General features: G+C 38.8%; 3 protein-coding genes across 3 annotated transcripts; 1 reads left to right on the top strand and 2 right to left on the bottom strand.

The window, feature by feature from the left end:
- Positions 1–8,329: 8,329 nt before the first annotated feature.
- On the bottom strand, positions 8,330–37,558 carry gjd1b (gap junction protein delta 1b). The gene is made up of 2 exons (XM_084419127.1): positions 36,673–37,558; positions 8,330–10,649 (listed from the first exon to the last, which is right to left on the bottom strand). The coding sequence occupies exons 1-2, from the start codon at positions 36,741–36,743 to the stop codon at positions 9,806–9,808; spliced, it is 915 nt and encodes a 304-aa protein (XP_084275253.1). The 5' UTR covers positions 36,744–37,558; the 3' UTR covers positions 8,330–9,805.
- Positions 37,559–42,826: 5,268 nt separating this feature from the next.
- On the bottom strand, positions 42,827–54,558 carry nop53 (NOP53 ribosome biogenesis factor). The gene is made up of 12 exons (XM_084419126.1): positions 54,333–54,558; positions 52,814–52,890; positions 52,634–52,721; positions 51,138–51,346; positions 51,004–51,059; positions 48,583–48,678; positions 48,389–48,487; positions 44,735–44,896; positions 44,474–44,649; positions 43,289–43,355; positions 43,126–43,202; positions 42,827–42,971 (listed from the first exon to the last, which is right to left on the bottom strand). Exons 1-12 carry the CDS (start codon positions 54,536–54,538, stop codon positions 42,911–42,913), a joined length of 1,374 nt encoding a protein of 457 aa, XP_084275252.1. The 5' UTR covers positions 54,539–54,558; the 3' UTR covers positions 42,827–42,910.
- Positions 54,559–58,299: 3,741 nt separating this feature from the next.
- Positions 58,300–61,663, top strand: LOC311297420 (kelch-like protein 10; the record flags this gene model as incomplete). Its single annotated transcript, XM_084419668.1, has 7 exons — positions 58,300–58,442; positions 58,798–59,287; positions 59,713–60,132; positions 60,470–60,667; positions 60,848–60,997; positions 61,166–61,282; positions 61,568–61,663. 7 exons carry the CDS (start codon positions 58,300–58,302, stop codon positions 61,661–61,663), a joined length of 1,614 nt encoding a protein of 537 aa, XP_084275794.1.
- Between the last annotated feature and the right edge of the window lie 5,164 nt (positions 61,664–66,827).

Raw genomic sequence — 66,827 nt, 5'->3', positions numbered from 1 at the left:
CTCATTGGTTCTCACACATCAAGTCAAGTCATCTTCATTTATATAGCGCTTTGAACAATGTAGATTGTTTCAAAGCAGCTTTACAGTGATAATAGGAAATTACAGTAATAATAACATTACAGTACAATAACAGAGATTGTTTTGGCTTTATATCGGCTCTAGAATAAAGTTATTGGCCAGCTAAAGTTAGTTCTGATTGATTCACTTCCGTCGCAATGATCATTAGTTATTAACTGGGGGGCCGCTAATACGACACCGTTTAACAGAAAACTCTTAAGCAAACTTCAAAAACGCGAACCTGTGAGAACTCTGATGGCGTGCACATGCGTATTACGAGTTCAGTCTATAGGTATGCGCATTTGAATATATGTGTGCAGGCTTGTAGTGCGCAGGCGTGTAGTCGGAGAGGGGAGAGACTAGTTGACACTTCAGGACTGCGTTGTTGTTGTGTTCAGGCGCAGGTCCTTCATCAGATCTGGATACGGCCTGGATCCGGCAGGCTGCGGGAAAACCTCAGGATAAACAGAGAGACTGATATTAGCATAGACGCCATTCTTCTTATGGTGTAACGAGAACATCAGGATTTATGGGAAGGGTTCCCGGTTCCGGCTTACCTAATCTATGCAGCCTAACATTGAATTATTGAAGTCTATAATGTGTTTTGTGTATGCTAGGTCAGAGATGTGTTTTAGTCTAGCTTTGAACTGTGTCTGCTTCCCAGACAATGGTAGGAAGACTGTTCCAAAGCTGTAATGCTAAATAGGAGAAGGATCTACCGCCAGCAGTCGATTTTGATATTCTAGGAATTATCAACTGGCCGGAATTTTGAGATTGCAATAGACGTGAAGGACTATAATGCATTAAGAGCTCGCTCAAGTACTGCGGAGCTAAACCATTTAGTGCTTTGTAAGTAATCAGCAATATTTTAAAATGTGTATGATGTTTAATAGGGAGCCAATGCAGTGTTGACAGAACAGGGCTATTATTGTCTATGATTCTATCATCTGTGATTTAGATGATTTAACAAGTTTAGAAAATTCTTCCTCTCCTATAGCAATGAATGAATCAAATTTTTCCTTAGGGAGACTACAATGCACTGCCTGATGCGATACTGTAGTAGATGGTTGCATAGTTATTATTTTCTCCCTGATATTATCATTCTTATAAGTGAAGAAGTCATAAAGTCATTACTGCTGTGCTGCTTGGAAATTTCTGGGCTTGAAGCTTTCTTTTTCGTTAGTTTAGCCACTGTTTCAAATAAATACCTAGGGTTTTGTTTATTTTCTTCTAAAAGGGTTGAAAAATAAGCAGATCTAGCAGCTTTTAAGGCCTCTCTGTATGCAATCGAGCTCTCCTTCCATGAAATGCGAAATACCTCTAGTTTTGTTTTCTTCCAGTTGCGCTCCATTTTTCTGGCTGCTCTCTTAAGGGCCCGAGTGTGCTCGTTGTACCACGGCGTTGGACTATTTTCTTTAATCTTCTTTAAGCGCAACGGAGCAACTGTGTGTTCTTCTAAGCTATCTGGGATGCTGAGAAGATGAAACTGATAAGGAAGATTATTAATAAAGCAATCTTTAGTGGCAGAAGTGATAGGTCTAACATATTTGTAACACAGAGTAGGCTTTGCAGCCTTGGCTAAATGAAGTTTACACGAGACTAGATAATGATCTGAGATGTCATCGCTCTGCTGCAGAATTTCAACGGCATCAACATTGATTCCATGTGATAATATTAGATCTAGAGTATGATTACGACAATGAGTAGGTCCTGACACGTGTTTTCTAACTCCAATAGAGTTAGGAATGTCTTTAAATGCATCTTTTTCGTTATCTACATGTATATTAAAATCACCAACAATTAGAACTTTATCTGCAGCCAATACTAACTCTGATAGAAAGTCAGCAAATTCTTTGATAAAGTCTGTATGGTGGCCTGTATACAGTAGCCAGCACAAATCTCAAACGGGATTTATCATTTACACTATATATTGTTACATTAAGCACCAACACTTCAAAATAATTATATTTGAAACTAGACTTCTTAATAATTTTGAAAATATTACTATAAATTACAGCAACACCTCCCCCTTTGCCTTTCAGACGAAGTTCATGTTTATAACCGTTATCTTGCGGGGTGGACTCATTTGTAATCATTTGGTTTTAGCCAGGTTTCGGTCAAACACAGCACATCTAGATTATAGTCTGTAATCATATCATTAACAATAAGTGCTTGAAGTAAGGGATCGAATATTCAGCAACCCAAGCTTTATCATTTGCTCATTTGTATTATATCAGTTTTTGTATGAAATTTTAACCATCAAAGCGAACATGCTTGAGCTTCCATTTACCACAACTGATGTGTGAGGTGATCAATGTTTATACTGTATGTGAATAAAAGCCTAAATTCCATCTGTTCATCATATAAAGACTGTATTAAATACATTTATCAAATAACACTGCTGCTCAAAGAACCTAACATATTCTGCAGCTTAATCGGTTGGAAAACTGAACAAAAATAAATGAATAAATAAACATTCATGCATTAGTTGCGTTGGTTTTTCTTTAAGCCTGGCAGCTGGCCTCTATAGACCAACATTAACTCCTTAAATTTAAAGTAATAGTTGAATAAAACTAGAAGGCAACTGTCTTCTAAGACATTATTTTAACCATCATGGAATCTTAAGTGATTGATTTGCAACACTACATAGGCAGCAACTATGCGAGATAATACAGTCAGGGTAGCCATATTTAATTTTTGACAGGAATGAAAAGGAGGTAATACGTTTTTCTGTTCACATCGTTCACAGTTTGTGTTCACAAAACCAGTTTTATATGAAGTGATCCTGCTGTTTATATAAACAATATTTAATCTACACCAAATATCCATGAAAATATCTGAATTTAGTTGACAGCATACAAAAACGCACACTTAAGGACACATCATTGAGTTCATTCAAGGTGTTTAATTAAGTACACAATCCACAATTCAGAAACATATAGAAAGAAAACCTTCAAATAAGGTCAGTTACAAAACAGAGATCTGTGTTCCAAACAACAGATTTCCTTGTGGAAATTAGAAACAAGTAAGAATTGTTCATTTGGATTGAATTCAGCAACAACTGTGAAGGAGATCGAAACAGGGCTGAGAGATATGGTGCCATTTGTAGACTTAACGATTGATGTACAGCTGTCAGTACAATTTATATTACTCAAGCATTTTAGCAGCACCCATTTGATATTTCAGGAACATCACATTTTGCACACCGGGTTGAACACAATTGTGCGTTGACCTTTGCCTGTCATTTCCACACACAAAATAAGACAAAAAAAGAACAGGAAATCTGATTTAAATGAAGATTAATTAATAAACCCTTTTCAGTGCACATGATCTAACCCATTTTAATTAGTTAAAGTAATCAGACTGTTTATTTCAGGGAGGATTAAAGGGTTGCACATTGTAATCTCAGAAGGACGATCAGCTACAGGTGGCACCGTTACCCTTTACCATATGGCATAAGGTATCACAAGTCTAACATCTGCATTTCTGAATCTATTAATAACTGAAGAACTGTTGCTTTATGTGAGAAGAAAAAAAAAACTATTATTTAAGGAGGAGAAGACCTTTAAATTGACTAGGCATTGCTTTAATAAGCAACTGTTGCCATCCGCCATATGATCAGACAAGCTTTCGCTCGTTTAAGTCGAATATAAAGTGAATATTTTACAGAAATTATAGACTAAAACATTGTTGATAGGGCAATTATTATAGTGACACAATTGTAATCACTATGAAATGAGGTTTTTCTCTTTTCGTTAATAAAAAGCATTTGATTGAACGTCATTACAAATATTCAGTATTCAAATTCATTCATGGGACGCTCTGTAAAGCTTGTCGAGCAAAAGCAACCAAGGGGGCAGAGCTAAGCAAAGTCACTTGTCTATCATGTTTCATATGGCTAATTACATTGATGTCGATAAACTGAAAAGTTGTCCTGTAGTAATCTTTCCCTTGTTAGACGAAGGGGCCCTGATTTCTCATGCTGCTCTGTATATAAACGTTGCTTATAGGATTGGTGCCTTTGCACAGATCCTGAGTTATAGCTGCGTGTGTTGATGTGATTTGTCCTGTGATGGTGCAGGTACGAGGGATGGATGACTCGCCTGCCCTTTTGCCTTTGCCAAATGCTAATCCTGTGTTTATACGTCCATGTAAGCAGCTAGCAGTGATTAGGAGCCGCGACTCTTCTTATTCCTGAGAGATTAGTACGGCTTGTGCAGCGGGTGTCAAACAGCCCTGGCAGCACACTTGGAGTTGAAATCGCTTGAAGCTCCCCTTAACTATCATCCTAGACCAGTTTTGTACTTAAAGAGAAAGGAAAAGCGGTTACACTTTATTTTAAGGTGTCATTGTTACAGTGTAATTATATATTTAAGTTCTGAGTAATATTAAGCAACTACATGTACTTACTATAGGGTTAGGGTAGGATTAGGATTTGGTTGAGGGTTTGTTGCATGTAATTATGCATAATTTACTGTTATTACTATGGTAAGTACATATGTAACATATGTAACAAGGACACTGTACAATAAAGTGTTACCGGAAAAGCTGACCCTATATGAGGGTTAAAACTAAAGGATGGCTTTTTGGGAATACAACAGTGGTTATTAAGAGAAGGAAAACAGATTAAAAATGCATAATCTCATTTAACTGTCCATGCCGAAATGAGGGATTCGTCATGAGTCAGGGATTTAGAGGAACACCTGGGTTGGTAAAAGTGTGGTTGGGACACGGGCTCTGGTGACTGTGGGCGCCGTGATTTCTGGCAGGCGCTCAGAGAGCATTCTGGGACATTTGATGATCATTCAAAATGGATTAGAATGAGATTAGAATGATTCTTTTTCCTGAGCTAAGCGGGAGTGAACTTCACTCTGTTGTATTCATTACTTAATATGTATATCTCGGTAGGGTGAATGTGATTTTACCGAGTACAACATTGAAATCAACCAATCAGATTTGAGTTTACAGTTTATGTGAAGTTTAGTCCTACAACCAGGGTTAGTTGCTTCGGTCACCATGATTATGCCAAGTAAGACACGTTCCTGAATCAACATATTTTGATATTTGAGCATTATTCTGATTTTCCTGTATTGTATACATCCTGATAAACATGTTCGTAAAATATTCACTGGTATCAAATTAGTTTTAGAACTCTATAAAACATGGGCAAACTTTCAACTGGCTTTTGCAAAGATACCATACACAAAACAGTAATTGTAGAAACACTTAAACCATGTCATTTGAAAAGGTCATTAAAAAAAAAAGAAAAAAAATCTGACACCTGAGACATTTTTCCCCCCACATGCACTGGTCCACTGTGTTTTTCTGGGAGTTTAATTGCCATTATGACTTTATGACTGAAATATCAGCCGTTAATATCATCTCACTGGCAGTAGATTAACGTCATATTGTCAATTAAACAGCAGGCTGGTTACTTACACATCAATTATGTCTCCATAAAACCTTTTTTGTTAGTGAAAATGGTTATTTTCTACAAAATCATCTGGCAGTGACTACGGGGTGCATGTAACCATAAAAATACTTCCCTCACGTCAAAAGTTTGTGCTGAAAATGAAGTGTTGCATACGTTTGTAACAAGATTGCAGTAAAAAAACCTGCTACAGTCTTTTGATTCAATTTTGGCCCATTAAAGCCTCAAGAATTTGCCACTTTAACCAGTTTTCTAATCTAACCATGCTGTTTACTTGTCCCTGCTTTTGGGTTTCATAAAAAAGAGAGGGAAAAGAAGAATAAAAACATGCTTTCCATATCAGTCATTCATGCTTTACAGTAAACAACCCATTCACTGAAACCCAATTAGTTATGAAGTTGCATATAACTTTGGCAAGTAAAGCCACATTTTTACTTCATATCCTAATTCTGGTCTTTAAATACCCCCTGCGGTTAACCCTCATATTACAGCACGGTATAAAAGAGTAACACACATAAACATAATTCACAAGCTGGAATAAATAAAAAGAAGAAACAAAAATTGGACATTGTTCTTTTTTTCGTCCAGTATTTAAACTTGGATATAGGATTTCTGAAAATAGACTGAGGAGAAGAGTGGATTAATGCAAGCACATGAAGAAGTTCTCACTTGGGGAATCAATCTTCATAATCTCTGAACTGCACTTGAAAATAATACGCTTGTAAAAGATGCCCTTTGACGCTGCATAGTTACAGAGGTTATGATTTTGGTAGAGATACTATATCCTTAGATCAGGATAAAAGAACTGGGATTTTCAGGAGAAGGTACAGCGTACTAAAAAGAGACAGATATATAGGATGTGCTTGGTCCCAAGAGAAGGGATGCATTTCCTTTTTACCCCACACAAAAATAACTATATAATTTACATGTTAAACTGGTCCCGATTATTAAATCTGCAGAGGATATACAATCGAACTTGAACCTTTCGTTCAGCCATTGCACAGTGTTATTTTTTTGTTGTTGTTCTGATTAAATTGAGTTTCTTCATATTTTTCCACTGCAAAAATAATGTTGTCTTGTTTTTCATATTAGCCTCCTTAAAACAAGATTAATTTACCAAACCGAATTTGGTTAAGATAAGCAGACTTCAGAGAATACATCTTTTTATATTTCACTGGCATTTTTTCCAAACCTTTTTCAAAAAGATTTAGTTCTATGCTACAGAAATACTGGGTAACACTTTATTTTGATGGTCCCTTTTGAACATTTAGTTGACTATGAGTCACTTTGCAACTACATGTCAGCTAACTCTCATTAGAGTATTAGTTGACTTTCTGCTTAATATTTGCGAACTATTTATTATGATGGTCCTCCAACACCTCCGACACTCTACTGACTATACGTATCTTTGCAACTACATCTCAACGTATTCTAACCCTAACCCTAGTCTACTAATACTCTACTAATACTCTAATGATAGTTAATAGACATGTAGGTGCAACTTTACTTATAGTCAGCAGAATGTGTTAAAGGGACCATCAAAATAAAGTGAAACCAAATACTGTTTAATAATTTTTTTAGAGTGTATACACGGCATCCAAAATTAACTTTTCGTCATGCTGGCAAATGCCGGTGTTGTTTGTGTGTGTGTTTGTTTTTTAAAGACAGTTTGTATGTCTTTAAATTGCATCATCACTTCATCGAGGTTCAGATTATTGCAGTCTTTTGCAGTTCCTAATAAACTGGCAAGCAGCTTCATTTGTGTGCTTGCCAATTGCATTTGCCACTTGATGAGAGTTAATTTTGCACCCTGGCGTAAATGTAAGCATAGAAATCCTGGTTCTCATCTCGGAAGCAACAGGGTTGCATGCACAGAAAAGTCTGCATTTGCTTCTGAGGGTTTACGGATCATTTACGAGTTGCTTACATTCGCAGTAAAACGAATGCGAGGCCTCATAAACGTGACCCATTTTATACCTCTCACCTCTAATTTAGATGTGAACGACAATATCCATACTCACGCTGACTTCTGGCCTGAATCAGAATTGTGGCTGAACTGTCCAACTAAACATAAACACACACTTTCCTGTGAAAGACTTTTCTATAAGACATGCCTAAGTCTGGATACATTGTGTTGCTATTAAAGGGCCTCTGCAGTTTCCTCTCTGTCTCTCTGCCTCTTCTCTGTCAGTGTTTTCTGCGTCTGCGGTATGTCAGCGAGCTGGCCTGTGTTAGTTGACTGTGTTCTGTCTACACTGGGCTGTTTTTTATGTGCACGTGCAGAGGTTAGTCAGGGCGGTGTAGGCACAAGTACTTTCTTTAGTGGGCCTAAGCTACTGCTAATATTGGCTGAATGACAACTCAATGTAATTTGTGTCTTTTGTTAGAGACGTTACACCCTGCTTTATCCCACACTGTGTAAACAAAGGCACACAGGGGATCACAGCTACATACACGCACATACTCATCGTTGATCTTATTTAGGATGGACCAATTCAAAAGGCTCACTTTCTCAGCACTAATGTCCGTCCCACAGTGAGTTTCTCCTTTTATCCACTCTTCCCATCCCACAAAGTGCAATGCAAACATATATTTTTTTCTACGCTTCGTCTTTTCTTACTAATAAAGGCATGCTGATAAACACGTGACAAGAAGAAAAAGCTAATAAAACACTGTAAATTATTCCTTTTTCCTAATAACACACACTGAACATCGATTTTCATTTCAAAAGTCATTTGACAGATAAAGCTTTGTAAACATGCCTTTGATAGATACCTTTATGCTTTCTGAGAATAAATTCATCTGATAGAAACATCTGGACACATTTTTCATTTTTTTTTTCATCATTTGTACGGGTGTCCCCACCAAGCATTATCATAACAAACAAGATTTTCTTTGTTAATCACATTCACTAGAAAGACCATGCTGGTTACCAAGCATATTTCTTTTTTCCGGTGAACAGCATTGGTGCATCTAAAATCGCATACTGTGAGTAGGTACTACATTTGAATTTGAATTTACTTTGCGACCGATAAAAAGTAAGTTCTATATACTATGAATGTGTGTAGTATGAATGAAATTCTGACGTGCTACATCAGCCATGTTGTTACTGTCACGTGACCTACGACAGTTCACTGCCATTCCTAAATCATCTTCTGTGGCCTCTTGGGAGGATGAAGTGTCCATCGAATGCGCACTTCATTCATCAAAGATACTACTCTTTTGGCATACTGTTTTTGGCATACTATATAGTGGTGAAGTATTCGATTTCAGACACAGACCGTGGCTATGCTGCTCCACCAGCAATAATCAACATAAACCAGCCTTGGACCAGCATGGAAATTCTTTTCAGCAGGGTTGGCTCTGTTTCCCAATAAAGATAAATAATCTAACTTTGTAATAATCTTTTAACTATATGTTTTAAATAATGATCTGAAAAAGAAAAAAAAAACAGTCATTTAAGTTGATGGCACCAACCTTTTCACAAAAAAAAAAAAAAAAACGTATATTCATAAAATGAACAAAAAGGAATCTGCAGTCTCTAAATTCTTTCAACTTTGGTCACATACATACATATAAACACACATTCATGCACCACAAGAGAGAGGAATACTTGACTGGAACACGTAAGAGTCTTTGTGGAAGGGCACAATTTGCGCAGAGGTAATAATCATCTCCTAGTCTCGTACGACAACCAGAGAGAGATTACAAAAACGATGCTAATGTTTGTTCAATCATACATCAAAGTGAAGGTGCCACTGCTGTAACAATGTTTATATCTCACCCGTTGTTTGTTTTAGGCCGATTCACTGCCAGGAGAGCAAACCTAAACAGTATTCCTCTTCTGGCACCATCTCAGTGACAACGGTTGAGAAAAAGTGGGAGGTTGTAGTCATGCTACGCTCTCCTGCTAAATATCCTTCTTGGTCATTCCTCTTTCCTCAAGATCTGAGAGTGAGAAAAGTGGGAAAACAATCCCAGATTCTTTTGTTTCCATAACATTCTGTGTTTGACGTCCATCAGCTACCTCACGCTCTTCACCCTTCCACTAATGCTTGTTCAGTTTGAGACTTTCAAATTCCTCCATGCCTGGTCTTCACGTGCTGTTCCAGAAGCCTTACATTATGCAAACTTCCTCAAACATTATCATACGCAATAAACAGGGAGGGAGTGGCTTGTGGGAAAGGGGTGTGGCTATGTGGAGCCACTCCCTCTTCGCCATTATAAACATTTGCACAAGTACCATAAGCACCTTGTAATTTCATCATTCCACTCTCCACTCGACTCCTTGTGACGCCATATTTGGATGAATGGAGATCAGACATAAGCAGACTCACTGGACTGGGTCCTGCCCAGGTTTGGCGGTTGTGACAGGTGGGCCATGTCCTTTTTACGGATCTCACAGATGGACTTCCTGCGGGCTTGCACACCTCGAATGGCAGCCTTGATTTTCCTCCAGCCGAGGTGGTTGAGCTCTGCGAGGTTGAGTACGACGCAGATCCCACTCACTGCAAACATGAACACTAGGAAGACCGTCTTCTCAGTGGGCCGTGATACGTAGCACTCCACCTCCTTCAGGCAGGGGTAGCGGTCACACTCGAAAATGCCAGGAACACTGAAGCCATATAAAAAGTACTGCCCCGCCAAGAAGCCTATCTCAAGTGCATTGCGGAAAACCACCTGGATTATGTAAAAGCGAGAGATTCCCTCTTGTCGGCGTACCTTGGAGTTCCTGCCATGCAGGAGGCCTCTTGGAGCATTTGGGATCTCCTTCACCTCTAAGCAATCAGCTTCGTCCTTTCCGCCACCACTGTCAGAATGCTGCACCAAAATACCATTAATGTTGCGTAGTTTGCGGGTACCCTCACGACTGTAGTCCTTCTCCATGATTGGGTAGAGGAAGGAGTAGCGACGGTCACGCTGTTTGGCCGACTGGTGCACTGAATAGGTGATGAAGCACAAGCTGGGTGTGCAAACAAGGATGATCTGGAAGACCCAGTAACGGATGTGGGAGATGGGGAAGGCCTTGTCGTAGCAGGCCTGGTTGCACCCAGGTTGGAGGGTGTTGCAGATAAACATGGTCTGCTCATCCTCGTACACTGTTTCACCAACAATGGCCACAATCAGGATTCGGAATATCACCACAACTGTCAGGAGAATCCTGGAGGAGAGAAAGAGAGGGACAATTTGATGTGTGATGTGAACAGAGCACGCACACGCACACACACACAAAACCTTCCACTGACGCAATTTCTCCCTTATTTTGGCTACCAGCTAATTAGCATTGCAGATGTTCGCATTTGCTATTCAAATGTGCGTTTTTCACTTTCAAGAGCAACTTTGCACATTTAATCAAGAGCTCTAATTTTGAAACAATTCTGCTCTCTCAAGCTCTAATTATAGCTCCTTCTGTGCTATTAAGCTCTGTTAGCATGGTAACCTGTACTGCTGGTACAGTAACCTGTGGAAATGCTAGTCTATGTAATGCTCATTTATTTGGTAGCATAATGGCAGTAAAATATGTTCTCTTCCCTTTTCCATAGCAACAGTTTAGATTTTACACCTCAGCTGTCACTACCGTTAGGGCTATTTCTGTACCAGTGTTTGATTGAGGGGAAAGAGCGAGAGATGGATCAAGAGAGAGATTACATATGTTTGTAAGAGAAGGAAGGAGTAAAACACTGAGTGGGTTTGGACTTTACACACTTACATCGAAGATGATTGGCTCTGTAATATAGGGTATATAGGGTAGCTCTTTTATATAGGGTATTTGCATATTTCTTTTTAGGTTCTGTAATTTAGCACCTGTGGATTATTCTGTGCAAAGTGAAAGGTGGATAATGGCTTGCTTTTCAACCCCATCCTCTTTAACCACAAATGTTTAGGCTTGAAAGGTTAGGCACATGTATTCAGTGCAGTCCTGATTTAGACACGTTCCTGGGGCAACATATTGATATGATCCTGAAACAACATTTCGGTCCGGAAATTTAATCCTAACCATATCCCTAGCCCTAAACCTAATCCTGATCCCTAAAATCAGAGGGAAATGATAGGTGAATAACACCAATGTAGAAGCACCTAACCCTGGTTGTAAAACTAAACTTGACATAAAAAACTTGTCCCTCAAATCTGATTGGTTGATTGGAATGTTGTTCCAGGATCAACAAAGATGTCGATCCAGGAACATGTTGCATTTGGTGAAATCAGTTTCTGCATATTCAATACTGATTTGGTTTTCAAATCTGATCTGTAGCACTGACAATCCACTCTGTCCTTCTGCAACTGATGAAATCTGGGGTGCGTTTCCCGAAGCCAACTATGGTTAACAACAACATTCAACAGAACTTGTGACCATAGTTGGCATATTATGCCTTTGGGAAATGCACCCCAGATCAGTTGTTTGGACAGCATATCTCAATATCCAGTATATCTAGAGTTGTCACCATAGCAATGACTTTAGCTTTAACACAACAGAAAAGATAAACTGGAAATTTTGACGTCTTGCCATTGTGCTGAACTCATGAGGCATATTAGACACCAGAGGCATTATGCATTATGCACATGATATGTCTAAAAACTCTCACTCTGAGCGAATATAGATACGCAACTTTAAACACTACTGTGATTTGCATTTGTTAACAGTCGGTCATGTCGTGTCCTGAATGACAACAACAACAAAATTGCTTGCAATAAAATCTGACTTTCTTAAATGCATTTCCATTTCTTGCACCCTACATAGATCAAGTTTGTGGAAAAAAATAATACTTTTTTGCTTTGCATTTTGACTACAGACAACCAGATGGATTTAACCAGATATTTTATGCCTCCCTGAACAAAGCTACAAAACCTGGCAAAGCTACATAGTCACAAAACCTGGCCAAAAAGTACAAAGCACATTTCAAATAAAAGACATGTTTGTGTACATTTTCTAGAAGTCATGGCAGCATTACTTCATCAAATAATAGTAAAATGATGGCGAATGGAGTTATATTCTGGCACACATCATTACGTACTTTCTGCTTTGTGGTAAATGTTATCACTTCCTTTTTCTTACTCACAGTAGGCTTGTGTAATGCCTGACACTTTAATTCAGGACTTTGCATTTTATGCTTTCAAATTTATTTTTTAAACCCCTTCTGATACATGGTTGTGTCCAGCCTCATCCATACTCATTTTCAGTTCATAACATTAGCAATTGACAGAAAAGAATAACCTGCAAAGCGTGGCCTCATTGCCGTATGACAATGATGTGTGACAGGCAACCAGTTTGTCATTTGTTATTCTGTTCATATAGCACATTTCAACCAAACTCACACACGGAATACAGTGTTTAAAGGCAATTAAGAGATTTAAATATTGTTCTTTTTTTCAAAGCAAGATTAAGCCATTCTAAAAAAGTATTAATGAAAATATGATCAGATGTCGCAGGTGAAAAGTCTGATGGTCGGTCACCCGGTGGGAGAAAGTAATTACGGGATTTAGATAATGGCTGTTTTTGTTGTAAGCGAGAGTCAGAAAGCATCAATGAAGAAACTATTTGGTTGTCTTAGGTAAAAAAAATAGCCAGTTGTCAAAGAGCCTGATGTCAGTTTGACTTGTTTCCAAATGTAATGAGCAGTCATTTAATCAACAATGTTGAAAAATATAGGGTATGGCTTTAATTTCAATTACAGTAGAAGCATCTCTGATTTCAGACAGAATTACTATAACATGATGGGGTTTCTTACTGTGGTTGAAAATGAATATATCGTGGTAAGGACTTTGACCATATCTCCCACCTCTAAGAAATTTAAACAGAGAGCTGCTTGAAACTTAACATAATGATTTGATTCTAAATACTGTAAAGCCAGCTAGTGGCACTGGTGGTTCATTGATGTATGGCATGCCCACTTTTCACAATGCAATCAACTCGCAATTTTCTTTTTTTCCCTCTTGAATATCATGTATTACTTGGAAATACATCACATTTCCAAGTGAAATGAGGTTGTGAATGCTGTTTCGGGTATTATTTGAAACAACATGTTCTTCAAAAAGGCTTTTACCATATATTTCTTGATGTCCTCATCCAGAAGTGTAGTCGCTTTTCAGATCTCATTCATTTTTAAATCAAATTCAGCACTTGAACATCTATTCAAGCGAGTGGTATAACGATATATTAGGAATCTTAAGGCCCATTCACACCAAGAATGATAACTTTAAAGATAACGATAGCATCCACATCAGCTGACGATATCATTCTATTTTTTCTGAAGGCCCGTTCACACCAAGAATTATAACTGTAAAGATTACTATAACAATAACTATATTTGCATCCACACCAGCGGACAATATATTTCTGTTTATCATAAGCACTTGCTGCAGTTTTGTCGTCTGCTGCAACGATATCCGTTCTCTGTGCCGTTATTGTTATAGTTGTGGTGTGGACTCTGTTATTCTCTTATATTTTGAATGATTTCTAGAACTATATATTTACCGTTATCATTGTATTTATCATCCTTGGTGTGAACAAGCCTTTAATCTTGATTCAGAATCACATAAACATGGTCTTGGTGCTAGGTTTCATTACTCATCGTCAACTATTGATTAATTAAGCCAAATTCATTATGTCAAATAAACGTGTGTGTGTATATTTGTCAGATGTGTCTATAGACTCTAAAATGTGAAATCCTAGTCTGACGAAGGCTGACCTTAAAAACATTTTCCCTGACATTATTTCCATTAATCATGTTTGTCCCATATTGTCTGTCAGCTGGAATCAGAATCAGCACACAAAAAGAGCCCAAAATGAGTTGACTTCAATTCTGATATGAGGTTATCTCTTTATAGAAAGTAAACTGCATACATTCTGAATATTAATGTAGGTTTTAAATCTTTGAATGCTTTGCAGTTAAATTTCACTTTATGATTTTAATTGCTTCTCTGCTCTGTAGAAAGTGTCACATCAGGAAAGTGAATTATGTGATTGGAGCCCTCAATTATGATTTATGCACTATGTTCCTGTTATCCAGCTGTGAGGTCAAAGCTTGCACCAGCTTAAATCTGCACCCAATCAGCAGCAGTGGTTCTCTGTTTCTCTCGGCTCAGTCTGAGTTCATGTCTGGACAGGGGGAAAACGTACACCCAGGTCAAAGTTTTGTGATAATCAACAGTTAAAGGGATTGTGAATGGCTCTCAGAAGGGAGGGTTTAGAGAGACTGAATCATTATTCAAACCATTTCAGACACTGTGAGAAAAGAGGTGATGCTGCAATATATTATGATAAAACCTTTTCATGGGACAGAAATCTCTCAGTTTTCATTAAAAATATCATCATTCATGTCCAAGATGAACAAAATTGGAGCTCAGAGCTGAGGGGAGTGAGGTTTCCCTGCTCAGCTCATACCATCTGGCCTCTGTTTCACATACATAATCTGATCGTGGTTGTATCTCTCTATTAGTGTTACTGGATCTTAGTGCTGCATTTGATACTATAGACCAGGGATAGGCAACTCCGGTCCTGGAGTGAACTCCACACCTGAACAAGGCAATCAATGTTTTTCAGGATTACTAGATAGATACAAGCAGGTGAGTTTTTATCAGGGCTGAAGCTAAACTCTGCAGGACAGTGGCCCTCCAGGACCGAAGTTGCCTATCCCTGCTATAGATCATAACATTATTTTGAATAGACTCATAAATTAGGTTGGCATTAGTGGAATTGCATTAGCATGGTTTAAATCATACTTATCTGACCTTTATCAGTTTGTAGCAGTAAAGAAATGTCTTATCGATCACAAGTTCAGTATGGAGTACCACAAGGCTCAGTACTAGGACCGTTGCTTTTCACCCTGTGCATGCTACCCTTGGGAGATCATTAGGAAGGATGGTGTGAACGCAGTGGCCAATCAGAGGTGTTTAAGAATCCGCTCAAAATGCTAGAGGGAAATGCTGGTATCGTCACATTTTTTTTAATTTCAGTACCGACTTGGTACCAAAGTCCATACTTTTGAAAACACTAATCTAAATTAAAGCTGCAAGCAGCATTTATCGGGGTTCAAGCATTTATGGCCTTTAAGCATATAAGCATTTAAGACATTAAGTTTTATTTAGCAAGCATTTAACCACTGAAATAATAGATGGAAAAGTCCATTTACAGCCAATACAGGCAATTTACCATAGGAAATATATGGTTTTCAAAGCTTTTTTTACAGTTATAGCGCCATCTATGTCCGATCTCCATAAAAGTTTGCATGATTGTTTACTATGTTGTGTCACATATGCCCACCCATTTTTGTGAAGTTCTGAGTTTTCATTTCATTGAGTTTTAGGTTTTTAACATGTTCGCGAATATTTAATGAACGGTTTGATTGACAGCAATGGTTCTTGAGGCAAAGTTGTTCAGGATGAGGAGATCTATCCAATGATATGTGAACTCATACACATGTGTACCGAGTTTGGTGAAGATATTTCATTTACTTCTTGAGTTATAGCCATTTTAGTAAAATAGGCTCCTCCCACAACGATCATTTTGCGAACTTTTTTCGAAATTGGAGATACATTTTGTCCGACTTGAGCCATGGATCACGTGGTGTAAGACACTTGAGTCTATGACAAACGGTCTAAGAGTTATGAGCGATTTTGTACTTTTGGTTGCTGTAGCACCACCTATGGGCCAATCGGGGTCATACTCTGATAGGTTCTCCCCAAATTGAGGTCTACCATTTGGCCAGGTTTCAAGTCTCTAGGCCTTACGGTTTGGCCTGCACGATGCGTTTTACGGCGGAAGAAAAAAAATAAAAATCCTTACCATTACAATAGGGTTTCAGCATTTCATGCTTGAACCCCTAATTACGACATATGCTCTTAATGACAAATGCAGAAAAGGAAGTTCATGCATTCATGACCTCAACTAGATTATTGTAATACTATTATGGGTGGTTGCCCTGCACGCATAATAAACAAACTCCAGCTGGTCCAAAACGCAGCAGCTAAAGTTCTTTCCAGAACCAGGAAGTATGACCATATTAGCCCAGTTCTGCATTGGCTCCCTATTAAACATCGTATACATTTTAAAATCTTGCTTATTACTTACAAAGCACTAAATGGTTTAGCTCCGCAGTACTTGAGCGAGCTCTTAACGCATTATAGTCCTTCACGTCTATTGCGGTCTCAAAATTCTGGCCAGTTGATAATACCTAGAATATCAAAATCGACTGCTGGCGGTAGATCCTTCTCCTATTTAGCACCTAAACTCTGGAACGGTCTTCCTAGCTTTGTTCGGGAAGCAGACACACTCTGTCAGTTTAAATATAGACTAAAAACACATCTCTTTAACCTGGCATACACATAACACATTAACAATTTCACAAGTTCACACTTACATATGATTAAGCAGAGTAAAGGTTATGCGTATTTGGCGTGCTGTCCGGGGAAGGCTCCGAGCTCGGAATTTGACCCGAACCCAGAGTACACCCCCATGATTCCCGTTCTCATGGATCCGCAGAAACTTGTAATTTGGCGATGTCACTTTGTAAAGGAAGACTTTGCGCCCACGCACAGACACATTCAAACGCACATACCTATATCAATTCATACCTATAGAGTAAACACACAATATGCATGTGTACGCCGTCACCGTTTTCACAGATTCACGTTTTTGAAGTTTACACAGAGATAATAACGGTATCGTTTTCAAAACTTGTTTCAAAGTTATTTCACTAGATCACACTTACAAATAAGTCAGATAGAATAAATGCGTATTTGGCGTGCTGTCCGAGGAGAGGGCTCCGGGCTCGGTATTCGGCCCGAACCCAGAGTACTCCCCCCGTATTCCTGGCTGTGAAAGAACAAGCCAAGGGTGAGGAGTCGGGGTGGTGGAGGGATGCTGAAAACTGTCAAGGAAGTTAGGTGAGTTGACAAGAGTGAATATATATATGCTTCCTCTCATGCTGATAGGGTAGACATGGTAATTGTTTGATGAGATGATTGATAGATTGGTTGATTGATTGATTATTTGAACGTGCTCCTCCCGAACTTTGTTTATAAAACATCATTTAAAAAAAAAACTATTTCAAAGTTTGCGTTCTCAGGCCACCAAACACCGGTGTCGTGTAAATGAACAGCCAGAATGCATTAAAATGTTTCTGTTTTCAGTTAAAAACAGTGTCCTGTAAGCGGCCCCTAAGTTAATAACTAATGATTTTTATAATGGAAATGAATCAATCAAAAACCTACTTAAACTAGACAATGACTTTCTTCTGGGGCTGCTGTACAGCCAAAACAGTCTTTGTTCCACTGATGTCCTATTATCACTGTAAAGCTACTTCTATACAATCTGAATTGTAAAAAGTGCTATATAAATGGTGACTTCAGACAAGTAGTTTCTTTAAATTCCTCCTCTTTAAAGCACCACACATCGATAATGTTCAGCTACAAATGACTAACACGTATTGTTTACTTGTAGTTGTTTCATTACATTAAACTGGGATATTTTAACATTAACATTACTTTAACATCATAAAATGATTGATGCTTAGAGAAAAACAAATGCACATCACATGTTGCTAGTAGTGCTCAATTGCAGGTTTCCCTAATATTTCATCACATGAAATCCAAACTCACCAAAGATTACATTTCTGAGGTGACTTTGCCAAGGTGTGTAATGATAATGTATTCTTTGTTTTATGCTTTTATGCAACTCGTTGCAAGCACTGTGCACTTTGTAGGAGTATGTTGTCTTTGTGTGGTTAACAGAGTAGGAAGCAAGACTGATCAGAAGAGTCCAATGCTGGGAAATGGAGAAAGGAAAAACTGTGCAGGGGATTCCACATGTACACAGACACACACAACACTGACAGATAATATGAGATTTTAGTGAATAATAAAAGAAAAACTGCCAGTGTGGTGAAAATTTAATCAGAGGATGAATTATATAATATCTACCACATGCCAAACCCACAACCTTTAATCTGCATTGCCGCCAATAGAGGGATTCCTGCATTACGAGTTCTTTAATGCCATCCAATAGCGTTGGATTATCTATTCCCCAAACCCCCACCAACTCCTCACTAGTTCCCCTCACATTCTCTCTTCCTATCTCTTTTCATCTTCCTCCTGTCTGGCTCACCTCTCATTAGTTTCCTGTCCAAAAATACATTTTAGGGCTATTTTAAAACTGCTTAAATTAAAGAAGTAAAAAAAAAAAAAAAAAAACTCATTTGTTACAGCCAAATTTATTTGTGAGTTTCTCAAATTATATCTGTCGTTTGGTTCAAACCTTACATTTTGATTGATTATTAATCAAAGATATTTATATTTATATTTATATTTATTTTGAGATAAATATTTATTATTTTTAAGAATAAAAACATTAAAACAAAGTAAAAAAAAATAGTATTTGTTATAAAGACCATACACCTCATACACCTCAATAAATGTTCTTTAGACATAAGCCAAAATGTTACTTAATGTAGCTAAATATAATATTTTTTGTGACTTTTTTTTACAATTTAATGTCACCATATTATCAGGAAACATTCCCAATAATCCCAATTTTAATGACCTTTATTTAACGGCTAAAATGATAGATGTAATTTGCACATTTACTGTAAATATCAAAGATAAAAGTCAATTGTGAATAAAAAAAAAAGAGCAAAGAGAAAACTGAAGTTTTATTTACAAACGAGAAGTTACATTACACTACATATGACATATAATTAGCAAAAACACTTTTATTTAAACACACTCATTAACACACTTTACACAGGGTCTGAAAGTTTGGTCTGCTCATGCAATCTAAAAGATATAATAAAATTGCATTTACAACAAACCTGTATTATTCAAATTTTAAATACACTGTCATTTTTAAAACAAAGTGAAAAATAAAAGTGTCTGCTTTGTCTTGTGTAGAGGTACAAGTCACCGTCTTTGGAAAAGAACCAAGGTTATATAGACATTATATTGGTTATCAAATGCATAATTCATCATGGCCTATTAAGATAATCATTAAAATAAATTAGCATTTTGTTTTTCTATGCATAGTAAAATAAAACCGTTAGCTTTAGTTTGCATTTTTTGTCCAATAATTTTGTCAGACAAATATCATAACCAAGTTTAGAATTAGCATTAAAAACAAATATTCCCTCCGGACATCACTTTTGGCCACTACTGTATATTGTACTCCTAAATGTCGACAAATTCATAATTAGCAGATGCATGCAAGACAGTCAATCCTGTTGCTCTTACAGAGAAACACTGTTAGTCTTACAAGCCAAAGGCATTAAATCTGCCGCACATTCTGGCCAACGACCATCTATTCAAATATAAGGGCCCAGCCGTTTCAAACCACAACTTGTTTTTACATCACATCAGAGTGCATCAAAAGTGATGGTTCAACAAACATCTGGTTCACTTGGAAATATCTGCCTCAACCATAATTCTTAAATATCTTTGAAGCCACACCATTTGAGGTCTCATTCATTTCTGTATAACGGGCAATGTACAAAACAAAATTTAAAGTCCGCCTGTAGTAAATTATTTTATTCCTTAAAACTCTTTTTTGATCACCAAAATTACATTTGTTATTTTTTTTCCTTGAAAATAAAATTCTTATTGCCTTAAAATAGCTTGAATGTAACTCTAGTCTACACCCTTGCCTCATTTATTATACACTGTTCTATGAGCCCCGCCTCCACTCACTCACACCAGCTCAGAGATCCACTCGCTAACGATCACACGTTGATCTGATTGGTTACAAGGTAGTTTGTGACGTCAGAAACAACAGTGATTTCAAACCGTGTTTTTGAGACTGTCTTTGGTTCACTGCCGGTTTTAAGGAGAAAATACTCAGCAATGGTGTTGACTTGTGAATTTGCATATAGTTTGTCTTAAAGCATATTAAAAACACCACATAGACATATAAACAACATTAAAAGCTGGATTTTCACCACAGGGGGACTTTAATAACTTCGAGTTGGGAGTTTATTGGGTAACACATTATTTTGATAGTCCACTTTAGATCTTCTACTAAGTAACTACATCAACTAGCTCTCATTAGAGTATTAGTAGACTGTCTGATTAATATCGGCTAAAGCTTTATTTTGATGCTCCTCAACAGAAAGTAACTTTGTAACTCTCAACTTACCCGAACCCTAACCTAACAGTCTAAGTCTACTAATACTCCACTGAGAGTTAGTTGACATGTTGCAAAGTTATAGTCAATAGAATGTCCATTGAAATAAAATAAAATGTAAGTTTAAGCGAAAAATGTTAAATTTCCAGACACTAAAAAGATCTATTGTCTCCTGTCAATAATCTATGTTATAATAAATATGCTATTGATGTTTGAAGCATGGCTTATACAGAAGTAATATGCATCAAGAATCCACATGACCAACTTGAACACGCGAAATCTGCATGGGAAAATCTTTCACCCTCATGCGAAATTCCAGTTTGCGGATGTAATTTTATATGAATTAAATTGAAATGACAGGATTTGCCAGCAAATATTTACAGAACAACGGTAAATGTGACTCACCGCACCTTTACTGTATATTATGCTCCAAGTATTATACTTGACGGCATCAATGTTTTCTCCAGAGCTGCTTTATAGATGAACTGAGCTCATCCCAACAACACTTCGGCTGAACATATTGTTTTTTAGGTTTTTTTTCGATTTGCTTTACAGAAGAATTTAACATCATTGAATCATTGTTTCCCTGTTTATCACTGTAAAGCTGCTTTGTAACAATCTGTATTGTATAAAGCGCAATATAAATAGAGGTGACTTTTTTGTAAAGAATTAAATTAATACACTACAGCGTAAAATTCTGTAACATCATTAATCAACATGGTAATACAATGACCTTTATTTCCCTGATTAATGCATTGAAAGCACTGTTGAACCACTATATGTGGAGAAAGGACACTAGATATCAAGTGCATCTACCACTAGCCTGTAATGCCTCTGACTGTGTGTAGTAAGGAGGTGTGAAGGCGTTCAGTCGGTGAGGGCGAGAATCCCCCAAAACTCCCCCCGTCAATGGTACCCACAGCATCACTCTCCTCCCTCTGCCTGTTACCACGGCAACAACACAGGGCAGAAAGCTGGAGAGAACAGGGGAAAGGAGAGCAAGAGAGTGATTTTCCCTCAGTTATGTGATAAGGACCTGCTATATTGAGCCGTCGCGCTCTATTCAGCCTCTGTTTGAGCTCTAGCAGTGTGATAGCAGCAATTACACTGGCACACTGATGACTGATGAAGAAAACACAAAGGAGCCGAGAGGCACGAAGAAAGGGCTTGTTTTGAAAAGCATTCTTCATAATGCAACAAACTATCATGTAGTTCAGTTCAACCCAGCTCTTTCTCTTTGCCTACTGCTTCAGAAAACGAGGAGAACGAGTCGGATATAAGGAAAAATGGAGAAGAAAAGATAAAAGACCTCAATGAATCAATGAACCTGAAAGCTGATGTTCCTGTGCAGTTTTAGCTTGTGGCGTTTTCAGCTGCGCTGCTGACTGTGAAGTGTGACTGGGATTTGCTTTACATGCATATCTTTCCATTGCATAAATTACTGCATTAATTAATTATGTTAACTATTTAATATTCCATTTTTGATTTTCCACCGTGCTCACACTTCTCTGAGGCCAAACTATTATAATGCATAAACTCATGTCTGTATGCATAATGTATGGGCATATAATGGCCTTTTATACATTGTTGGGAGGGATGGGAATTGTGTTTTCAACATAGTTATGTCAAACATAGTTATTTCAGTGTACAAATGACTAATTTCTTACTAAAATGTAATCAGTAACACAATGCAAATACGACAATATGGATGGGTTTTGCCACATGTGCACATACAAGAAAGGAGACAATAGAAAATGTAACTACAGTAGATTATATTTAAGACCTAAATGCCTTCTGAACACCAACAGTACCAGTAAATGGCAGTTTTATCTTAGAAATAAAAAAATAGGTGCTAGATTTTTTTTTTTTTTTATATAGGCCTACAGTTGGCAACCATACCAATAGAGCATATTTGACTTACTGTATGACCAGAGTGGCTTAAGTTATAAAAATGGTGTCTTTTGTGCATGTGGCACACACCTGAATGTTCACCCTGTTTAAGAAACCCTTATAGCGACACCGGTGGCTGTTAAGTGAACTGCAGCCACAATAGCTTCAATAGACTGAGGGCCCTATTTTAACGATCTGAAACGCAAGTGTCAAACACGAAACGCAAGTAACTTTGTCGGTGGATCTCGGGCGCTGTTGCTATTATACCGGCGGGATAAATGACTCTTGCGCCCGACGCAAATCTAAAAATGGGTTGGTCTGAAGTAGCTACATTACTCATAGGTGTGATTTGGGCGTAACGTGAAATAAACCAATCAGAGCGTCATCTCACGTTCCCTTTAAAAGCAGGCGCACTTGTTCCATGGCAGATTGCTATTATAATGGCGGATTTGCCAGGCGCACGCCAGGAGCGGATCACAGCCGAGGAGGCCGACGTTCTCTTCAGGGCCGTAAAACACAGAGAAGTGACATTGTATGAGGATGGGAGAAACCCACCCAAATTAGCTTTGGTTAAACAGGCGTATAATAATTTGGGTAAATGTGTAAGCTAGATTTATGCCTATTTTTTCACATCTTCATGGACACAACAATCATTTCCCTCGTGTGGAATATTTTTCCTTGTAATTATGTATGGTTTGCAAAAATGGGAACTGCTGTGTCTGTGTGTAGATGAGAGAAGTGTATGCGTGTTGTGCACACGCTACATTATTGCCAAGCATGCGCCCTTAAAATAGCATCTGAATAACGCGCCACTGACTTTAGACTAGGTTTTTCCTGGTCAGTGGCGGAATTGTTTTCTGAAACTGCAAAATAGCACCAGGGAACATTTGCGCCGGAACACGGAACGCTCTTTACGCTGAACCGCCCCTGGGAGCTCAAGTTCATTCCCTAATTTACCGACGTGCGTCTGTGGAGGGAAAAGTCTGTGGTGCGTCGGGTGCAAAATAGGAATGAGACAAAGTACAAAGTCAATTGCGCTGGGTGCAAGATAGCGCCCTGAATTCGATTCAAGTCCCCTATCAGCAAAGTTCTTTTTCATTCTTTGCTTAGAAGTACAATACCTTTGTAAGTATCTTTTGCAGCTGTTAACGAACATCCCGATGCCGTCTACATTGCTGAGAGTGATGTTTAGATGTATATGTAAATATGTGCAGCGCGCATTCCTTTGTTTCATGTGTCGTACATATCATTCATAGACAACCTAGGAAGTTAATTACAAGATGTTCACACTGTCACAAGAAGATGAAGATGAAGATGCTGAAGACAGGATACAAATATAAATATGGTTTTATTCAAACAAAAAGGTAGACAGGCATAACAGTGTGCAGCAAACACGAACATCGACCAACAGCAACAGACTGAACAGAGAGGAACTAAAGACACAGAGATAATGAAATGATGACGAACAGGTGTGATGATCTGATGAGTGTCCATGAGAACTGGTGGGAAAAACTAAGGAGCTGTTTACACGACAGCATTTTCAACTAAAACCTGTCAAAATGTGTTTTGGCCGTTCGTTTACACAATAACAGCGTTTTGGGTGCCTGAAAACGGAAACTTTTGAAAACGGTCTCCGTGTAAACAACAAAAACGTGAATCTCTGAAGACGATGACGTCATGCACATGTTTATGACGTGTTCAGTCTATAGTGTTTCATCGCCATCTACTGGCCTGGCAGCAGAATACAGCGTTTTTAGTCGTTTTCGCGGATCCGTGTGAATGGGGATCGTTCTGACAATGTAGGCCAATATTGTCTGTATGCGGAAAACTCAAAGAAAAAACGTTTCCGTTTTAAGCATATCGTTGTTGTGTAAACGTACCCGAAGACAAAGAGACACGCGTGACTGATGGACACAAACTGAAAGTCCAAGAAAACAGAAACTAAGATCAAACTAAACTGAGTGTGCAAAAATTGGCAAAAGTGATTAATACATGAAAAATCTTACATATAGGCAACATTTAATTAGTTAGTGGAAATCCATTAGTTATTTTAAAATTCAACGGTCCATTGTAACCAAAAATACGCTCTGAATATAACTTGAAATTGTTAATAGCTAAAAAAAAATTATCCTTCGTATTATTTCGGGCATGAATAAAGCAATATTTTATCTGCACTATTATAATCCAATCTAATATAATCCAAACCTCAATTTCCAAAAACCTGACTTCCTAACTCTTATACTGTCAAAATATTCTTAAAATGTGTTAATAAAATTATCCTTTAGTAAAATAAATGTATATTTATTCCATTTTAATGTAAATTAATTGTAAATTGAAACCTGGCAATTGAAAACCTTCGTAGCTAAAGAATCACAAACCTTTTGCTTTGCTTTTTTCATTGTGTAAAAAATAAATAAATGAAGAAAATTGGACTAGAAATGAAGGAATGCTCAAGACATTGCCTCCGTCTCTCTGTATTCGGCATCGCTCAACTGGAATTCTCCAAAATGTGATTAAAACATTACTAGGGTGATGTTTCGACGCCTCATGGGTAAAGCACTGTTTCTTATGTGAGACTGGGCTGTTCAGTACCACAGTTACATGAAACTATGGGATTACCGGCACATTTATATTTTAGGTACTTCCTTCCACAAACCCAGCAGAGACCCACATGTCCGTATATAGAGAGTCAGAGGAGGGCTAGGCAGAAGGACAGAGGAGAGGAAGGTCCCCACGCACAGTTTTGTGCCAGGACAACCATCCGTTTACCCGCACTGACTTCCAGAATCCTGCGTGACACACACGCACACACAAGTCAGCAACAGGAAGTGACCGTTATTGTACAACAATTGCGTTTGACTTCAATTGAGCAATCGCATAAGGCTTTTAAAGGTCTTTAAATGTATTTGTGTGAAGCTTCTGTGGATCTTTAAGAGTACATTTGGAGGTGATGTACTGTATGTACATTGCATAACTCTCAACCTTTATTGTTTTAAATCTGCTGGTCTAAGAAAAATCTGCTTCCCTGTAGGATTACACTGCTGTGCCGCTGTGTGCTGTGTTTGTGTGTCACTGAGTGGAATTATACATGGTTTACGCACATCTTACGCACTCGCTTGTCACTGTGAAGTCACATCCTGCTAGACAGTTGCTGTGTTGTGGGATATTTGTAATGGATATCTCTGACTTCCGAGTGAATGACTAAAATCATCCCACTCGCCCAGCACTTGGAAGAAGACATACAAGAAAACTAAATAACAATGCTACCCTAAACCTAACTCTATCCTTGTCTACAAAGACTTTTCTTAATAACCAAACTGATAAACAATGCTACAATTATCTACTCACTTATGCATTTTATTTGCTTAAAAGTGAATATTAACTCTGTACATCTCCTTGTGTGTAGTGTTTAGTGAATTTAATCCAGACGTACTACATTCACTATGTACTAAGTCCTAGTACATACTACTCTTTTCACATACTGTTTTTCACTTACTATATAGAAGGGCCACGCGATTTCGGATGCAGTCAGTAGATCTGCTGTAATGAATGGAGATGGATTTGTCAACATCTAATGAGGCTAAAGTAGTTTCATTTAGAGGTATAATTTCATTCATGGGTCATAGAGCTTTTCTTTAGCTGTATTTTCCCCACCATTTGTACACGTGTTAGAACAGAAATGGCGAATGAATCTCAGTAGTAGCTCAGTTGTATCTTCCTGAACAGCACAGAGATCAATGGAGAGCAAAGCAAGAGTTTTGCTTCTCAGATTTTTCTCAGACCCCAACAAACTCACAAATGTCCTTCTGTCCAGTTTCATAAAAGGTCTCAAATTGTTATAAACTGTGCTCAGATTTCCCAAGACAAACATCTGCATAACCCTAACCCCAAACGACGTTTCAATATGAAGACTACCACATTCATTTTAAAGCTGCATGTAAAAAAAAGAAAAAATGTCTCATTTGCTTCTATTTTTTTTCATTTCACCAAGGAAGTTTAGTAGAAATGTCTGAATGAAGTCGCAAGTATGAAGGGTGCATGTGATTGTTGCTATGCAGAAATATTTATGCCAGCCCTCCTACATGTTTGCCACATGTGTGAATGTGTGTGTGTGTGTGTGTGTGTGTGTGATGTGCCCCTGAAAGAATGCTTGTCTTTCTAATATGATGTGTTAGTAAATGGTGACATACTGTTGGTACAGACACCTCTGGTTGTTTGTATGTGTGTGTGTGTGTGTGTGTGTGTGTGTGTGTGTGTGTGTGTGTGTGTGTGTGTGTGTGTGTGTGTGTGTGTGTGTGTGTGTGTGTGTGTGTGTGTGTGTGTGTGTGTGTGTGTGTGTGTGTGTGTGTGTGTGTGTGTGGTCTGATATTTGTTTTCATTTTGTGTGTTCATGGGTGGGATTTTGAAACACGTGTTTTTTTTTTTTTTTTTTTTTTGGTGGTCAGTCAGATCAGTCAGTGTGTGTGTGTATGTAATGGTTAGTGGTCTGTAAAGTATGTTCTTTGAACATATTTGTCTTTGTTTTGCCTCAGTCTTGAGGAACGTACTCTAGACGTTCACACAACCGCACAGTATCAGCCCTAACCCTCGTGTTGTGGTATATTGGTACTGACAACCATCTCCTGTCCTCACAGGACCCTTTTACCCTTCTCATCTGATCTTTCATCGAGAAGCTTGAGGTTTTGATGCAGTTCAGAGCGGGAAGACACTGATTTATGCTTTATTTGCTCAGGAGAGAGGCAGTTACATGTCATCCCACAATTCTCCACGGTAAACTGCCACACATCTTCACACAACTTCAAAATCTGATGGTGAATACTACATTGTCTTCTTTATAATGAGTGTGTCTGCATAAAAGCTGTGATTTAATTCCCAGGAAAACGTTTGCTAGGTGATGTGGTGCCATTCAACACAAAGCTGTTTTTACACTTCAAATGCAGCACTGAAGCCACTTCTGGCATGCTTGACACTAAAAAGTGCTGTAAGCACTGATTATGCAACAACAGTTTCAAGTTTACGGATTTCAGTTACACAGAACCAAAGTCGCATTAAAACCTCCTTTGATACTGAGGGGGTCAGAAGTGGCATGTTTTTTGTTTTTTTTTAAAGACAGTCTTCAAATCTCATTTGCACAAATTTAACGCTAGCATTTGGTTTTGAGATTCATGAGAACCAATGGCATTTTGAATATTTGACATCAAAACTGGCTTGACTTGAATTAAAAGAATAGTTCTCCCAAATTTTTTTATTCTGTAACACTTTATTTTGATGGTCCACTTTAAACATTCGACTAACTATAAGTAACTTTGTTACTAGATGTCAACTACCTCTCATTAGAGGATTAGTAGAGTATTAGTAGACTGTCTGCTTAATATCTGCGTTAATAAATTCTGTGTTAATTTATTTAACCTAACCTAACAGTCTACTGATACTCTAATGAGAACTTATAGTCAGTAGAATGTCTAAAGAGGACAATCAAAATAAAGTGTAATTGAAAATTCTGTCATCATGTTATGTGGAACTTACATCTTTTTCACAAGATGTAAAATAAGTCTTTGATGTCCCCAGAGTTTGTATGTGAAGTTTTAGCTCAAAATACCCCACAGATAATTTTATATAGCATGTTAAAGTTGTCACTTTTTGAGTTTTTGTGTTTGTTCCTTTAAATGCAAATGAGCTGCTGCTCCCGGCACAGGGGGCGGAGCTACAACAGCTCGTGACCTTTTACCTCACACAGACATGCACTGAAAATTTAAAAAACAATTAGTTGGTGAATTTATGAAGCTTATGTGTAGTTATCTTCTAATCATTGATTAGCATATTGATTAGCATATCACTGTCTTGATAATAAATCGCGTTCCCGGGGGCGGGTTTATTTTTGGTTGAACTATTCAGTGAAGCAAGATTTATGGAAGCTTGTTTCCGCCACAGAATAAAAAAGGTAATTGTGACATTTTATCTCACAATTCTGACTTTTTTTCTCGCAATTGCAAGTTATAAAGTCAGAATTGCATGATATAAAGTCGCAATTGTGTCTTTTTTGTTCTTAGAATTGGACTTTATAACACGCAATTCTGACTTTATATCTCACAATTTTGAAAAAGTCAGAATTGAGAGATGTAAACTCGCAATTGTGAGATTCACGAGGTCACACTTATAATTAGATAGAGTAAAGGATATGCGTATTTGGCATGCTGTCCGAGGGGAATTTGGCCCGAACCCAGAGTACTCCCCCATCCCAGATTTGGGATAGGACTAGTAAGTGAGGAGATGGGGTGGTGGAGGGATGCTGGAAAACTGTCATAGAACAGCATTAAAAAACTGCTGTATATATGCCTCTTGATGTTAATTGAGTTATTAGGATCTGAACGTGCTTCTCTCGAACTTTGTTAATAAAACATCATTAAAAAGTCGCAATTATCTTTTGAAATGTTTTATTCTGTGGCGGAAACGAGCTTCCATAAAGATTTGAACGAATGAGGAAGTTTTCAGTAAATATTCCTTTAGAAGAATAACTTCAGGAGAGATGAAAAATAACTCAGAATTCATATTTTTTCATAGTGTTTTTTTTCTTCTTCTTCTCCGGTTTGGAGCTTTTAGTCACATTAAATGCTGTACTGTATGAAAGAAAGTCCTTCAGGATTGGAACAAACGAGGACATGATGATAGAATCTTAATTTTTGAGTGAACTTTTGAGTTTAACAGCGTCAGCTTTTTCATACAGAAGACGCTTCAATAAGTGCTTGAGACATCTTTCTCTTTTTCCTCTCGCTCTACTCCATCCCTTCTTTGAACTCCTAATCGCAGTTTGGCACGACATCTGTGTATAATCTTGCTTTAACGGAGATTGAAGACGATTGTGTCTACAATATACATTTGTGGTCTCTAATCTGGATGAAATGCTTGTTGATGTTGAGTGGCAAACGGATTGATGATTTGGAAATGTGTGTCATAACACATCTCCTCTGAGGCTTCATGTTATTTCCCTGCACAGAATCGAATGCATAACCGATATAATCCAAAGCCTAAAACCGGCGAAGAGATGAAAACATGGATGGAGGGCAGAGAGAGGAACTGCAAAATCAGGACAGAAAACAGCCAACAGCCTGTGGTTCAGGAAGTCACAGTGGGACTCAAGTCACGCACGAGTGTATGTGAGTGAACAGAGCTGTAATGAATCTGCAAATGGATGTTTAAATATATATATATATAGAAATGACATGGTATGAATGAATGATTGAACAGTTAAATATGACTGGATGGTATGATGGAAATTCAAATCCACTGTGATGAAGGTGTCACTCTCTAAAAATACACACGGATACACGTCGAGAAGCACACATGATACCCATAAATCTGTGCAGCTATAAATACCTCGAAAGTGAGCATCCCTCAGCCTATAGTGCAGAACAATTGAAGTGATCACTCTTGGGGGATGCTGGGAATGACTAACTCGTATTTTGTGATCCCTTCGCTTTTCTGAAGGGATTAGTTGCTTTCGACTCAACAGTATGTTTAGCGTCTGCTTCAAGAATGCAGAAATGCCATGGAATTTGTTCTGCGTGCATATTCAATACTTGCCAAAATGAAATAACCCAATTATAAATATATAATCTGTAGAACAGTATGCCAGTAGTTATCATGAAACTTTCCAAATCGTGCATAACTGCGGCATTTACGTGTACGTATAAAATGCAGCGTACGTATACAAAATACTTGTCTATTATCTTCAAAATAATGTTTTTCTTTTCTTCAAACAGGTCTAAAGTGCACTGTGCACTGCAAAAATTACTCTAAAATTCACTTTGAATGACATTTATAATAACAAGGCATGAAGGAACTACATTATAAAAAGACATTTCTATCTGATTTGGCTCTTGATAAAAAATCTCTTTTATTGGTGAAATGGTGCGTTCAATTCATGTCGCAAAGATCATATTTACGAGTTGAGCACACATGAACGCCTCCACAATGTCGTAAATACGAGTGGGAAGCCATGATGTTAAAGAGTTGGGGACGTGTCAGTGAACAACATGGCGGAATACCACAATACTTAAAGGTATTTAGCACTGATATTGTTGGGCTTTTCTATTTACAGCGAAGTAAGCAAACTGCCTACACAATGTATTATAGCACAGCCCGATCTCACGGGAAAACGTACAAATTCTACGAGGTGGCTTATTCGTACGAATTCATACGACCTGACTCGTACGAATTAGTAAGATTTTTGCAAAATCGTACATATTTTACGAATTGGCCAATTCGTATGAATTCATACGAATGACCTACCCCTGACCCCGCCCCTAAACCTACCCATCACGTGGGTTTAGACAAATCGTACAAATTCGTACGAGTGAGGTCGTACGAATTAGTACGAATTAGCCAACTTTTTATCATTCGTACGAATTCGTACGAATTGGTCGTGAGATAGCGTTGTTATAGCATTATAATATAACAATATAAAATGATAAAGTATACAGTGGCTTCATAAATGGATTAAAAACATAAAAAAGCAAAACACACCTGATGCACATTCCTTGTTCTTCATTTTCAAGAAGCAGAGTTTAAAAACCTCGCTGTAATTTTGTGTAATTAATGAAGAGAAAGTACACCGCCATCTTACTCCGACGAAAGTGACTAAACACACCTGTCGTCGTAAACACGACTTCCCACCTCGTAAATACCAACTTCCCAGGAGGACTTGAACGCACCATGAAATAATGTAGACATGTTAAAGTGAGTTACACTTTCTTTCACTATCTTACTCTATCACTATTAGTTAATATTCAATCATATTAAATAATCAAGTCAAGTCACCTTTATTCATAGCTGTAACGCTTAGATCCAATAAAGATGAAGATGAAGATAGTGTAAAAGGTTTAATAGATAAATCCAAATAGACAGCCAACATGCAGACAATAATCAACAACTGAATGAAAAGGAGGAACTTAAACACACAGTGGTGATGAGACAATGACAAACAGCTGTGATGATTAGTGTCCAAGGTGAATGATTAGTGGCAGGAAAACAAAGACAAAGAAACAAACGTGATGAATGAAAACAAACCACAGTCAATGAACAGAACTAAAAAGGAACATAACGTGACAATAGCGCTTTAAACAACACAATTACTCGCATTACTGAGGTGGGTAGTTTTCTGTGTTTTTCCAGCTGCAAGCTTTTACGACAAGGTTATGCCCAAAGTCAAAGAATGTTAAATAAATCACAATGTACATGGACATTTGTAATGTATCTAACAAAAGCATTTCTTACACTGTATCCGTAAATATTCCCTGTGAGCACTATATAACAGCACAGCCACCTGTCTGCCGCACATCTCGCGTTGTCTATTTCAAGATGTCCTTTACTGAATATTAGCTTGTAAATGATACAGCTGTTTAGAAGCAGTCGCCCACATTCCCCTTCCCTATATATGAGAATTTAATTGAAAACCGCCTCCCATAAACCTCAGAGCGCAGCAAAATAAATCATCTATTAATTATGGAAGGGTTTATTAGGTGATTATATTGGCTCAATGACTATAAACCTATCTGGAGCATTTGGAAGTGCATGAATCTAAACTGGATTTTGCTAGGGTGTGGTTTTATCATTTAATTTTGTACGTGGTTACTAAAGTGTTTTTGAGCATTTCACTATGCAGTTTCCAAGGTGTTCAGTGTGGTTGCTATAGGACGATCTTGGTAATTGCTTGGTTGCAAGCGCATTTGCAACAAACCAAGGTATCAGTCTGCTGTGTGTGATATTTTCCTGTGATGTAAAGGCTTGTGCATCGGTGCTACTTTTCCCCACTGAGGTATGAAACAAATGCTGTGTAATTGTCTTTTGTTGGACGAAACTCTCTTGTCTTCTATAAGAATACCCAATTCAGGTTCAGACAACTGCTGTAGTCTCATTTCTTAGCCAATGTTAAGCCTTTTTCAAGACAATATTTAATGTTGTAGAATAAAATATCTTGAGCTTGTGTTAACCACAGACCTTATTTGAAAAGGGCTTGTTTACACCTCTGTCTCTGATCAGATAAATGCCCTCTAAAACACTTTCAATCCGATCACTCAAACCACTTCAGGAGTTTCAGGTCTGAGATGCATTCGAGACGAAACTGGACAAGTGTAAACGCATCTGGTTGTTGAAATCACGTATGTAAATGTTACCCTTTTCCAAAATGTTCAAATATAAATGTGTGAGAACGTTATAGCCAGACATGACGGCACTACTGCAACACGCAAATGAAACTGAAAGTAAGTCACAGATGTTTAAAACACAATAATCTTCATTAAAAGTAGTGACACTGAATGATCTTACCCGTGCTAAAGCTGCTCTCTCTCCTATTGCGGTCTTTGATTTTGAAATTAGCTGAGGATAAATAAAATGCAGCTCATATCTGTTGTTTTCGTTGACGTGAACTCACATATAGAGTGAAATAAATTTGCATATAGTGTGGGAATTGTTTTAACAAACCATATAGCCATCTGATCAGTAAAAACTAAACACAGCCCTGATGTCTAGGCTAAAACAAGGCAAAATTTGGGCTGTCAGTGAAAATTTTATAGACGTCTAAACCATAGCCCAAGAATAGACTAGCCATACACATAGAACATGTCAAAGAAATGAAACCAAACACCTTGTAATCACTGTTGAATTTGCTTACATGATGGAATATCATACATATCACAAGTTATTTGGGCAAAAACGACATGTAACCTAATTCAAGGTTATTTTGGCTAGCTCATAGCCGGACTATATCGGCCAAGTGGAACCGTTTTAACAAACCAGACAGCCATCCGATCAGTAAAAACACATGAAGTGACCCATTTAAAAAGCCCATTGACTTTGGGACGATGGAACAGGAAGTGCTAAAACTCGTTTTTGGGTTTTGGCCAACAGAAGAACGTCATCCCTCCAGCACTCGTGCTTGTTAAGGTGCTTGCTACCACAAATCAAAAGAGCAGCAAGCAATTTTGCGTTTAAAAGACATCTAATAGCGTCCAAACACAGCCCTGACGTCTAGGCTAAAACAAGGCAAAGTTTTGGCTGTCAATGAAAATTTAATAGATGTCTAAACCATAGCCCAAGAATAAACTAGTCATCGATTATATAACAAAGACATGAAATGAGTGAAGAAATGAGACCAAACACCTTGTAATCACTGTTGACTTTGCTTACATGATGGAATATCATACACATCACAAGTTATTTGGGCAAAAACGACATGTAACCTAATTCAAGGTTATTTTGGCTAGAAGTGGGTTTCTCATAGCCGGACTATCAATGGTTAACCTAGACGGGGAAATGACGGCTATTGCTTGTTTGCACCTTCAATTCCCTTTGATATTTGGATTCTGGAAACCAATGGGATTTTCACCTGCTTCATCATCTTCGGGTGTAAATCAGATGTCTGATCTCTTAAAAACATAAAAGTGTCCTTAACATGTTGCTCGATTCGAGGGAGTCAGTGGCACAAAAGAAAGAGCCTTGCGTTGAAACGCAAAGAACATTCTTTGGCAACGTCCTCCATATTTACACACATTCATTAACCTCCTCGTAACAGCTCACATCAGAAAAACACAGAAAACTACCCACATCCCCTCAAGTAATGCCAAACATAATGAATGAAACAGTCCCTCGAGACTGAGGCGTACCTTGTCAAGCGTACTGCGATTCACCATTGGCTGCCAAGTAGCCTTGCGCTCACTGAAGTGTGAGTGTGGGGGCAGTAACTGGTGAATGAGATCTGATAATGGTAATCATTCATATTCAGCACGTCGGCACCTCTATGAAAGTGTCGCTCAATGTCTGACCAGCCAAATCGATGCCAGAGCTGACAATGGCAAGAGAAAAACATGGCAACGGTCATTGTGTCTTGTGAATGAACAGAGAAAGACAAATTGAAGCATCTGCTGCCATGGAAATCGATGTGTATTCTGAGTTCTGGCGTAGAAATGAACTGCAGATTCAGCAAAAGTCTTTTATTGTGTGCCTGGATGAGGTGGAGTCCTCCATTACATCATAGCTTTAGATGGTCGTGACCTATGACGATCATTTGATATATGACACGCTGTCAATAGGTGAGTCACCGATAACCTGAATGCTAAGCATTGGTAGATGCCTGTTTGGATGTCTAAACCATTTCACACCCCATGTCTTCTGGTTGACTGCCTCAATGTACACTGCTTGACAGTGATTGCCTTCGAGATGAATTCAGATGACAGGCTAAGACAAATTAGTGTGTTTCTGAGAAAAATGCATCAGCATGATTGTACAGGGCACAGCACAGCTCACAGAAAAGTGCCAAGCTAAAACCACATGTAGCTTAAACAAGCATCAAGCAATGTCTTTTTATAATATATGTATATATGTATACATATATATGCAATGCTTGTTTTAGCATTTATATCCAAATTACAAAGGAAGAAGAGAGCGTGAGAGGCTAAACTGTAAGAGAAAATAGCATCACCCGAGCAGGCGATGTCACTTGAGGTCTCGCAAGCTTCAGTGGTTCAAACATTGGATCTACTGAAGCTTGAGATCGACCAATAGGAGCTTGCGGTGCCCGCAGGATTAGTTGAAAGCTCAGCCATGGGGTCATTTCTCTCTTCACCATAAGCCACCGTTATGGACCGATAACCGCATACACTAGAGCTTCTTAATCCTGGTCCTGGGGACTCACAGAACTGCATATTGTGTATTTCTCCCTTATTTAATGCACCTGAATCAAATTGTCAGCTCATTAGCAGAGAGATTCATGAACCAAACTTGGTGCGTAAGATAAAGAAGACAAAATGTGCAGGGCTGTGGTCCCCGGGAACAGGATTAAGAACCACTGCACAGTAATTCTCATAATCCACCGATTCATCCCACATATAAATATAATATATATTATATATATATAAAGAAAAGAAAAACAGTGTTTAGTGTTTGCATTTAAATCATTACCTGATTCTGCTTTTTTGTTATCCAATGAATTGTTTGCATTATTTAGGTATTTTATTTGGTTACACTTTATTTTAAGGTGTCATTGTTACAGTGTAATTATATATTTATGTAATATTAAGCAACTACATGTACTTACAATAGGGGTAGGGTAGGATTAGAGTTTGGTTGAGGGTTAGTTCCATGTAATTATCCATAATTTACTGTTATTACATGTAACATTGGCAACAAGGACACTGTAAAATAAAGTGTTACCGCTTTTTTTTAGCTATATCATGTATATTAACTTGCATCTATTATCTTGGAATGATCTGTGCTTTTGTTTTGCAGTGAAATCAAACCTTCTCTGTGAAGCCATGCCCCAGATATTGTCAGAAGAAAAAAATCTAAAAATCAATTTAGAAAAGTAATAGCACATCTTATTACTACTTAATAAGCCACATGGCAATAATGGTATGGGACACTCTGCACTCTGTATAATACTTGAGGTTAGGGACTTCGACAACTCGATCTCATGGGAAAATATGACTATTTTACAAGGTGGCGATTTTGTACGATATAAAAAATGTATGTCCATCCCAAACCGCACCCCTGGACGTAACCGTTAATAGGGCATATGCAGATCATACAAACGCGTATAACTGAGATGGTACGAATTCATACGAATTAGCCACCAATTCGTCAAAATGTAAAATAGTTACGAAACGCAATGATATAATTCTGCTCCAAACTAATGTAGACACAGATGTTGTGCTGTTTAAACGGAGTAAAGGTCCTTGCACAATGAGTCCGAAATTCTCGTCCGAAATATTCGCAAGTTAAAAAATAAATACGACCTTGCGTTGTGTCAATCACGTTTACACACTGCCTCTGAAACTTCCGTCCATCATAAAAAAATTTGGATCGGGTTCGATTTTTTTTCTGTGTTTTCCGCATCCGTAACAAGCATTTTGAGTGGTGTTTTGACAGTTCAGAGCCACCGAATGACAAATACGGGAAGGAAAAAAAAAACGCATTCGACAATTTCGGACTCATTGTGCAAGGACCTTGCCAGCGTCTATACTCTTCAGAAATTGGCTTTCTTGTAGTTGCCTCTGCATATGAACCCACGAGAAGAGAATGCACAGTCTTTTAGACATTAAAAACCAATTGTTAGACCCGTAGCAAAGGTCGCAGTTAATAATCATTTCGTTGAGACAACTGACGCCGATCATTGCATTGATTTTGCATTTCTTACCTTCCAATCATAGTGGAGTGCTGCTGCACGGCGGCCTCCAGGAGGCGCTCTAGAATGGTCCACTCTCCCATGGCTTTCTGCTGAAGACATCCAGGGATCACCGGACACTATACTGGACCCCGCCGATCCTTCACGAAGACCTCCGAAGAAACCCCACCGACTCCGCTCCTTCTCTTTTGAGGTAGTCAACAGCAACAGAGATGCTTCGGTCCTACAGATAGTTCTGATGATGGCTCGAGAAGACACATGGTTTCTCCTTATCCTCCTTCAACAGTCTCTGTTTACTGGTTTGCTTTCCCTTTTAGGGTTTGAAGTACTCTGACAGCAGTTGCATTAAGAGTGCAGAATCGGAGAGCTGTGCCTGTCCCTGGATGCCCTTGTGTCCTCAAGTGCTTCAACTATCTTGACTATCTTTTCCCGTCCCTCAAGCACAGCTGCACGGTTTTTCCCTATCTAAACACGCACGCTCGCGGACAAGCTGCACCTAGCCCTTTTGTTCACCATTAAACACACACACTCTGTCACACACACACAATCGTCCTCTTCTTGATCTCTCATAATCCACCGAGCACGTTTTCCTGGCAGTATTGGTCGCACGGACAATCAGACCCGCTCACACACACACACTCCACGCTCCGATTTAAGCACCGCCAGTTGCACATCACACACACATTTGAACAAATCACACTTTCTCTCCGCTTCTTCACTGTTGCTTCCTAATGTTTCTATCTAGGCTTGGCAAGCAGTCTGCATTCTCCTGTTTTCTCCTCCACCATCCCAGCTTCAGTGTCTTTCCTGCATTTTTCTTTTCCCCCCTCTGTCAGTTTTCTCTTCCCCTGCTTCCTCGCTCGCTCGCTCTGCCTCTCTCTACCCCTGCTGTCACTATGAGCCACTGTCTTGCCACACTCTCGTTTTCTGCTTAGCTCTCCCTCCCTCTCTCCACTGACGTTCTCTCTGTCACTCATGATAAGTGTGCCGCCTCCCACCATCTCTCTCTCTCTCTCTCTCTCTCTCTCTCTCTCTCTCTCTCTCTCTCTCTCTCTCTCTCTCTCTCTCTCTCTATCTCACACATACACACACACACTCAGTGCTCTTGAACTGTTGCACGAGTCTCTGCTTCAAACGGTGTTGCTAACTGGTGCCACTCTTTTAGTTCATTGAATTAACCCTGTTCATTCACCTTTCACTCTACAAGCCTCTTTCTCCGTCTCTCTCTCTCGTGGGCACCTGGCTTATGCGTGTGTCCAAAGGATTAGTGGGAGAATTCATCATGCTACCCCTCCTCTCCTTTCCTCTCATCCACACGCCACATATCCAACCAAACTCCTTTCATTTCCAATCGCAATCCCATTTTTGTCTCTCTTGCAATGGCGGAAATAGAGGTGAAATGACTAAAACATTTGCATAAATGTTTAAACGGACACATGTTGAAGGCTGATGATCTAAAGACAGAAAGGAGATGAAAAAAAAAAAAAAAAAAAAAAAAAACAGCTTTACACAACAAAGCAGCATTTAACAGTAGGGCAGCTTTAAGGGCCATTTCCAATGCGCATTGTTTTTCTATGTAAACACACCCTTGACGGATGTGAATGACCGATGCGCTCGAATCTGGCGTTTTTTGCAGCGTCTCGCACATGTCACAGCGTTCTAAAAACGAGGAGCTCAAGTTAAAATCAGTTCAACCTTTAAAAAAAACGCATCTCAAGACATTCCCAATTCTCAAAGCAAAAACGCACTCTTGTGAACGAGCCTTTACACTACCTTACACAACAGATGAAACTTTACAGACCTCTACACAATATAATAACTGTACCTGATTTTTGTAGCATTAGGTTTATACAACAGAACTTTACATCACAATTACAAAACAAAGCACCTTTACACAACAGTTACACCACCTTTAAACAGATGTTTTGCAGAACAGAGCAGATTTACAACATCTTTACAACAGAACAGCTCTATAAACCTCTACACAGCAGAACAACTTTACAGCACCTTTATGTAGAAAAGCAAGTTTACACGAGAGCAGCTTGATGCAACAGATAAGTTTAACAAAACAGCAGATGTACAACACCTTTACACAGCAGGACAACTTTACACCACATTTATGTGACAGAACAGCTTAACACAATGGTTACACAACTTTTACACAACTGATCAGTTCTGTAGTCTTGCTCTTCTACATAAAGGTGCTGTAAAGATGTTCTGTTGTGTAGAGGTTTGTAAAACTGTTCTTTACACAACATATACGTTTAACAAAACAGAGCAGTTGTACAATACCTTTACACAGCAGGACAACTTTACACCACCTTTACGTAACAGAGCAGTTTTACACAACAGAATAGCTTTACACTACATTTACACTGCAGGAAAACTTTACAGCACCTTTGCGTAACAAAAGTTTTACACAGCAGAGTAGGTTTAAACCACATTTACACAACAGAACAGCTTTACACAATGGTTACACCACCTTTACACAACAGATAAGTTGAACAAAACAGCAGATGTGCAACACCTTTACACAGTAGGACAACTTTACACCACCTTTACGTGACAGAGCAGTTTTACACAACAGAGTAGCTTTACACTACATTTAAATGACAGAACAGCTTTACACAATTGTTACACAACTTTTACACAACAGATCAGTTCTGTAATCTTGCTCTTCTACATAAAGGTGCTGTAAAGATGTTCTGCTGTGTAGAGGTTTGTAAAACTGTTCTTTACACAACATATACGTTTTACAAAACAGCAGTTGTACAATACCTTTACAGAGCAGGACAACTTTACACCACCTTTACGTAACAGAGCAGTTTTACACAACAGAATAGCTTTACACTACATTTACATGACAGTACAGCTTTACACAATGGTTACATCACCTTTACACAACAGATACGTTTACAAAACCTTTACACAGCAGGACAACTTTACATCACCTTTAAGTAACAGAGACGTTTTACACAACAGAATAGCTTTACACTACCTTTCCTCGACAGAACAGCTTTACATAACGGTTACACCACCTTTACACAACAGATCATTTTTACAAAACAGAGCAGTTTTACAACACCTTTACACAACTTTAAACCACCATTACATAACAGAAAAGTTAAACACAACAGAATAGCTTTAAACCACATTTACACGACAGAACAGCTTTACACAATGGTTACACCACCTTTACACAAAAGATACGCTTGACCAAACAGAGCAGGTTTACAACACCTTTACCCACCAGGACAACTTTACAACACCTTTACGTAACAGAAGTTTTACACAACAGAACCACTTTAAACAATGGTTACACCACCTTTACACACCAGATAAGTTTTACAACACATTTACACAGCAGGAAACCATTACAAACCTCTATACAATAGAACATCTTCACTCCACATTTATGTCGAAGAGCAGGCTTACACAACAGAGTGACTTTACACATCAGATCAGTTAAAACAGAGCAGGTTTATAACACCTTTACACATTAGAGCAGTTTTACACAACAGAGTATCTTTCACAACATAACTGTTTTGAAAGATACACAACTGTTGACTTATTATGGTGTTGGCTTGTTATCCTGTTGTTTCAGTTTAATCCTCTTGTGACTGTCCACTTTCCCTAATCTTGTTTAATGATTCACACTGATGTTTATGGGCTTTGAAGATCTTTCAGTCATTACCCATGGCAACAACACTGGCTTGTAGATCTCTTTTTCAGGGTTATGAGTAGTATAGATGTAGTTGTAGGGAATAAAGGTGCATCAATACTCAACTTCACAATAATTACCCATCAGTCATTGCACATCACCTCAGCACTGCAAGAAGTCTGACTAAAACGAGAAGCAGTTAAGGCATTTTTATTGAGTTTAATTTGTTTCAGGTGTGGTTTTATATTCCCGTAAAAATCTAAAACTAGAAATCTAGCATTATTTAGAAATACTCAAGAGACTTTAATGATTTATAACAGATCTATATGTGTTATTACTCCCCTACAACACAAGATTCAATTACTGTGTCTGTCATTAACATCCTTCACAGATGTGCCAATATTAATAGGACTTTATTGAGGTGAATCTGGCGTGTACAACGGAGCAGGATTACTGATGTTCCACCGGACAGCAAGGATCAGAGACGATGACCAGGGTGGGCGTCTCTTTAGGTAAGATTACCACCCATGACTGCATGATAATCAGCTTTGCCTGCACACTGCTAACAGGGGAGAAGCAATGGGGGGAAAGCCCTCGTTTCCCCGGCAGGGGCCTTAATTAAAGCTTAAGATAATGGGACTGAAACCAACAATAAATTATATATATATATATATATTATTTCTTAAATATATTAGGGCTGTGAAAAGATTAATCGCGATTAATCGCATCCAAAATAAAAGTTTGTGTTTACATAATAAATGTGTGTGTACTGTGTATAATTATTTTGTATATATAAATACACACACATGCATGTATTTAAGAAATATTTGCATGTATATACTGTATATATTAACATATAATTTATATTATATATAAATATTAATATTTGTATATATAAATAACACATTTTTCTTAAATATATACATGCAAGTGTGTATTTATATATACAAAATAATTTGTACACAGTACACACACATTTATTATGTAAACACAAACTTTTATTTTGGATGCGATTAATCGCGATTAATCTTTTCACAGCCCTAAAATATATACATGCATGTGTGTGTATTTATATATATATATACATACAAAATAATTATACATAGTACACACATATATTATGTAAACAAACTTATTTTCGATGTGATTAATCGTTTCACAGCCCCAGTTAAAAATGAAATACAAAGTGCACTTCTTGCTGTACTTGATACTAAACAAAGTTTTTTTTACAGTATAGTGTGCTATATAGTGGTCATGTGACCTAATTTTGTTGTGTTTAATGCAGTGAGCACTGTACAGTTATCACAAAATAAACATTCAGCATTTTCTATTCTATTGCAACAGAATAATGAGTCAAGAAATGTATTTTTAATTGTACTTTTTATGCCATTTCTATCTCAATGGCAACAATAGGACACCTTAAAATTCAAAGAAGGATGCAAGACATTCTAAATTCTGAAACTTTGCACAAAACGCATAATACAAAAATTTGTATAAGTATGGAAGCATGCCCATTCTCCGAAGATCTTTATAACATCTAAACACATTTTAGAAAATTATGTCATCATTTGCTCACCTTCATGTCTCTCCAAAAGTGTTTGACTTCTTTCTTTTATGAAACATAAAAGGTATTTTGAGATACGTTTCAGTTTGTTTGTTTTTCCATCCATACAATGGAAGTCAATAGTCAACAAAATGGTTTGGTTGCAAACTTCAAAATATCTTCTTTTGCGAAAGGCATACTGGTTTGGAACGACACGAGGCAGAATTTTTTATTTGGGGATAAACTATCCCTCTAAGATTAAAAAGAATAGCATTGTCAGTTTGCATAACCCCACAGAACGTCTCTAAAAATGGAAATGAAAATGAAAGGTCCAGTCGAGTGCATTGATTTGCGAGATTCTCAATTCCACACAATGCGATTCGCTGCAGTGGAGACATAACTTCCATATTTCAATTTTTTTTTTTTTTTTTTATTATTTGAACTCATTCACAAATGGGTCACACAAGTTCTTACATTCGCATATTAAATAATAGACATTACTGGCCTTAATTTTAGCCTGTTTAGCAGGCAATGCCTAGAGCAACAACCACAATCTGCAGCTGTGCTAGTATGAGTGTACCGTTTAGTTTTAACTTGACCGTGTTCACTACAACTACAATGAACAAAAACACATTACAACACAATAATGATTTATTTGAGGTCCAAAAATTATTCAATGCTCATGATTAGCATTGCACATACTAAGTTACCAAATATACTGCATATGCCTAATATTTTCTGTTGCAATGTGTGTCTTTCCAGGGGGGATGGGCTCCCCCAGCTGAGTCTGGTTCCTGTCAAGGGTTTTTCCCCCACAATCCTCACATCTTATGGATTTTCCCCCTGGCCACAGTCACCTTTGGCCGACCGGAGGCACTAAAGGATGATTTTCTGAAAAGGTGATTTGCAACAGTGCGCATTGAAAAAACTAAAACTTTCTAAAACACCACTGAGGCAAGAGGTTGTTGGAATATAACAGCTTTATTTTCTTCTTGCAATATGAATAGCACACCATCATTTGTTGGAGGACTGAGAAACAACTGCAGTCACACTATCTCCCTGAACGCTCTCTTCTCTGAGTATTTCACCTTGTACTTCCTCTTAAACCTGAAAAGAGAACAGCAAAGATTAAAAACAGACACAGAAAAAAAGAGAAAGCATTGTAGCTTCAGCTTGCCACAAAAAGCCTACAATTCCACACTGACACTCTTAATCTTAACATCCACTTTATACAAATAAAGCAGTAAAACATCCAACTTACTTGGCTCTTTCTCTGGGCTCAATAAGGTTTCTCTTCTGTAAGCTCATAAATCGATCTTTTAGGATGCTGCCCTCTGGCTGCATGACAAGAAACACATGTCATTTCAAATAACATGCAACTGGAAGTCAGTAAGAGATCAACGCAGACACAGTTAAACACACACCTTCAGACCGCGAAGAGAGCCGGCAAGCTCATGGCTAAGCTGAACATCGAGATCTGGTGCCTGAAACCTGTGGAAAATACAACACTAGTTTAATTACAGTCAAAGAACAAGAGGTTACATCTTCATCAAACTATGTGTTTTTGTTAAATATCTTTGTGTGCAGGGCACTTATGACGGTCTTAAACGGCCCTAATGCCAATATATGCGCTTTTTCAACAAAGTGTCAGTAACACGTCAGGTTTACAGTGATTCTTTTTGTATTTTTTTTATTGAGTCGATGTGTGAAAACTTGTGGAAAATTATTTGTGAAATTGTGAAATCACACTCCTAATTCTAACATGTGACCTACTGTCAAATTTGAGCTCCAACCCTCATCAAACACACCTGAACCAGCCAATCAAACGCTTCCCAGTGGTGAAAATCCAGCTTTTAATGTTGTTTATATGTCTATGTGATGTTTTTAATGTGCTTTAAGATAAACCATGTGTAAATTCATAAGTCAACATCATTGCTGAGTATTTTCTCCTTTAAACTGCAGTGAACCAAAGACAGTCTCAAAAACACGCTTTGAAATCACTGGTGTTTCTGACGTCAATATCTACCTTGTAACCAATCAGATCAACGTGTGATCATCAACGAGTGGATCTCTGAGCTGGAGTGAGTGAGTGGAGGCGGGGCTCATTTGCATATTCATAGAACCACGTATACTAAATGAGGCAAGGGTGTCGAGTTACATTTAAGCTATTTTAAGCCATGATTTTTTTTTTTTAAGGAAAAAAAACTTTAAATATGTCATTTTGGTGATCAAAGATGAGTTTTCAGGGATAAAATGATTGACTACAGGGGGACTTTAAGGATTGAAAATTTGATTTTGAAAATCAAAAGCTGATCAGGTTGGATATAAACTTTGCAGGGCAGTGGGTCTCCAGGAGAAGGGTTGAAGACCTCTGTTGTAACTCATAGATTCTCAAATGAACTGAATTGATCTAATAATACCATGACATAGCTTTGTGTAATAGCGTTGCCTAAACTGAGATCACTCATGAAGCCCTATGTAATTAGGAAATGCTTATTAATAACTTCACACCTCAGTTTGGTGCCTATTTCAAGATGTTGCCATTGATTTTTGATTCACTCTATTCCCATCATTATGTCAGACACAGCTGGAGAACAAAAGAAACAAACTTGAGTCTGCCGAGTCTGCGAGGCATGCTCTTCTGCGCCTCCTGATTGGCCTTGCGCTGAGCCTGCCTCTGTTTGGTCCTCTGTTCCTGCGTCTTCAGGTTGGCACGGATGGATCGCAGCTGGAACAGTTGCTGCTGCTTGTCAATCATTTGACGCTCGGCCTTCCTCCGCAACTCCTGTTTAATAAATGTAAGGTTTGAATGTGAATCAACAGATTCATCCCCAACTTGGTCGAGAGGCGGATCCATTCTGCTTCCTTACCTTGATCCTCTGAGCCTTCTCTTTCCTCCTCTGTTTCTCAGTTTTCTTTTCCTGTGTTGCAGTCGGCCCAATGACTGTGTCTTCGCTGCCCCCTTCTGGCTCTTCCGGCTCAACGTCCCCTTCTTCAATCAATCCCTCCACCTGCTCTTTAAAGCTGCTCTCCTACAGAAACACAAGCACATCTATATTTAGAACAGCATGTGGAAACATTCCCATCTAAACCTGGAGTGGAAACAGAACGCTAGCTTGCCTAAGATCCGCACAACAGCACTGTACAATGCTTACCATTTATAAATGTATATTAAAAAAAAAAGTTCACTCCATGATTAACATATGCATGTTATCCATTTAACGTAGTAATTACAACTTATTTTATATTTCTTAAAATTATTTTTTTACATAATGTCTTAATGTGACAGTTTAACGAGTCGAGAAAGATGCTGAAATAAACTCACTTCAGGTTAATTGCATTACACTGTAATATACAGTATTTAATCACATTATACTGTATTATACAGCATTTAATCGTATTACACTAATATACAGCATTTAAATCCGATAACACTAATATACAGTATAGGGATGGGACAAAATTTAATATTAGAGATGCACCGATTACAATTTTCTGGGCCGATTCCGATTTCCGATTTTTCATTAAGTTTGACCTGCCGATACCGATTTTAGCCGATTCCGATTTAATTTTTTCTAAACACTTTACACAGCACACACAAATATTTATTTTATATCTTTTCTGTAATAGAATATTTACAATTTGCATAGTACATATTTTTTTGAACAGATAAACGCTATAAAATAGAACTATATAAATTACTCCAGGTGTGGGTAATTCACACACATCTAAAGTGCAGTGTTATGGAAGAACCATTTCCTTTTCACATTCAATATCCAATAATTTTTTTTATATATGTATTTAGCAAACTAAACGTCTGTATGAAAACAGGGAATGGCAATAAAATAATATATAAATAAAAAATAAAATAAATATAGCCTTGCAGTATAAATTTCTCAAAGCACACACACACAGGCCTATTGCAATCACTTGTACAAACTGAATAATAAAACAAGTTTAAATCAAATGGGTACATTTTCTATAAATATTAGTCTTCGTTTTCTTTTGACATGGCCTACTCCAGTTCTTGTTAAAACACGCAAATTCTGTGCATTTTGGGCACTTTTTTGTGAAACCCTATTTAGGCTATTTTGTCCATCAAAAGTGTGCTTTCCCTTTAATTGAGCGTGAGCAGTGCAGCAAATAGACTCGGCGCCGAAACATGCGCTTCACTGCTCGCGACGCTCCTGCTTTACGCTCACGCGCTGCTCCTGCTTCCGTTGTGAATGCACTCATTGATGAACATGCACGCCGAAAAAAAATACGCCTTGCGATCTTAACGGACGTAATTCACGAGGTTTCCTACATGTGTGTTCCGTGTGCACGTGTGATGCTGATGTTGCGCGATGTTAATCATGCGGCGCCCGAGTGCATTTGACCGGCATAAAATCGGCATTTGTCAGACTGACCGGCCGGTCGCCGGTCACGGCCGATCACGTGAAAATCGGCCAATTCCGGTCACCAGCCGATCAATCGGTGCATCTCTATTTAATATTACGAATATAGTGACCAAAATTATCGCGATTATCAATATTATCACGGTTTTGTTAAAAAGTTATCCTTTAAGATAACTTCTTCTATGGCTTACGTTATTGTATGCATGCTGTTTTTATGTGAGCGCGCACGCACAGGGAGAGTGAGATTGATCGCACAAAGAGGAAGATGACCGCTCTACTGCTGACCGTTGTTTTATAATGTTTACACTTCCACTTTGATTTGTAGCGTGTTTTAGAGTGCTTTCTTTTCCCTTTTAACATTCGCTCTTTGACATGAATGTGAAGAGTGTGCTTAACTGAGAGAAAACATCTATAAAAGTCTTGTGGAACTACCAGTTCATTTGCACTGTCTTGTATCTGGGCGGACTTCAAACTCTCGTTTGACGTTACACCATGTATCACAATGGACGCGCTCTCTCGTTTCATTCAAATACAACTTGCCGTCTTGCGTCTCCGTTTTTAATTGTATTGAAAATTAAATCAGAGTTGATTTATTGTTTACAGAGTTTGATAATAATGTTGTGATCATCTTGTCTGAACGATTGTTTTGTACGCTGTACATAATGGATTTATAAACAGGTAAGATTAAAAAAATTAATCTCAATTCAATGTCCCCGTAATTATGTGGTAAAAAAAAAAAAAAAAAAAAAAACTGTAATAAGTGTATACACTATATAAATTCTAAATTATTATATAAATGTTTATTATATAATTATTATTAATTATTATAAATATAATAATTATTATATAAATTATGAATAAATTATTATCCCTTAAATGTCACTCTTAATAGTCTTGTTTGAACTTGTTCGTTCGTCTTTGGCTAAGCCACTTGCTGCGAACTTTTCTTCGCGGAAGCTTCACGTTTATTTCAAGTGATTGATATAAAATAGTTCAACTTAAAACAACATTTTGTGCCCAATTATTTCCCAGATGTAGTTTTGGTATTGAGGTCAAAGTTAACTTGCCTTGCGTTCGCTATACAACAGTCGGTGATGGTCACACAAGACGACTCGGCAGATCTGAAGTTTCCCCCTATTGCAGCGACTTTTCTTGTGCATGTTAGAGCTGACAGGGTGACCATCCTCGATTAAGTTTCCCTCAGGACTTTTGTTAAAGCCAAAATATGACCACACCTCAGAATTGGTTCTTTTAAAAGGCTGAAAAATCTCCCGAGCACGGTCACTGCCTTCCGTAGTTCCTTCTTGAATAAAAAAAATAACATTGCGCGCTGCGCCTGCGCCAGACTGTTGCTGGCTGAACAGGATCTAAAAATCGCGATAATCAAACACGGTTTTAATGATAATTAAATTTTAAACGATATTACGAACCGTCAGTACATGTTATCGTGGTTTATAGTGAAACCGGTAATCGTCCCATCCCTAATACAGTATTTAATGGCATTACACTAATATACAGTATTTAACCGCATTACACTAATATACAGTATTTAACCGCATTACACTGTGTTATACAGTATTTAACCGCATTACACTGTGTTATACAGTATTTAATGGCATTACACTGTAATATACAGTATTTGCAGCTGTATATTACACATTTTTGCAAATACAATTAGTATTGCAGACTCCAAGTCTTTCAGTAAGGGCAGAGAAATGACAGTCCTGACTGAAAGGAGTTTAGGAAACATCCTGTCATGCGTTGATGGGGTAAAGGTGCAGTGAAGGAGCGTGGAATGATGGGAGTGGCCGTCTACATTTGAACGTACCCACAGCATTTGCAAAAAGGCTGACTTACTATTTATATATAACATACTGTAATAGACTTTAATTACACTGCCATAGACTTGTTCACATTGACAAGAATGAGGAAGGACGTTAAGCACTGCTTAAATCCAGAGAAATTAGCTCATTTAACCATTGATGAAAACATTTGGGACAATACATATTGTGCCTTTAAGGTGGGGTGGATTTAAATGAATGGCAAAACGTCTGTCACCTCATGTACTCCAGTCTGGGGTATATTAACCCCTGAGTTAAATTGTTAGCATAAGGTTCGAGGTTGTACCTCAGTGGCGATGTCCTCTTTCACAGCCAGCTGACGTGCCAACCTTTCCTCTGCTTTCAGCTTCTTGACCTCCACTTCATGGGCTTCACGGAGCAGGTCCTAGAAAAACACACACGCTGATTTCTAAACACACAGATGTGACGTAAAAGCAGCACATCAATGTTTACGGATGCGAAGAGCTTCGTGTAGTTTACCTGGTGAGAGAAGAAGTCTGGGTTGTATGAGCCTCCAGGACCAACGACCTCAATTGCAGGAAGAACTGAAGGTTTCTCATTCAGCCTATCTGGTCTCTTAAAGAGGAAAATGAACAAATTCAGCACATGAACAACAACAGCTAAACCTAGCGGTCAACACGTGGATGTTTTGATTGTTGATACCTGAGATCACAGAGTGGCTGATGGTTGATATAAAGCCACTATTTATGACAATCACACTATTCAATTTAAAGATAGAAAATAACATGCATAATCATTGCTGAAATTTTATATTTTACACCATATTGAATAAATTAAGGAGTAAAATCAGAAAATAAATGTCAAGTAAACTGATTTACTTTATTAGGATAACAGAATCAAAAAGCTGCTAATCTATAGATCACTTGGGAGCAGACGTCACAGTTACGTCACTGCAGTTGCACACGCATTGTAGTGGCAGAAAAATAGTGGTAACAAGTGGATTAAAATGGGCGAGATCCACAGAATAATGGGAAAAAATGTCTTGTGCGTCAGAATCAACCAGAATGCAAACAAAGATGGTCTTCATTTTTCATAGAACATCGTCAAAGACTTTAGATATATAAAGACTCACATTACTTATGAATGTCTTCTAAATAAAAGAGCCAATCACTGGTAGTAAAAGTCATCACGTCACTGCAGCTGCCGTCAGTTAATATGTTATTTGATTGTGAGTTCAGCGGTCAGTTTTTGAGATTTTAGGATTCCTCCATTCAAGTAGATAGGATTGGGTCTTGGATGCCCGAAGTAGCAAATATGACCGCTGAGTGAACAGACTTTCCTTGAAAGGGACTTTGATAACGTCGAAGATGCACTTTTAAGCTAGACGCAAACGTTTATGGTTGCAAATACTAGACTGATGAAACCTGTGACGAATTACCCTATTATAGATCTACATAATATTCACATACGCAGTTCATAGAGGGCATGGAATAATATTTAAACCTATAACACTTTTTTTTATCTCACAATTCTGACCGCAATTGCGAGTTCATATCTCCAAATTTGTTTGGAGTTTATAACGCACAATTTTGTGAGTTTATATCTCAATTCAGAGAAAGAAAAGTCAGAATTGCAGTATATAAACTCACAATTCTGAGGGAAAAAAAGGGGAAGTTCTGAGAAGATTTTTCTCCTCAGAATTGTAGGATATAAACTCGCAACTACGTTTTTTTTTGTTTTGTTTTTACATGGCTTCCATAGACTGCTATTGCAGAACTGTCACTTTTGGCCACGTGAAAGGAAGGCTCTGCCCAAACACGTCAAACCAAAACCAGAATGGTCTATGGTATTTTTATTTTATATAGGAGTCGGAGCTCCTTGTGCGTTTGTGTTCAGGCAATGGAGTTCTCAGCGCTGTCAAAATAAAAGTCCCGCTTTTACAACATTTATCGGTCGAACTGAAAAACCAAAAATTAAAAAAAATTCCCAAAAACTGTCCGATATCAGAGAATGTCTAATAAGGCGAGAAGTTTCACTCTCAGTAAACTTCCGGCTTCTGAACTGGTTGCAGTTCCACTCTTGTTCCATATGAGGGCGCTCACAGGACGAGTGCAGAATGAATGGAGGTCTATGGCAGTATACCCATCAAAATCCACTTTTCTCAGGATATAATTTTTTGTCTAGTAATTTGAATATTGTATTCGAAAGGAGATGCAAAGAAATTACACATTGCTGGGTGTTAGATTTTTTAGAGTCACTTATTTGCTTTAAAAAGTCTTTTAAAGTGTCAATGACATCATACACATCGTACGACCAGAGATACTGCTTTACGGCAATCCTTCAGTCACTCTGGTGCTTTCGCGCTCTGCACTTTCTTTTCTCTGGAGGCATCGACAACACAGCTGACACAGGTAAATACACGTGCTAGACGAGTTTTTGTTTTGTTTGTTTCTGGTCCCGCTTCGGATGCCACGATGCCATCAAGCGGTATCTCTGGTCGTAATCAGTCCTTCACTGACCAATCAGCGTTCATTAGCAGAATGCTAGCGTGTTATGGGCAACAACAACTCAACCTGTAAGAAATCGAAAGGACATAAGTACTCGTTCATTCAACTTTGCAATGAACCCATGTTGAACTTGCAAAACCTACTATCGAATCTGAGATTTCTCAACGGCAATCGGGTGAAAGAGACAAATTTAGCCGTCTAGCTCCGTAGACTCCCATTCATTCTGCAATCATGGGCGATCGCCCCCAGTGGAACTCTGGTGGAACTACAACCAAAATTCGGTACAATAGGACTTAATAGGGAGTGGGCAGGCTCTCCGTAGACGGGCTCTGCCGATATATTGTCCGACCACTAGCTACATCCATTGTCCAAATGACTGTGAATACTTTTCTAAAGATAATGATCACAAAACAAAAGAACCCACTGCTCTCACCTTGACAAGCTTTTTTTTTGTTTGTTCCAGGTAGTAGGGATCAGCCGTCTCTGGCGCTGTTGGACAAAGACATTGAGCACCATTACGCCACTTGTTTACATAACTGACATATCAGAGAGTGTAAAGACACTCACTTCCTGCACTCCACAGGTCATAAAACGCTCTCGCTGGATTGTTATTGGCCACTGGAGTTTCTTTGACGGGCAGCCCAGAGGCAGCTGCAGCTCTTCGGAGTTGAAGAAGCTTTTCTCTTCGTGGCAACACTCCCATGGCCGCCAACCTCGCTGCTTTCTCTGCCATGCGCCGCTGCTTTTTAGCATTGGGCTGCTGGAACGCCAAGACACTAAAAGAACATCCGGAGAATCAGGGTCATGTAAGATTGGGGATAAATGGTTTGGAGATGATCAGATTATCCTTATATTATAGATGGATTTTATGATGCAATTTCCTTAATACTTAATGCCACTATATTGCAAATCTCTGCTGCATGATTGTTTATATCGTCACAAAAACCAAAATATATTAAAATCACACAGCTCTATGAAGCTGGATATATAAATATGTCCAATTTTATCCACACACACACTCACAAATCCGATATAGAAACTCTCAACTGCATGATTGTTTAAATGAATTGCAAAATCTAAACTATATTATCATCCATCTCTAAGATTCAGATTCACATTATTATGTTTAATGCCATGTCAGCATTCAAAGCTATTTTCATGGCAAAAATTTAATTACAAAAATACAAATATCATATAGATACAATAAAAACAAAGCAAGTCATATTATAAAATATTTTTTTAAATGAACATATTATTTAAAAAAAATCCCAAACCTTTTCAGGCATAATCTTATTAAATATGTCCTTAAGTGAAGTAACTTCATAAAAGAGCATTCTGCTTCTATTAAGTCCAGGACAATCCAATAAAATATGTTTGACAGATAAGGGAATCTTACAAAACATACATAAAGTTGAGTCTTCACCTTTAAGCCCATCTCTAAGATATTGCAAACATTAACATCACCATTTTCTGTAAAGCTGCTTTAAAACGATGTGTATTGTGAAAAGCGATATACAAACAATACTGACTTGACTTTTAAATCTACAGCGAAGACATGATTTGGTGGTAAAATATACATCTTCAAATCAGCTTAACAGCCTGAAACGTGTTTAACAGCGCCATATTTGATTTGAGAGCTGCAGCATTAGTATGACTTCAAAAGGCTTTCTAATATAATGCATGAGTTGTCTCAACCACTTTTAGGGTGAATTTTAAGTAAATATTAGTAATTCATCTCAGCAATTGTGTGCATGTATGCAATTTAATTATAATATATAATTTCACTATTATATCATTTCAGTGTTCTCTAGATATAATGGCATTGGGCAAGAGAAAACTAAATAAAACAAACACCAAATAAGAGTTTAATAACCGAATCCTCCTGACAATACGCCCTCAGATCCTGGACGGCTGTTCACACAACAGCCCTCCAAGCTCCATTGTGTTATCTTCACATTCCCAAAGAAATACTGGGAGCGCAAGGATGAGATCATCAGCGGGCAGAAGAGGACGCAGATCACGGGTCATTTTGAAAGTTAATTTTACAGTCGTACTGTACTCACTTTTTGGGGGCAGGTATGCGGGAATCCGGCTGAAGAATGAGATCTATCCGCAAAGGTTTGGAGCGTTTACCTTTCTTAACTGTCGTCTCTAATAACGAAAAAAAACAGTTATGGATTGGGCAGGGAAAAAAAAACAATGACATAGTAGGCTATATAAAGAGAGGACCTTTTTAAACTTACGTGGTTGAGTTTCTTTGTCTTTTTCACCAGTGTCCACAAAGAAGAGACTGGCATCTGGTTTTTCAGCTATCAACCCCCTATGAATGAAGAAAGGAGGAGAAGAATAAATCAGTGTTTGTTCAGAATCTCCTGTATCTTGAATCGTCGTGCGGTTAACTGAAAGGTTGTGTTATAAGACAATATATATTTTATTATCACTTTTTTTTTCTTTTTTTTATGTGTTATCACTTTTTTTTTTGATGAGAAAATTTGTATTTTCTCATCTTTTTAACATACAAAATGATGTAGACAAACAATCAGCCATGCAACAGTAAGTGGAAATCAAAACAACAGCAACAAAATAAATAAAAATTATAAGTAAGTTAGACTGGTTAAGTTAGTAATGTTAACACAGACGGGTGAATGACGAAAAACAATAACCATAACAAATAAATTAGAAATAATATGCAGCAAAATATGCACAGCACAGTACGTGAATTAAAAATTAAGCGAATATATAAAAACGCGAATGCAAACATCCAAGGACATGATATCAATAATACAAGTAAGGGATAATCCACGGCTAGCCATGCATTAAAGGATTTTAATGCACGACGTAGAGGCGAAGAACCACCCGACGCGAAGCGGAGGGTGGTTGCCTCTACGAAGTGCATTAAAATTCTTTAATGCATGGCTAGCCGTGGATTATCCCGCTTATACCTTGGTTATTTGCCAAGTTAAAAATAAGTTAAAGCTGTAACTGATGTTAAGAGTGTAATTTTTTAACAGACGTGTAAAAATGACGGTTATTTCTTAAGTTAAGGCTCGTCAGTTCTTGCACTCCGTCCGCTTTAAATAAAGTAGAGCCATCGGATTGCTTTTATTTGAATGAATTCACATTTATTTAAATTCATTATTAAAAGAGAGAGACAGAGAACTGAAGGAGAAGGAACAGAGAGAGAGAGAGAGAGAGAGACGTGCGCGAGTTACCTGTGTGCGTCGATCTCTTCTTTAACAGTCCCCTCATTGCTTAAGCATATAGCTAACTTAATGATTCTTTAATGGATTTATGACAATTATTTATGAATGACAGGCAACACTGATACAAATTAAACGATATTCAAAAATCATCGATTTAGCCTACCTAAACGTTTTCATATGCGTCTCTCACTCTGCTTGCAAGTGTATCTGTGTTACTATGGTTACCAATGTAGCGGATTAATTTCGAACTGTAATCAAACTGACTGGAACTACCTGTGCATTAAACGGTTTTACTGCACACCTTCCAGCCAATCAGAATCGAGTATTTAAACAGCCCATGGTATAATATAAACTTAATGACTCCATGGTTACGTACTACATAAAAACAGCCACGTGACGCTTATCAACTCTTTACAACGCACACACAGTCACATATAAGTTAACCTAAAGTAATGTTTTTTATTCTACTGGAATAAAGCAAACTATAGATATAAATATAGAAGTCTAATCATTTATGTTAAACTTTAATGATAATAACCCATATTTACCCATGACTTACCCTGCTGCTTTTTCCTGAAGCCGCACGTCGTCCAGAAACTCCTCCACATCCTGGATATCACTGTATTTGTTCCAGTTCTTTTTCTTATTTTTGTTCACGCGTTTTCGCCGTTTAATATCCGAACTGTTTCCATCCAGACCCGAGTTAAAAGACAGAAACCCCGGCTGACACGCCGCCATGCGCTTGTGTTTCCTGGCGGCCGCCATGATGGTAAAGAAGGAGGAGGAGGAGGAGGAGAAATGGGGGAGAAGACGAGCTGGTAAGTCCCGCCCCCTTCTGTAAAACCCCGCTGGACCTCTAGGTTGAAAAATCGTCAATGCAAGTGAATGGGAGAAAGTAATTATTTTCTGGTCCCGTTTGAATTGTGCCATGAATGTGAACATATGTTGTCTGTGAATTTTTTATATAATCTTTCATGTTACGAGTTTGACAGTATATGGTATGATTCTTCGGCTAGCAGTTGTGGAGAAGACATAACGATAAAGACTACATGTCGCCTATGTGACGTCACCCCATAAAGTTGACTTACCCGTGGTTTTCGCCAACCTCAACGATTTTGTCCTCTCCCTGAAAGAAGGCGGTGAAGCGCACCAAACCCATATGAAAAAAACCTGCATGGTTCATATACAGCAACCATATATCTTCCTTACTTAAATCAGACAGAATTACCTTCTGTGTTTCATATAAGGCCAATATATGTCCTATACAAAATCAGACCGATTATGGCCACTTTCATACTAAATAGCACACATACAACTTGTAGGGGATTTTTGCGTTATATATGAATACTGTTAAAAGACTTATATGAGTTTTACATGACAAAAGTATGCAAATGTGTATGGTATTAGTAGAAATATATAAAACTCATATAAAATTCATATATAAATAATTTAAAGTTCTTATATTGAATCATATGCTAGTCAAATTAAAGTCATATAGAATTTATACACATTTTGTGTCATTTGTTTATGTGTTTCATACAGATTTCATCTGATTCACTTATATGCAGTTGGCAAATTTTTAAAGGGATACTCCACTTTAAAATGAAAATTCTGTCATCATATACTCACCCTCATGTTGTTTCAATCCTTTATGAATTTCTTTCTTCTGCTGAACAGAAAGGAAGATATTTAGAAGAATATCAGTAACCAGACAGTTTCTGGTCTCATTGACTTTTTTTCCTACTATGGAAGTCAATGAGACCAGAAACTGTCTGGTTACTGATATTCTTCTAAATATCTTCCTTTCTGTTCAGCAGAAGAATTCATACAGGATTGAAACAACATGAGGGTGAATATATGATGACAGAATTTTCATTTTAAAGTGGAGTATCCCTTTAAATTGTACACAGTGCAGAAGCCGGTTCGAGGATTACTAGCTGTCAGAATATCACTGACCTTTATGAAGACTGTTCATTTTCCTACAGGATTTGAAAGAGCAGTTATAAAGCAATGACATTGTAAGACCGTGCATTTACATTAATTGTGAACTGTCTGGCCCTGTTGTTTGTGAACAAATCATAACATATTATTGCAAATGAACAAAGTTGAGTCAAATATGTTTCTAGAACAGTGATTAAAATGTTGAAAATTGGCAGGAATAAATAATGGCAAATCTATATGGCTTCAGTTGTATGTAGGACATATATGACATAATATGATTAAAAATACACTAATATTATACAATTTATATATGTGGTTTTTGCAGCATATATGTCCCTCACAATATTCTGTTGGAACATATAAGAATCACAGGAGTTTTTAGCAAACCTTTTCCATATGGGAAGACACAGCCATGTCTAGCGGGATCCGTGAGCTAGTGTCCGTGTGCGAATGGTGGTGACGTTTCAAACGCGTCGAAAGCAGCGAAGAGTTGTGGTCCACAAAGTGCTCTCACACAAAATCTAACCGTATCAAACTTCTACCCGCTAAATTGTAGCATTCTTTACACGAAAGATTATATAAAAAATTCACAGACAAGTTCACATTCATGGCACAATTCAATATCCAATACCCATCATGATGACAGTTTTTGTGTGTATTGCTTTATTGGATTTAAATATAATTTAGAGTTCTTTTTGTTTTAAGAAAAATATATAAAACTGTTATTGTTTGAAAACACTTATTTCAATATCGTGATAATACCAAATATATTAGGTCAAATTCCTGAAAAAAAAATGATTCACGGGTCACAGGAGGGCAGTGGTTGTCAGCTGCATCAGAACTGGGAACCAAGCCAGGTTCTTCCAGAACGGAGCCACAAGTAGCACTGAGCATTCGGTTTCCCTGATTCGCTCTAATACCTGAGGCAGGAGCGTGACGGGGGGAAAAGCATAGAGCGGGCAGCAGGGCCAGACGTGGGCCAGCGCATCCCTGCTCTTGGAGAAAAACTCTGGACAGTGAGCGTTTTCTTGAAACGCAAACAGGTCTACCTTCGCTCTGCCGAATGTCTTCCACAGCAGTTGGACTGCCTGCGGATGTAAAGACCATTCTCCTGTCGGGACATTGTTTCTGGACGGTCTGTCTGGCCCCACGTTCAGGAGACCTGGCACGTGCGCTGCTCTCAGCGAGCGCAGATTGTGCTGAGCCCAGACCAAGAGGCGCTCCGTCAGCCTGTAAAGGTTTCGGGATCTGTCACCCAGGCAGGAAACGCAGATAACATGGCGGTCCCCGTTGCTGAGTGGAGCTCGACACGAGCCACAGAAGCTACGAGACATCTTTACAAAGACGCTCGGCTCTTTTAGCAGAGAGTGTGAGTCGCAGCGGCGAACACACACTTTGGAGAGAAAAAGGATATACACACCGGATAGCGTAGCAGGAACGGCGACTGAAAGCGGCGAGTTGTGTGCCAGCGGCTTCAGATTCGAAGGCTCGTCCCGCAGAAGGCTTTTTCAGACGGCGCGGCTTCTTCCTCTCGGGATCCAGCGATGCGTGAGCTTCGCTGAAGAGATGAAAAATCAGATTCTATCAGCCTGTCGAGCCGTATTTATAGGCCCAAGCCACGCCCATTTCGGCGGGACGTGACGCAGTGGGCGCGAAGTGCCCTCATTGGATCTGACGTCACGAGGGCCTCTCTCGATAGGCTGCTGCAGTTGCCGCAGGGCAGCCAATGGGCGCGCGAGCTGTCTCGCCTATGTCTGCATGCTGCTGCAACGCGTTTTACATTAATTCAAAATTAAGGATAATTTTTGGCTTCAATATCTCACGGAAAAGAGTTTTCCCCTAGCGTAAGATACTTACGCAGTCCGAGAGACCTCTCGTAAGAGAACTGCTGGTGCAGTATAAGGGACAATTTCAGATACAGCCATAGTGTCTTAGTGACTGTTCAAAGTCTTATCTGTTGAATATTTCCAGTTGTAAATATTGTTAAAAAAAACAAACAAAAAAACAGCTTGGTCATTTATATGTAATTTTACTTATAATGGCAGTAATTCTAAATGTACAGATTTAACAAAAGCAAGACATTGCACTCATGATGTGGCCTAATGCTGCGTGACCTTGAAATGCAATGGGAATATGACATCTGTGAAGAACAATCCTCTTCATACAGGCCTCTGGTAAACTTGTTTAGGGTCACAGTCACACCACGCAAGAAAAATCTGTCCTTCTGTCAAAAACTCACTAGTGTGTATGTTGTGCAATCAAAATGGATGATTGCATATTCAAATGACTAATTATCCCATGCTTTATTTTATTTGTCACTGAGTTAATTTTTTTAAATCAATTTTAATATCTTTGTTACTGTGAAGATACGGAAGATTTCAAAAGGAATCGATAAAACAAAACTCTATAATAATTATGTGGCCAAGACACAAACTGAAAAAATATATTCAAGCTCCTACTATGATGTCACAGAGACATTCTATAGAACTCTCCTGAGCAAAAGTCCCACAAAGACACAATCCTGAGGTGACTTTACTCAGAGTTTGAGGTGAGAAGACTGAACACATTTACAGTCCTGAGAGAACATGGAGAACATGAGAGCAACAGTTTTGGACGTGTTTGATGAAGCACGTTTACTGGGCGAACACACTGACATGATCATCAAGTCCAGTGACAGAGAATTTCAAGTGCACAAGATCATCATGTGTGGCTGCAGCTCCTACTTTAGGTGAGAAGAAGCATTTGAACTGCAATTGTGCGCAAATTACCATGAAATGATTATAATTATATGCAGAATTTCCACTGCCAACATTATACTGTTGAAACTGCCTAAGCTTTCCAAATATATAAATGCATGTAAATGAATTACTGTGTTGCCAGAACAAAGAATGTAACTACGGTATCTAGGAAAACCCTTTCTTGAAATGTAATTCTTCATTTTAATGGAATTGAATTGAGTGGCAAGGAATGGTGAAACTAATTGGATTCTTTACATGAGAAAATCTGGCTGAAATTAAAATGTAAATAATGAAAAGTAATTTTATTTATGCTCATTATTAATTGTTTGTCAAATTTGTTCACAGGGCTCTTTTCTCCAACAACTGGAGCAGACCACAACATTTCTGTGAAATTCCAGGAATATCCAGAGACATAATGCCTCTTATTATCCAGTATGCGTACACAAGATCTGTGCTCATTACTCAAGAGAATGTGTTGGAGCTCTTGGTGGCGGCTGACATGACCTTAGTCTCAGGTCTTGTAGACGCCTGCTGTCAGTTCCTGGAGTCACAGTTATGCCCAGAGAACTGCATTGGCATCTGCAAGTTTACAGAGGACTTTTACTTCTGCTCAAAGCTCCGCTGTAAAGCACAGCACTACATCCTGCAGCACTTTGAGGAGGTTCTGCTCGAACCTGAGGAGTTCCTGGAGCTCTCCCTGGAACAGCTGGAGGAGATCATTGATGAGGATGAGCTGAATGTCAGACAGGAGGAGGTGGTTTTCGAAGCCGTCCTCCACTGGATTAATCATGCACCAGAAAACAGAAGGCAACACATTGCTGTGCTTCTGCCAAAGGTAAAACAGAGATTTTTGTCTCGGTTTTCATTACAAATATCTTAAAAGTCTTAAATCAAGATACATTTTCTGCTATAATTAAATTTTTTGTCATTTTGAAATAAAAATAAAATAAATGAAAATGAGAAACTTGCCTTGATAACTATTTAAGATTAAGTTTTTAAATATTTTATTTCAGTTAAAGTTAATTTTATTTTTATTTTAGGGTTTTAATTTTAGTTCAACTACAATAATCCTGCCATGGTGTAAGGAAATTAAACTTAATTCAAAGGGCAAACAAGTTTATTTTTCTTTCCCTTCTGACAAATTTTTTTTTTCTTGTTTCAAGCATTAACATTGGAAATCCATTTTTTTAACACCATATAACTGCTTAGTAACAGTCTTGCAACAGTCTCTGAAAGTCTAAATTCTCCCTTGTGCTTCAGGTTCGATTGGGGTTGATGTCTTCAGACTACTTCGTCAATAATGTAAAGTGCAATGCACTAGTGATGGAGAATGAAGACTGCGTGCCTGTTATCATCAATGCAATGAAGACTTTGTTTGACCACAACATGGATGAACCCACCAACTCAGAACTCATGCATCAACTGACACGTCCACGTCTGCCCTCATCGATCCTATTGGCCATCGGAGGATTGAGTGGCAACACACCCACCAGTGAGATTGAGGCATACGATGTGAAGGCAGACTGCTGGGTCAGTGTGACTCAAGAGGATGAGCGTCCCAGAGCCTTTCATGGTACAGCAGTCCTGGATGAGTTTGTCTACTGTATTGGTGGTTTTGATGGTGTGGAGTATTTCAACAGCGTGAGGAAATTCAATCTTATCACTCAGACTTGGCATGAGGTGAGTAATGCTGTAGCTCAACATGTAACTTTAATTTAGCTTCCTTTACAAAACAGTATTGTGGTACAGTGATGGTACCGGATTGTACTTTGATATGGACCATAGTGCTGAATGATGTGCTGTACTTTTGTGCAATTGTTGTAGCTTTGTATAATATAATATAATATAATATAATATAATATAATATAATACACCAGAGCATCATGATTGTGTCAAAAAAATACCATTAAGAAAAATAATAATAGTATTATTGTACTAATTTGCAACTGATAGGACAGAACCAATGAGATGTTGTATTGGTGTGTGTTCGTACACTGATGTATTTGGTGTGTTGTAGGTGGGCCCCATGTATGAACGCCGCTGCTTTATTAGTGTTGCTGTTCTGGACGGGCTCATTTATGCCATTGGTGGTGTTGATGGACAACAACGGCTTAAAACAGTAGAGCGCTACGATCCAAACACCAATCAGTGGACAATGATGGCACCCATGAATAAACGAAGGAGTGACGCCAGCGCCACCTCACTGCAGGGCAGGGTAAGAGCACTTACCCATGATTCCACACTCTTCTGCTGGAGACTCTTAATGCCTGTAAAGCATGAAGGAATAAGGAATAGTGTTAAAAAATAAAATGTACTGTGTTTTAAACACTGCTTTTCTGATCAGTCTGTGATGATTGTGCACAAACATCATGCATGTTATGTTTGTGTTTGTCAGATTTATATCTGTGGTGGTTTTTCTGGGACCGAGTGTCTCTCCTCTGCTGAGAGCTTCAACCCTGAAACAAACCAGTGGACTCTCATCGCTCCCATGAGTAGCCACCGCATTAGTTTAGGAGTGATCGCTTATGCAGATCTAGTGTATGCTGTGAGTATTAAAAACTGTTTTATAGTTTTAATTAACTATGATAACCATGACACAAATACAGAAATATGGAACAATCACAGTTAAAAGGTTGCGCGTATGTAAATGCATGCATGGATGTGCACATACAAATGCACAGAATACATAAATAAAAAGTGTATTTATTTAAAGGTTGGTGGTTCTGATGGTGCCAGTGATTTGCGGAGTGCGGAGGCCTACAATCCGCTCACTAACATCTGGAGTGATGTTGCATCAATGTGCAATCCACGCAGCAGCTTTGGCATTGAGGTGAGATGTGGACAGTTAAAATCTGTATCTAGTGAAACTATGAAATAACATTAAAATAATAATTTGATGATAATGAATATGGGGGACTTTTTTTTTGCTTCCATATTGAGAAAAATTGGAAAGTTGCACCCTAAAATTGTAGAAGGCTTCGAAGATCAATGTGTGTCAAAACATTCTAACTATGTTTAAATTAAGTGGTGCATCTATAATAAGATTTATTAATGTAAAGTTAAAGACATTAGCTGTACATTATTTATTTTACGTTTTACTTTCCTCAAAATCCAGGTAGTTAATGGTCAGTTGTTTGCTGTCGGAGGCTATAATGGATTCAGCACCATCTCTGAAGTGGAGCGCTACGATGAGAAGACAGATCAATGGTAACTTCCACAAACACTAAATCTCACAGATCATTTCACACTGCATTAGATATAAGTGTAAGTCTAATGCAGGCTATATTTCATTGCATTCACTGCATCTGTTTTCTATACAGGTTTGATGCAAATGAAATGGCCATTTCCCGCGGTGGTCTGAGCTGTTGTGTAGCATCAAGATTGCCTAACATGGCACAGTATGCTGCCCTACAAGACACCCAGAGCAGTCGCATAGACTCTGCAATCCCACAGGGCCTCGCAGCACTAAGGGGCCTTGCAATCCTGTTGTTTTTTTGTTTTTTTGTCCCCACCGTTTTTTTGTCCTCAAGTGTTTAACACTTCTTTTTGTCTCAGACACCAGACACAAGAGTGTCATCATGTCCCCTGAATAAAAGCATTAAAAAAAAAAGAGGCTGTATTCTAAATGTTAAACTTTCTCTCAGGTGTAGTGTTGTTCATTTAAAAAATTAAAGGAACCGTATGTAAGAAATGTATTTCAATTAATCATAAAATGGCCCTGATATGTCACTAGACATTAAGAAATCATGTTCATTTCAAATACTTATATCACTGACAACAGTAGTCCGGCCAGGATATTGTCATTTAAAAGTGATAGTTGCAGCCCTCAACTGATGTTGATGTTGTCATGTTGTGTTTTGGCCTGATGCCCCAGCCTCCACCTATCTACCAATCACGAAGTCAGTAGTGTTTCGGCATCCAGGTTGCCAGCTCTGCTATAGTTACCACAGCTACGTAGCAGCCTAAGTTCCTGCTGGATCTTGCAGCCTATCTGGCAACCTCGAGTCAGGGGGAGGGGGAGGGGATACACCGCTCTACAGTAATTTGAAAGTGATTGCAGTACCAGTTTTGGCCACAATCTTACATACGGTTCCTTTAAACCTAGCAAGGGATCTCTACAGCTCAACAAACAAACATATATTGAGAATTATTTTACTGAGTAAACTATTTATTGCTTTATTAACCCTACAGAATTCCTGCAAAATTTGCCCTAAAACACCTAAAAAGGCATACCCAAAATACATTATTGATCTTATGGGGACATTTTTTTTTGGTCCCCACGAGGAAAACAGCTTGTAAATCATAATAAATGTGTGTTGTTTTTGTTTGTTTTTTACTCGTAAAAATGCAGAACGTTTTCTGCAGTGGTAGGTTTCAGATTAGGGGATATCATTTGTACAGTAAAACAAATAATTATTTCTATTGAAAGTCCCCATAAAACATGAAAACACAGCGTGTGTGTGTGTGTGTGTGTGTGTGTGTGTGTGTGTGTGTGTGTGTGTGTGTGTGTGTGTGTGTGTGTGTGTGTCATGAACTGCTCCGAAACTCGAAGGTGAGATCCAAAAGCAGCTTTTGTTATGGGCAATCCAAAGACATAATCCAAAGTACAGGCAATGGGTCAAAACACAGGTAGGCAGTCCAAACAAACAAACAAAACAAGGCAGGGGTCAGAGGCAAGAGAGTAATCCACGGAACAGGCAAGAAATCCAAAAACCAAGAGACAGGAAACCAGGGAAAATGCTCAGAGATGCAGTGTGACACAAATAAAACTTCGCAGTGAGTGAATGAGTGAATAAGGAATAAATAGGCTGAAACTAACAAGATAATGAGACACAGGTGAATGTGATAATGAGTGCTGATGAGTCCAGGCAGAGAATGATAGGAGATGTAATTTGTGAGTGAAACATGATAGTCTGGTGTGGAGTGCCCTCTGGTGGCTCTCAAGGGCACTCCAGCTGGTGACCGTTACATAGCCCCCCCCTCAAAGGAGCGGCTTCCAGGCGCTTTAAAAATTGTCCAGTAGGGAGGTGGAGCGTAGGCGGACCCGGGGGCGGGATGGAGGGCCAGGCCCATGGAGCGGAAGAGGACCTGGAGACTGCGGCAAGACGGGAGGGCAGGGGCAGGCAGTGCAGGCGACCAGGGCAGAGCAGGCAGTGCAGGCAACCAGGGAAGAGACGACCCTTCAGGCGGCCAGGCCGGAGCAGACGGTTCAGGAGGCCAGGGAGGTGACGACCCTTCAGGCGGCCAGGGCGGAGCAGACGGTTCAGGAGGCCAGGGAGGTGACGACCCTTCAGGCGGCCAGGGCGGAGCAGACGGTTCAGGAGGCCAGGGAGGAGATGACCCCTCAGGCGGCCTGGGCGGAGCAGATGGTTCAGGGGACCATGGCGGCGCGGCCTCCATGGTCCTATCAAGGGACCTCCTGCCCCCCCCCAAAATTTCCTTGGGGCGGCTATGGAGTTATGGGCAGGAACAGACACCGGCTCAGGGACAGACACTGGCTCAGGAACAGACTCCGGCTCAGGGACAGGAACAGACAGCGTGGCAGCGGCCATCTCTGCTGAGGGCTCAGGTTCAGGCGGGTCGGCGGCCATCTCTGCTGAGGGCTCAGGTTCAGGCGGGTCGACGGCCATCTCTGCTGAGGGCTCAGGTTCAGGCGTGGCGGCGGTCATCTCTGCTGAGGGCTCAGGCGACGTGGCCATCTTGTCCAGAGACAGTGGCTCAGCGGCGGCCATCTTGTCCGGAGACGCTGGCTCTGCGGTGGCCAGCTTGTCCGGAGACAATGGCTTGGCGGACGTGGCGTGAACAGACTCTGGATCGGCGGACGTGACGTGAACAGTCTCTGGATCAGCGGACGTGACGTGAACAGTCTCTGGATCGGCAGACGTGACGTGAACAGTCTCTGGATCGGCGGACGTGACTAGTCTCTGGATCGGTGGACGTGACGTGACTAGTCTCTGGATCGGCGGATGTGACGTGAACAGTCTCTGGATCGGCCGACGTGACGTGAACAGTCTCTGGATCGGCCGACGTGACGTGAAGCTCGGGCTCGGCAGGGCTGACGTGAAGAAGCTCAGGCTGAGGGGATGCTGTGAGATTGTGGGACCCCTCATCCACAAAGCCCACAGTAAAGGACGAACCGCTTATCCGAAGGGTGAGGTCAATATATTGACTTAAAGTCCATTGAGGGGTGTTGTCAGGCTTGAGGTACTCTAACATGTCCTCAAGCCCATATCAGAACATGTCCTTTAAGACTGCATCGTTTAAGTCCACCCTATGGCAGAGCTCACAAAACTCAACATATTGCTCTATCGGGCGGTTACCTTGGCTGAGGTGGAAGAGACGGATTACTGGGTCCATGGTAGGTCTGGGTCTTACTCGGCTGCTGGATCTATGTGCGGCGAAGTTTTCTGTCATGAACTGCTCCGAGACTCGAAGGTGAGATCCAAATGCAGCTTTTATTATGGCCATTCCAAAGGCATAATCCAAAGTACAGGCAATGGGTCAAAACACAGGTAGACAGTCCAAACAAACAAAACAAAACAAAACAAAACAAAACAAAACAAAACAGGCAGGGGTCAGAGGCAAGAGAGTAATCCACGGACCAGTCAAGAAATCCAAAAACCAAGAGACAGGAAACCAGGGAAAATGCTCAGAGATGCAGTGTGACACAAATAAAACTTCACAGTGAGTGAATGAGTGAACAAGGAATAAATAGGCTGAAACTAACAAGATAATGAGACACAGGTGAATGTGATAATGAGTGCTGATGAGTCCAGGCAGAGAATGATGGGAGATGTAAGCCGTTTCTCAATATGCGTTCTTGTCTGTACTTGTGTTCTTGTGGACTTGTGAAACGTCATCAGTCGCTGCCCAAGTATTGTCCCAATACACAAGTTTGCATTTTGGCAAGAACGGTTAAAAATCGCGGAAGTGTTCTTGACACGCCAATTTTACCGAGGATGCATCGGTTGGTAACTTGTGTGAACTTGACGGCAGAAATATCCCAACATTCATTTCGGCATTCGAGGAAGGAGAGGCAGGTCAATACAGTAAGTCGTTTTTCTACAATTTCGTACGCTATTTCATCACTAAATTCACTTCTGAGAACATTTGATGCGAGAAATCAACTGTGTAGATTTCAAATATTGGCATTTTTACGAAAATGTATGGCGAATCAAAAATGTGCTCAAATGTTTTCGGAAGTTTCGGACGTCTTTCTTAGGCATGTTGACATGAACCCACTTCCGAAAAGTCTCACCTCCGAGTCATCCTAATCTACATCTCTTTCCCCCTTCTCTCACCCCCTCTCTTTCAGGCTCAGATCACTTGAATTCACCCAAGAAAATGTATAGTTTAATGTGAATGATTATCACAGAGTATTTTTCATGTTTGGTATCATTTAAAATGTCTCAGTGCAACTGGTACAAATGTCTAATTTCCAAATAAGTAAAACAAAAGGTAATAAGGTTTTTAAGAGTTTATGGATAACTGGCACACAAGGAGGGGTTGGCCTCTAGACAAATGGTCTCCCTACAGCCAAAGGAGTAACCTCTGAATGCAAATTTCAAAGTGAAAGAGGTCCTGACTATATAATGAAATGTAGCAAAGAGTTCGGGGCGTTTTCTGTATTTCAGATTAGCCCGTGAGGCTGAGAGGGAGACCTCTTATTTTCATTAAAGAGTTAAAAGCAGGGGGGTTTCTAGGTTTTAACAACATCGGGGCTGAGCCCGAAACATCAGGGGCTGGGGGAGGGTAGTTAGATAACATGATTCGATACAGAGAATAGTGTATATATGTATATGTGTAAAGGCCTATATGCGCATTTTACAAAGGAAAAAATATTAGAGATCTAGACAAATTGAGTTGCTTAAAAGAATGTCATGAACGATCATTTAGGCTAGATGTATTGATTGCATTAGTGCGTGATATTGAAGAGTGTGCGCCTCGAGCACACGGCTGACACGACAGGAAAGTTCGTTTTTCTGAGTTTTATATTCTGACATATACCGTGACAACATCTCATCTGACAGAGGACTGTGCGGCGCTGCTGACTGCGTTATTAAGAAAAAAAAAAAAAATTGCTGTGAGATTGTTCGCTGTTGCGCGCAAATCCTGGAGATATTCTAGGCTGAAATCACTCACGTGGTGCGTCTCTGTGTGAGACAGATTTCAACAATCACCAGTCAGAGACAGCAGCAAAGCCAAAGCACAATGAAAATAAGGCAACTTATGATTTACATGGTTTACATAGGCTATTGTCCGGTTTCATATTTGTCAGTCAACTTTTCAAAATACATTCGGGGCTGAAGCCCCGGCAAAATCGGCTGGCGTCGCCTCTGGTTAAAAGGAATCGTCAAACATTCGCTCACAATTAA

This window comes from Rutilus rutilus (assembly GCF_951802725.1).
Source record: "Rutilus rutilus genome assembly, chromosome: 9".
NCBI classification, from domain to species: domain Eukaryota; kingdom Metazoa; phylum Chordata; class Actinopteri; order Cypriniformes; family Leuciscidae; genus Rutilus; species Rutilus rutilus.
Note: the sequence above shows the minus strand (reverse complement) of the source record. Positions and strands in the feature narration are given on the sequence as shown.

Bases quoted from the DNA above. Each gene is read 5' to 3' on its own strand.
- gjd1b (XM_084419127.1), bottom strand. From the start codon at position 36,743: ATGGGAGAGTGGACCATTCTAGAGCGCCTCCTGGAGGCCGCCGTGCAG. The intron at 10,650-36,672 runs GTAAGAAATGCA...TCTCTCCTCCAG, and splicing joins CACTCCACTATGATTGGAAG to GATTCTCCTGACAGTTGTGG.
- nop53 (XM_084419126.1), bottom strand. From the start codon at position 54,538: ATGGCGGCCGCCAGGAAACACAAGCGCATGGCGGCGTGTCAGCCGGGG. The intron at 52,722-52,813 runs GTAAGTTTAAAA...TTTCGTTATTAG, and splicing joins AGACAAAGAAACTCAACCAC to AGACGACAGTTAAGAAAGGT. The intron at 44,650-44,734 runs GTAAGGAAGCAG...TTTATTAAACAG, and splicing joins AGAAGGCTCAGAGGATCAAG to GAGTTGCGGAGGAAGGCCGA.